The sequence below is a fragment of the Rhinopithecus roxellana genome, chromosome 5 (assembly GCF_007565055.1).
Source record: "Rhinopithecus roxellana isolate Shanxi Qingling chromosome 5, ASM756505v1, whole genome shotgun sequence".
Lineage (NCBI taxonomy): Eukaryota > Metazoa > Chordata > Mammalia > Primates > Cercopithecidae > Rhinopithecus > Rhinopithecus roxellana.
In genome coordinates, this window is record NC_044553.1 from 118351435 (window position 1) to 118423523 (window position 72089).

Below are 72089 nucleotides of genomic sequence, written 5' to 3' on the forward strand. Positions count from 1 at the left end.
CACAGGGTTGCTGGGAGGATTTAAGCACCATGCTTGCCATACAGTTACTACTCAAAACACTCCCCTGGGTGACTCAGCGGCTCCAGTTGCATGCTCTGCCTCTGGCTCCTCAAGCTTGACCTCCAGTCTCGAGGTCTGGCTCTCCAGGTTTATTACCTGCCTCTCCTATGCGTGTTCCCACTGGGTATCTTCTCATGAGCACCACAAACTGTGTCTGGCATCTTTCCGTCCCAACTGGCCTCTTCGTGGCTCCCCAGTCTTGGTTGGGCACCATCTTCCCCACTTGCTAACTCACCCCTGACTCTGTCCTTCCCTTGGTCACCCATGTACAACTGCTCACTCTCTATATCATGCCCATCCATCCCATCCTCCCCATCCCTTGGCCACTGCCAACCCACAAGCACTCCTGACCATCCACCCTGGGGCACAGGGCACTGAGGCCTGGTCAGTGTAGAGGGGATGGTGCCCTGGGCTGGGACAGGACACATGCGATAGTGCCCAGCAGACTGAGAGCTCCATCTGAGAGGCAGCAGCTTGGACAGAAGCTGAGATCTCTGCCAGCCAGGTTGTCCAACAATAGCTGTCCCTGATTGAGCACTGAGTGTGCCAGCACTGTGCCAAGCCTCCGCTGATATTATCAAGTCCAGCTGCCAGTTATAAGAAGCTAGTGAGGGTGGGAGAAGCAGGAACAAAGTGGGCAGAGGAAGCAATAAGAATGCGGGCTGAATGCAAACAGCAGGAGCCGAACCTAGGGCAGTTTCTGCACCTCTGAAAGTCTGTTCCTCCCTTTCATCAGGTCTCCATTGCCTACAGGGTGGGAGGGAGGAGTTCAGGAGTCTCCTACGCATGGATGATTTATTTCCTATGTGACTGTAAAGGCCTCTTTTCTAGACCTCCCTGCTTCCTGCATCAAATCCATTCTGTAGCCAGGGTAATCTGAAAACACAAATCTGACAAATGGCTTCACCAATTAAACTCTTCAAGGGCTCTCTAAACGCAAAAGCTCAGAAGGCTGACAAGGCTCTTCATGGTCTGCTCCCCACTGCCTCCCTGGCCACCCCAACGGAGGCACTTAGCTTTAGGTAAGGTTTTGTTTGCTGGTCCCCAAGCATGCCAAACCCTGTTGAGCATCCATGCATCTACACCTCACTGCCTCTGGCTGGAACACCCTTCTCTTCCCATTCCTCCACCTCTCCCCTATTGTCATCGAGCTAACTCCTCTCATCCTTCAGAATTTTCAACTCAGGTGACATCTTTGCCAGAAGCCTTCCCCAACCCCCAAGTCTAGGTCAGATACCCAAGGTCTCTGTGCTCCCCCAACCCTTGTGTACCTCTCTGTCACCTGATTTCAGTGAATCCCCCCAGCCCATTTATTTGTCTGTCTCTGAACCTGGTCTATAAGCTCAGGGAGTCCAAAGACTACACCGTATTGACCTTTTTAGCCTAGTGCCTAGCTCAGGGCCAGATACTCAAAAGAAACTCAATAAACGTTTGTGGAATGAATAAATACGAGGTGGCCCCTGCAGACACATCCATGCTCACCACTGTGGCTAGAGGACACAGGAGTCTCACACTCAAAACAGAGCTGAAGGAATGATGAGGGGACTGTGCAAGCTGCAGAGCACACATGCTCAGTCTAAAGGGGGCCCCAGTTATTGGCATGTGGGACTGTTGGGCTTCCTGACAGCAACATGAAAAAGCAGGATATTCTTAAAAACTTCAAAACTGCAAATATACTAAATAAAGCATGTCAGTGTGCAGCACCTCATCTCAAGGCCTCCAGTTTGCAACCTCTGCAGAAGCACTTGGGAGGAACCAGCCTGGTCTGAAGTCTAGTCTCTGAGCAGCCATCTCTCAAACCTGGTGAGGAAGACAAGTTCAGACTCATAGTGGTGGCTGCTTTGGATATCTGCCATCCCACTCTCTCTTTCCAAGGGCCCTAATTAGCCAGTTAGCCAGCCACCTAGGATGAGGCTGAAGCTCCCCTTGCTCCCCTTGCACAAGGTGGTGTGGTGCCAAGGCCTCCAGTACCTCCCTCTTGCCAGTCCATCCTGAAAGGCAGGCCTCCCAACGGGGAGTGAGATCATTCCCTCTTCCTCAAAGTTGTACTTTTAAATCCCAGTGGACTTTTCTAGGCCATGTTGCTCTGTCTGTGTAATAGCTGGTCACATTCTGTCTGCTCTAATCATGAACTTGAAGGAGAGGAGTGGTGGAGCACCTGAACCACCAGTAGGCAGTTCAAGGATCAAGAGGTTCAGTACCACAGCTGGCAGGAATAACAAGTTCAGACCACTCTCTTCTGAAGAATTAGCCCCAGACCCAAGGACACCCCTGCCTCCACCCCAGGCTATGACGGCAGGTGAACTGGCCAACCCCTCCTCTGGAGAGAAAGGGCCTTAGAGCAATCAGATGTGAGTACTTCATGTTGCTAGGGAGCAACAGGCAGCAGCTGGCTGAGAAATAAGTCGTGTCCTTGGGAAAGCATGTTCCTGGCCACTAATTAAATGCTGCTGCAGCGTCTCCTCCTTCAGGGAGCTATAGAAATGTGCTGAATTAATGCAGATGGGAGCAGCTGGTTCCCAAGCCTGCTAAGCCTCCTCCTGTCTCTGCGCAAAGGAAAGTCTCAGGGGGCAGGAATGAAATTGCTAAACCCCTGGAAGGCTGGTAAAGAAAATCTGGCCTCAGACTACTCAGTTCAACTAGCCTACAGAGTGTCTACCTAATACCACCTCTACTGCTGCAGGTGAATTCATCTGTTAAATACTTCTAAGAAAATCTCATTAAATTCCACTTCTGGGTACATGCCCAAGATAACTGAAAGCAGGCTCTCCAAGAGATATTTACCCATCTATTGTTCATCACAGCACTATTCACAACAGCCGAGAGGTAGAAGCAACCCAAGTGTCTATTGATGGATGAATGGATAAACAAAATGTGGTACCTACCCACAATGGAGTATTACTCAGCCTTAAAAAGGAAGGAAATTCTGACAGGGCACCCTGTAATCCCAGCACTTTGGGAGGCTGAGGCGGGTGAATTATGAGGTCAGGAGATTGAGACCATCCTGGCTAACACGGTGAAACCCCATCTCTACCAAAAATACAAAAAAAAAATTAGCCGAGCGTGGTGGCGGGCACCTGTAGTCCCAGCTACTTGGGAGGCTGAGGCAGGAGAATGGCGTGAACCCAGGAGGCGGAGCTTGCAGTGAGCCGAGATTGTGCCACTGCACTCCAGCCTGGACGACAGAGCGAGAGACTCCATCTCAAAAAAAAAAAAAAGGAAGGAAACTGACACACGCTACAACATGCATGAACTTTGAGGACATGATGCTAAGTGAAATAAGCCAGTCACAAAAGGACAAATACTAGTATTCCACTTATATGAGGCACTAGAGTAATCAAATTCATAGAGACAGAAAGTAGAATGGTGGCTGCCAGAGTCTGTGGGGAGGGATAACAGGAAGTTGTTGTTTGATGGGTATGGAGTTTTCAGCTTTGCGAGGTGAAAGTTCTGGAGACTGGTTGCATAACTACATGAATGTACTTCAGTAGCACTACTGAACTCACAGTGGTGTTATACTTAAGAAATAGTTATGATGATAAATTTTATGTTTTTCACTACAATGAAAAAATCTTCTTAATTCATGTTCACAGTGAAAAAAAAATTACAAAGATAAAGGGAAATGTCTATCTTCCCTAACTTCCACGCCCACTTTCCAGAGAAAACCATTAATAGTCTTCTATGTCCTTTCAAAAGCATTCTGACTCTACAAGCATGTATGTATTTATATGTATACTGACTTTAAGTTCAGCAGTTTAGTTTTTTCTTCATACGAAAAATAGCATCATACTAAACACAGTTCAACTCATGTCTCAGAGAGCTTTCCAAATCAATATGTACAGATTTGCCTCATTACTTCTAACAGCTCTATCAGATCCCATTGTATGGCTGTTTCACGATGTAGGTAGTCTGTTTTCTACTGATGCACATTTAACAGTTCCTACTTTTTCATAAAAAGTTGCAATGAACATGTCTTGTTCACATATACAAATGTTTTGCCCTGACATATTTATTATTTTTTTCTTCTGATACCTTTGATAATAACACATAGAGTTAGAATTTAACTGGGTTAAAAGTTATACGTATTTTTTAACATATTGCTTTTTTGTCTTTCAAGAAATCTGAACCAACTTACTCTCCCACCAACAGTGGGTGACAGCACCCTACACCTTTGTCGATACTAGGTCATCAAACATCTTTAACCCTTGCTAATCTGATGGGTGAAAAATAAATATTATAAACAATTGTCATGTGGTTTTGACCATGTTTATTTATTTTTTTCTGGGAACACTCTGCTAATAACATCATCCATTTTTTTCTTTTGTAGTGTTCATATTTTTATTATATGTTTATAGGATGTTTTGTAGTAAGGAAATCAATCCTTTGCTAAAGGTGTTGTCATTTGACTTTGTTTTGTTTTTGTTTTTTGCCATGCATAAATTTTCACTTCTGGGATTTTTATGGGACTTTTACCCCCTGGAAGGGGCTTTCTCACTGCAGAATTATAAACAGAAACCCAGAAGACAATAGCACCATGGCTATCATCACAGGTCCATTTTGCATACTTGTTTTTCTCTGACCTTGGCCCCTGTTGCTTGCCTCTCTCTGAATCCTCCCATCATGAGAGGCACAGAAATGTTCCTGCATCTGGCTCCAGCTTTCTCCATTCTGCCTTTTTAGGAAACGCAATATTTTTCTAACATGTTTCTTAACCTTCTAAAATGTATCCCCTCATTTGATAACCAGGTAAACCTCATGTTCCTCTAAGATTTTGAGGGGATGTACCCCAGTTATGAATCACTGCCTTCTGCATAACCTCCTCAGACAAGATTGCTTTTCAAACTCTGAGGTTTGTAATATGAAAATGTATGCATTTTGCATTTTCCCAATGAAAAATGTACTGAGGTTTTTTTGTTTTTGTTTTTGTTTTTTTTTGAGACAGAGTTTCACTTTTGTTGCCCAAGCTGGAGTGCAATGGTGCGATCTCAGCTCACTGCAACCTCCGCCTCCTAGGTTCAAGCAATTATCCTGCCTCAGCCTCCCGAGTAGCTGGGATTATAGGCGCGTGCCACCACGCCTGGCTAATTTTTTGTATTTTTAGTAGAAACAGATTTCACCATGTTAGCCAGGCTAGTCTCGAACTAGCCTGGTGATCTGCCCACTGTGGCCTCCTAAAGTGCTGGGATTACAGGCATGAGCCATCACGCCCGGCCTTTTTTTTTTTTTTTTTCCTTCCGAAGGATATCCCTCTCAGGATTCTGACATGGCTACTACATCAATCTCATCCCAAACCTACCCTGAGGGTTGACAATCACTTTTCAGATAAACATTTTTAAAAAATTGTTTTAGCCAGAATGGCATTTAAAAAAGAAGATCTGAAAGGAAAACAAGCTAGAGTCAATTTGTTTTTGTTGTTGTTGCTTTTTATTTCAGTAGCTTTTGGGGTACCAGTGGTTTTGGTTACATGCATGAACTAGCAGTGAAGTCTGAGATTTTAGTGCATCTATCACTTGAGTATACACCGTAGATTGTTATCCCTCACCTCCTCCCATCCTCCCCCTTCCAAGTCTCCACAGTCCATCATATCACTGAATGAGAGAGGCAATTTATTTTGAGTAATACATCCCTCCTTAAGACAGATTTCAAACTTTGTAACCCCCAACAGAAACTTTTAAAGACTACGGCAAAGAGACTGAATCTAAAGATTACCTTTCATTCACTTTTTATTTCTGTTCAAAATATGCCCATTCCCGAACTTCTCCTTTCTTTCAGTAGAAATATAGGCCCCTCTCTATTCTTTCAACAATTAATTAAAACTAAGAGACTCTCTGTTTTTTCAGTCTCCTCTTCTCACTCTGAGAAGTTAATGACTACACTTAGAAGAGAAACAGTAGTTGGAGACCAGATCTTGGGTCCCAGGAAGCAGAACGAGCTGGGCCAGAAAGAGCAGCTCAAGGTGCAGCAGTGTGGGGAGTCTTCGAGCCCCACTTCTGCTCACTAGAGTTAATGTGTGCTACTGCCAGGCAGCGACTGCTGACAACTCGCCTGGGGCGCTGCAAATGCTCCCTGCAGGAGGTAAAACTTCAGCATCAAAGAATTAATGAAACATTACATGGATAAGCAGTGAGCTTCCACAAAAAAAAGCCGCCCAACACTCAGCTTTCTTGCTAACTCCATACTCAAAGACTGGTTCCCTGGTTCCCTCACTGATGGTGGGACAGTTGAGAGGACAAGGCACCTCTTTCTTTCTAAGAGAGGGAGACTGGCATTCAGAGACATTACCAGACTAGAAAGGCAAAGGTTAGAGCTGTGATTTACACATTCTTCTATTCCTAGTCCCTGGCACTTAGCAGGTCCTCAATAAATGTATGACATATGAATATACACACAAGTCAACTAACAGACTAGTGTTAAGAGGGAGAAAGAGGCCAGGGTCACACCTGTAATCCCAGCACTTTAGGAGGCCAAGGCAGGTGGATCACTTGAGGCCAGGAGTTGGAGACCAGCCTGGCCAGCATGGCAAAACCCAGCATCTACTAAAAATATAAAAATTAGTTGGGTGTGGTGGCACATGCCTGTAATCCCAGCTACTTGGGAGACCGGGGCATGAGAATCGCTTAAGCCTGGCAGGCGGTGGATGCACGAGCTGAGATCTCACCACTGCACTCCAGCCTGGGCAACAGACTGAGACTCTGTCTCAAAAAAAAAAAAAAAAAATTTAAAGAAAAACACAGGAGAAAGAGAAATCATGTGGGATATATTGTCAACCTTTAATAAAAAATACTTTGCTAAGTCATCCCCCTACAAGGAAGAAGACAAATAAAAAGACACAAAAATAACAAATTTCCCTATTAATGTTTTTGGAAATCAGTAAAATACCAGTTTAGACCTAAATAAATTCAGAGATTTAAATGAATTCTGACATAGGCCAGGTTAAAGTTTACTTGACATTAACCAGTAATGTTACTTTTAGCAAATTGCTTGATCTCTCTGAGGTGATTCAGTTTCCTTATCTACAAAATAGGAATACTGCATTTTTCAGAGGATGCCATATTGCAAAAAGATACCTTTATTTATGTGTGTGTTGGCTATACATTGCTACACAACAAATTACCTCCAAAATTCAGCAGCTGAAAACATTTATTGGCCAGGCGCAGTGGCTCACGCTTATAATCTCAGCACTTTGGGAGTCCAAGGTAGGAGAATCGCTTGAACCTAGGAGTTTGAGACCAGCCTGGACAACATAGGAAAGCCCTGCTTCTACAAAAAATTAAAAACAATTAGCCAGGCATGGTGACACATGCCTGCGGTCCCAACAACTCAGAAGGCTGAGATGGGAGGATCATTTGAGCCCAGGAGGTCTACAGTGAGCCATGATCATGCCACTGCACTCCAGCCTGGGCAACAGAAGGAGACCTCTGTCTCAAAACAAAAAACAAAAAAAATTTATTATCTTACACAATTTCTGAGAGTCAAGAATCTGGGAGTGGCTTAGCTGGACAGCTCTGGCTTAGAGTTTCTGATGAAGCTGCTGTCATCTATAGGCTTGAATGAAGCGGAAGGACTGGATTCTGAGATATTTCATTCACATGGCTATTGGCAGGAAGCCTCAGTTCCTCAGCAAGGAGGTCTCTCCAGGAGGTTGCCTGTGTGTTCTTGTGATATGGCGGCTAAATGATGGGAGGTGCGGGCTGGGTGCAGAAGCCTAGCCTTGAAATGTCTTTTATAAATAAGCCTTGAAAGTGGTGCATCATCACTTCTGCTGTGTTTTATTGGTCATGCCAACCAACCATGATACGATGTGGGAGGGCATGAATATGGAAGGTAGGGTCACTGTAGGCCATCTTAGAGTCTGACTACCACAATCTGTCACTCTAAGAACAAATTAAACCATGACAATGCTTATTGCTTGGAATCATTTTTATATTATATTAACCATGCCTTTTGTTTTCTGACTGCTTTGACATCTTCGGGCCATCCTGACCCTGGACTGCCCCTCCCAGAGTTTGCTAATGCCTGGAGATAGCAAACAACTTGCCTGGGAACATGTCTTTTATATGCAAACCAACCAATTCAGAGCCCACACCCCCAAGCACCTTTTTATAGGGCTCTCACACTCAGCCCCAATCACCCCGGCGCCAGGTGCCAGACAACTAGGGCTAGCACCTAGACCCTAGGGCCCATCAAAATTCAAATTCATCAATCCCAAACCTGCTTACCTGCTTGTCTGGCACACTCTTTTCTGCTGAAACCACAACATAGGCTCTTATCCATGTTTTCACCTGCTCCCTCTGCCTCCAGACCAATCCAGGTGCTTACCCAGGCCCTGCATGGCATACCAAGCCTTCAATTTCTAGGGACCTACCCGTATAACAAATTTCTTTCTTCATGACAGTCATTTCCCCGTGTGCCTTCCTACAGCTGATTAAGACAAATGCCAGTACCTTTGAGATATACGTATTCAAAAAGTGCTTTTGGCCTTTTTCAGATTTTGTTTCTTATCTGACTTAACCTCTAGTTTCACTTTTTTCTATACTGAATCACATGTCCCTGGAAGTTAATCAGCTCCTGTTCAAAGTCAGCAGGAAGCATCTAACAAATCGATTCACATCTCAATGATTAGTCCTGTGCTCTGCATGAATTGGTTACACTAGGCCTCTCCCTACATTAAAACTTGTTCCATTTATTCCAAAGGATGGGTCAATTTCTCCTTTAGTTGCGCCTTGTTTGCTGTTTGAAAGGCAATCTTTTTGCATGAATCTCAGCATTTCAGTAAAACTTCATGTACTAGTGGGTCTCTTTCTTAGTTCCAAAAAACAACTCCTGCTTTGTAAAAAACCATGTTCATTCCTCCAATGGCAAATCTGTGCTTTACTAATATCAAATTAACCCCACTGCTCTGCCTTTCTGAGTACAAAACCACCTTTTATTATAATACCAAATCACAGTATAATCTTTTTGACGGCATCTTAAAAAGCGCTTACATTGAACACATGTGGTTATCAACAATGCACATTACTCAACAAAAATGATGACAATGGGAAGAGCACGCCCAGTTTGCACATCCACAGGTGACGAGAACAGCAATGTTGCAACTGCTGCCTGGCTGACACTGAGAAGACACCAACTTTAAGATACACTCCAGTTTCAAAAACTGCATCTCAAAATTCATGAAATGCAAATACTTTCCTATATAAGGTACTTGGCATAGCATCTGGCCCATAGTAAGCTAGCTTTTAATAAATGTTAGCCATCAACAACGTATCAATAACAAACCTTCGGCAAACAAAGCTCCCTTTAACCAATGTGTTTGGTGGCAAGGCAAAGCAGGTTAGAGGTGTTCTGGTCTCCTCAGACTTGGGTATGCAGGGGCAGAGGTGATACATGGCAAGAGAAGGGCACCACCTCAATTGCCATGGGTGGGCAGGGGTTGGGCCTAGAGAAGCGGCAAGCTTATGTCAGTTGGTCACTAGGAAATGAAGAGGTACAACCTGGGCTGGGAGTAGACTGTGACACTAAAGAGGCAGGAGACCGTCCCAAACAGGCCACGAGATTTACAGAGAAGGGAGAAGGCAGGGTGCATTTTACTGAGCACTTATTATATCAAGAGCTTTAATTAGTACTCATTTAGTGCTCACATCAATCCTGAAAAGTAGAAATTATCCCCATTTTACAGAGGAGAAAGAGACTCACTAAAATTCTTTGCATCAACCCCAGGGGTACATCATAGGTGACAGAGCCAGGGTTTGCACCAGGCTTCACATGAAACTTATTCCCATAATTCTATCAGGCACTATGGATAAAGAATCCAAGTCCTACTAAGTATCTCCCTGCCTCCTACACTGGTAATCAAACATTGCCTGATGGAGAGAGACTTCAGAATTTTTTTTTTCAAACAGAGGGTTATAGCTATAAAGGATATATACTGAGCAGATAAATGCTGTAAACAAAATTGCCCTGTGGAACATCAAAATCACTTAATATGCTCAATTGCTTTCAAAGCATGCATTGCAGAGAACTGTTATGCTGATTACCAATAATTATAATCTACTCATTAAGGAAAGTCCCTAAGGGCTTCCACAAAGGAACACTTCATGACTGAGTTTAAGTTACTCTGTGTACTTGAAAATAATGAAGCTACCATTCTTTTAAAAATTATCTAATTTAGGTTTTTCACTCATTTATACTGTGCTTCTCTGCAAGGGCTCCAAATGAAAGAGGTTTTGCTATCCTTAAATGGAGGCCTTCTCTCAAGGTCCAGAGCAGCTTGGCACTGATAGTTGACATGTCAGCTCCCTGCCAAGCAGGGATGGGAGGAGAGAGGTTCAGGGAAGAATCTGGATCTGAAAGTCTGTCCCTGCTTTGCTTAACATTTTGGTTCCAACGAACTTGTTTCTCCAGATTCTTGAGATCCATCAGACATTTGTGGAGAGAAGACACTGGAATTGACTAAGAACTGCCTTAAATCCTTTAGGAATAAAACTAATATACAAAAAAACAAAGGCATTGATAACTTAATATGGGCCAAGTACTCAGTGAAGTGAGTGCTTCCCCTCTACTCTCCTTCAGCTGTGTGAGTGTCCCAGTGCCTTGGATCCTCACCCCTTTTACTCTATATATTCCATTCCCATGGTTTTAAATTCTAACTATATGCTGATGTCTTTTAACATTATAACTCCAGCCCTGACTCCTTTCTTGAGTTCCAAATTGATGCATCCCATGACTTAAAACATCCTCATCTGGATATTCAAAACTAGTATGTCTAAAAAAAAACACATTTCCACCCACCACAACCCCACCCTACCAACCTGTCTTTCCTCCAAGACTTCTCATATAGCTTCAACATCTATCCATTTATTTGACCCCAAAACTTAGGAATTATTCTCAGTTTCTCTTTTTTCCATCCCCCTCTGTTCTGTCCATCTCCCACATATCCGACTTCACTCTAGGGATGTCCCCTGAGCACTCTAAACCAATCACGATAGTCCCATACTCTTTGCTGGAGACCAGAATCCTAGGCCAAAACTAGTCTGCATGGAATGTCATGTGTCTTAATTCAGGTCAGTGGTACAATGAGGTAAAAGATTTCTGGGAACATTTCTTTTTTGAGATGTCAGTGAAGAAACACGTATCCCACATTTCCACTATCCAGTGCCCTATGAACATACTCAAAAAGAATCCACCTTAGGATGAGGCTGACTTTCTGGATGGCAGAAGGGAAGAGGAGGAAAGAACCTGGCTCACAGATGACATGGCTGATTACCTAGAGCAGGGGTCCCTGACCTCTGGGCCATGGACCAATACCTGTCCATGGACTGTTAGGAAGGAGGCCGCACAGCAGGAGGTGAGTGGTGGGCAAGTGAGCGAAGCTTCATCTGTATTCACGGCGGCTCGCATTATTACCTGAGCTCCACCTCCCATCAGATTAGCGGTGGCGTTAGATTCTCATAAGAGCACGAACCCTATTGTGAACTGTGCATGCAAGGGATCTAGGTTGCGTGCTCCTTATGAGAATCTAATGCCTGATGATCTGCCACTGTTTCCCAACACCCCCGGATGGGAATGTCTAGTTACAGGAAAACAAGTTCAGGGTTCCCACTGATTCTACATTATGGTGAACTGCATAATTATTTCATTATATATTACAGTGTAATAATAATAGAAACATGGTGCACAATAAATGTAATGTACTTGAATCACCCCAAACCATTTCCCTGTGCCCAACCTGTGGAAAAATTGTCTTCCATAAAACCAGTTCCTTGTGCCAAAAATGTTGGGGACTGCTGACCTAGAGCATACAACCCTGAAATTCACTCTACATGTGGATTTCCAATTCTGTGAGACAATAAATTTCCTTATTGTTGAAGCCAGAAATTTTGGGTTTTCTGGTTTTGCAGTTGAAAGCAACTTAATAGATGCAAACAAGGGGAAGCCAACAAAGGGGACCAAGAAGCAACAATCAATAAGGCAGGAAAAAAAACATATACTGTCCTAGAAACAAGAGAACCAAGTATTTCTTGCTATAGAGACAAATCAACTATGTCCAATATTGGGAGGTTGAGGAAAAGAAGGACTAGAGGTGACCACTGTATTGGCAACATGAAATCACTGGTGACCTGGACAACTGTAGTTTCAGAGAAGTGGTGGGGACAGAAACTTCTCTGGAGTGGGTTGAGAAACTGGGCCACAGGGAAGTGAAATCATTTAATTTAGACAACTCTTTTGAGAAGTTTTGCTATGAAGGGTAGCAGAGAAATGAGCAGTAATAAAGGAGAATAAGGGGTCAAAGCAGGACTTTTTAAAGACAAAAAATCTTCTAGCAACAAAAATGATTTATCAAGAGAAATATGATGCAAGATAGAGAAAATAATTGCAGGAACAAAGACCAGAGTCTTTTGAAAAGCCACAAGGAGACAGGATCTGGTGGACAGGTAGAGGGGCTTGCCTTTTAGAGAAGCAGTGATTATTCCATTTGCTGCAACAGGAGGTAAGGCAGGGAACAAGTACAGATGCAAGTCATAGCTAACATGGTAAAGAAAGGGGAGTTCCCACCTGATTCTTTCAATTTCTGCCAAGTGGCAAGATGACCAGCTGAGATACTGGAGAAGTGTTTTAATGTGTTTTTAATAAAAAGGGTGCCACTCTGTTGCCCAGGCTGGAGTACAGTGAGGCTCACTGGAACCTTGAATTCCTGGGTTCAAGCAATCCTTGTACCTCGGCCTCCCAAAGCACTGGGATTATAGGCCTGAGCCACCAAGCCTGGCCTACTGAAGGAGGGGTTTTGAAGTGAGAGGCAAAGGTGCAAAACAGCAATTTCAGAGAGTTGGAAAGTAAACAAATAAGGAAAGTCTTACAATGTTGAAAGGATTGCTCAGCAATCTTGAGTGCCCATTTTAAGTCTGCGGTCATGAATTTAAGAATAGACATGGTTTTTCTGCAGTTTTTTCAGCTGTTCAGAGACAGAAATGTAGGGAGTTGAGAGTTTTCAAAATCTGCATGAAGGAGGCAGAATAGCAAGGAAGTCAAGTGAGTGATTATGGTGTTAGATCGTGCAACCTAGCCTGAATAAGGAAAGAAGAGAGGATCTGAGGGGAGATGACAGCTATGAAGATGCTGGTATCCCAGCAAAGGCTAGTGGTCCACCAAAACTCATTCTCTTTTCTTCTGAATGCAAGAGTACACAAGACACAGCTGGCCAGGCACACTACATTTCCTAAGTTCCCTTGCTTGTTAAGTGGCCATATGGTGAGGACCTCTTCAATGGAACATGAAGGGGAGCGATGTGGGGTCCTAACGGAGAGTCTCCTCCACACTCATCCTCTCCCTATTTCAATTCAGGATAATGCCACAGTGAATGGCAAAGAAACAAGATGGAAGACACTTGGGTCTTTCAGGCTGTGTGTGGCAGAACCACTCACTGACTCTGAACATCTGCCTTGCACTGTGACCTGAGAGAGAGGAAAAAAAAAAAAACTCCTCTCTTGTTTAATCACTGCATTGTGGGGTCTTTTAGCTTAAGCAGTTTAACCTTATCCTGACCTGGGTCAGGGATTGAAGGTTTCTAAGATCCTCTGTAGTGGAAGTAGTAAAGAGAATGAGGTGAAAAGCTAAAAGGGAGTGGTCAGAGTGGGGTGTATGGATTATGAAATTGAAACTTTAGAGGTGGGCAGTTAGAGGTGATAAAAAGATCTAAGATAGGACCAATGGAATGTATGACTAAGGTGGAGGAAAGTGCAAATTAAGTTTCAGAAAAGATAGGAGACTGGCCTAGGATCACACATGAATGAGCAGAAGGGCCCAAATTCCCACTGAGACCTAAATGACTTCACACTCCATGCTCTTTCCACTCTGCCAGGTCCTCAGGTTCAATCAAACCACCTGGTTCAAAGAAAAAGCTGCAGGTAAAGTGTTTCTATGAAGAAAGGTTAGTTTGGTCCCACGAACATGTAACACAACTTCTCCTGGGTAATGGGTAGTACACTACAAGAACACAATTACAGCCAGTGCCTGACTTAATAATGGCTCAACTCAGGACTGACTGACTTACAAGACTGCAAAAGCAATACACATTGAATAAAGTCCTTAAGATGGGGTTATGCCCAGGTAAACCCATCATCAGATATCTTCAACTTACAATGGGTTTACCTGGACGTAACTCCCTCGTAAGTTGAGGAGCAACTGTTGGGTTGTTTTTTGTTTTTGTTTTTGTTTTTTCGAGACGGAGTCTCACTCTGTCCCCCAGGCTGACTGGAGTGCAGTGGCGCAATCTCGGCTCACTCAAGCCCCACCTCCCGGGTTCACGCCATTCTCCTGCCTCAGCCTCCCGAGTAGCTGGAACTACAGGCACCCGCCACCACGCCAGGCTACTTTTTTGTATTTATAGTAGAGGCAGGGTTTCACCATGTTAGCCAAGATGCTCTTGATCTCCTGACCTCATGATCCGCCCGCCTCGGCCTTCCAAAGTGCTGGGATTACAGGTGTGAGCCACCACACCTGGCCAAGCATCTGTATTGTTAATACGTAATTAGAATCATCATGCTTTGCAACCCTGTATTTTTCATGATCTATGAAGTATTTCATCCATCCAGGGGCCTAGTGGCAGCATTCACACCCTCCTGTTCTCCTTTGGATGACCACCACTGACTCACCTGGCCTCTCCCTCTAGTCTCTATTCCCTCCAAGCCATCTTCTAGACTGGAAGTTACCTTGTGAAATTCGTATTATGCCTTCCACTACATAAAACCCTAGCAACCTGCACAAGACCTCTCTTTCCAATATCCCCTCAGTCTACCTGTTCAGTCACATTTCCCCCATCTCCCTCACCCCAGTGTATGCTGCAGCTGTATTCACTTATTTACCATTTTCATACTTCCATGCCTTTGTATATGCTGGGGTTCTCCTTGAAACGTCTTCAACCCTTGGTCATACAACACACTCCCACTGATCCAACTCCAGTGCTCTTCCCCAGTATATTTTTCTTTTTCTGCCCTTCCTTCATCTCTCTCCACTGTCCCTAGGGAAGCACAATTAGAGCTATTATTGTACTGCATTATAATAATCTGTCTATTTCTCTCCTCATCCTTGACATCCTGACACAGTTTCCACTTGACTCATAGTAGGTGCTCAAATCCTGTACTGAATGCTGAATGAGACTGAATTTAGCTGTTCCATTTTGATCACACTGAAATTAGATGAACTGTTTTTGGTGGAACTCAGGATTTCATATCACATTTCTTATTTTCCCAAAGAAAGTCAGTCTGGATGGCAGAGGAAATACAGGGTTCAGCTGTTTGCATCCATGGCCCCTTTCACAGTCTACTCTGGAACCCAACATTTCAAAGCTACCTTCAAAGTCAGATGTTACTAAACAAGCCTACTACACTACTGACAGATACATTATGCAGATGAAACATAAACAGGCTGGCAAGAGTTGAGAATGTGACAGAGGATGTGGCTGGGGTCACCAGGTGTTTGTGGGATGGCTGTGATGGCTCAGCCATCCAGGAACAGCCAGTCTGGTCTCTGTAGGGACACCTGCGGCTTGCCAGCTCCCACTACCCAAATTACAGTACGTGCTACACAGTATTTGTTTCTGCTATGGCCAAGGAGAGCTGCTCACTCTTCCACCTGCATGACACAGATGGTACAGATGGGAGCATGCTTCCACATGAGGATGTGCAATTACACCCAGTTCCTCCAGCTGTGACAATTACTAAGCGAAAACCCGAGGGAAGGAAACAATCCTGGCAGATAACTGTCTTCCCTACTGGCGCTTACCACTTAGTTCTCCCAGGAACAGCTGCTGCATCCACAGCCTCCCATCTCTTTTACAGTCCTTCCTGGAACCCAAGTACTTGAAAAGCATTGGGTATGATAGGAACATAAAGCAGTCATCGAAGCATATATATTTAAGTATGAAAATACCATGGCTTTATTTTTCCCTTAAAAAGATAGCCATGCTTATGGGTTAAATGGAAAGGATGTACATCATTCTCATGAGTAAACAAGATTTAACTGCTTTCAGATGCAAACCATAATGCCAAAGAAGTGACATGAAGGGGGTAAAAGTCTAATGCTTTCATCTTCACAGCAATCAAATGCAAAGTAAAGCAAAAATGAAATGGACTTAATTAATGCTGGGCATTCCCACAGGGAAAATGCAAGAGGATATTACATCAATCAGTAGCAGTATTGTATACAATTTAAAAATTCCTTTAGGTTGAGCCACCCTCACTCTTCTCTCTGGCTCTCTCCCATCTGAGGTATAGCAGGCTGGAACTAACAGAGCTAGTAGTCAGGAGTTTTTGCTTTGGAGTCCACTGAGATAAGTGGGTGGCAAAGTCTTGGAAGACCAGATAACCTGGCTCTGGTGAGGCACCTACGTGCAGCAGTGTCGCATATGGAAGTTGACAACATACTCAGCATTAGTCCTCTGCACAGAAATAGCGAAAGGCTCAAAAGGGTGAAAGGTGAAGGCAACAAGGCGTCGCACTGTGTGGTTGATGGGGCGGCCCAATAACCCCGCCTGGATCTCAAACTTGAGCAGGCCTGAGTCCCGGGCATAGAACCTAAAAAGAACAAGGACAGAGACAGAGAAAGAGGGGAAGTATTGATATTCACCATCAAACAGAAATCTAGACAGCAGGGGAATGTGACAACTCATTATTTTACCTTATTCATGAAATCTCCTCTTATATCAGCCCCAGGTTATCAGAACTATAAAATCACCTTGGTATGATCAGCTCATTTAGTGAAGAGTGATTATAAATTTTACTATGTTGCACTGAGTCACTGGTCATTTCTCTTTCCTGAGATGACTCAGTTTTACAGTCTTAATTATAGCCTCTCCACTTCCAGACGCTCCTGCCTCAAGATTGTCTAGGCCAGGGCTAAAAATTAAATGAAAGCCACGTGTGTCATTTTAAATTTTCAGGTAGCCATACTGAAAAAAATAAAAATAAAAAGGGGAAATTTTAATAACACATTTTATTTACTCTAATATATCCAAAATATTGTAATTTCAACCTATAATCAGTATCAAACTATTAGTGAGATATTTCCTTTTTTTTTTGGAAATCTGGTGGGTATTTGATGCTTGAGCACATCTCAACTTGAACTAGCCACATTTTAAGTGCTCAACAGCCACATGTGGCTAGTGGCTACCATATTGGACAGTGTGGATCTAGGCTCACCTTTGAGTTCTTCATATTTAAGAATAAATTCTTTTAAAAGGTTCTTATTTTTCATGCTCAGAAACAAAATACTAAGTAGTGTTTAATTTTTCATCTAATATGTGAGACTAAAGATGCTTCCATCCATCCTAGTATTTAAATGCCTTTACCATATGCAAAATAAATGCCCTATGGTTTGGAGAACTACTGATGATTAGTGAGTGGAGGCTGAATGGCTGAGGCAGGTGGGGGTGGGGTGGCAGGGAGGATTCTAGAAAACAAAAAGCCCTGAATTAAAGAGTCCTATAATCTCCTTTTGGAAATGCAATATATAAGCAGACCTAAAGATATTTATACCTTTTGACTCAATAATTCCATATCCAAGAATATATATCCTCAGAATTTGATTTAAATGAAGTAACTAGTATATGAATAAAGATGACTACTATGGCATTTGTTTTAATGTAAAAATGTAGAAAGAGAATAAATGCTCAGTGATGGGGGAATGGTTAAATAAATCATGGTACGTCTATTTGATAGAATATACCATCATTAGGACTGTAATTGTGAGGACTATGTATAATAACAATATGAAATAATGTTTATAAAATAAAAACAGACTACAAAAAATGATGCTAACTGTGATTACAAGTGTGTAAATGTAAATATGCACACTGACAAAGACTAGACTGGATTATACAGTAAAGACATTGGAGGAATGGTATTCTGTCTTCAAATGCCCTTAATATCCTTATATTTCTCATTTTAAATTAAAAATATAAAGAAGAATTATAAGAGAAACCCCTTTATTCAGGAGCAATAGCATTTCCAAATTTTAGATTCATCTTCTCCAATTAGAAAAGTAGGAAAGACAGAAAGGACAGAGAAATGTATCTCATGGTACTTGACTCGTAACAGATGGGGCCCATCTTTTTTATGTGTAAAAAACACACAGCCCTACTCCCAAAATCCCCAAACACAAAGGGATTGTAATTTAAAGTGGGTTGTTTGAGTTTCTAAATCTCACTCCTGCTTTACAGGACATACGGGTAAATAAGAAATATAGTAAATACTATCCCAGGGATGCAATGAGCAAAATCTAGAATTTGGATAACACTAGAGGAAAAACAACCTAACTTCCTCAATAATTTCATTGCAAAGAAAATAAAAGGGGGAAGAAGAACCTACAGAATAAAAATGACTGGGCCAGCCACAGTGGCTCACGCCTGTAATCCCAGCACTTTGGGAGGCTGAGGTGGGTGGATCACTTGAGGTCAAGATTTTGAGGCCAGCCTGGCCAACATGGTGAAACCCCATCTCTACAGAAATACAAAAATTAGCCAGGTGTGGTGGCAGACGCCTGTAATCCCAGCTACTTGGGAGGCTGAGGCAGCAGAACTGCTTGATCCCAGGAGGCAGAGGTTGCAGTGAGTTGAGATCGCGCACTCCAGCCTGGGCAACAGACAGAGACTCCATCTCAAAAAAAAAAGACTGAAGGGACCAAATGCAATGCATGAACCTTGTATGGATCTGATGCAAACAAATTAACTATAAAAAGAATATTTGTATGACAACAGGGATATATAAAAACTGACTAGATATTTGAAGATATTAAAGATTTTTTGTTAATTTTTTATTTTTTTATTTTTTATTATTTTTTTATTTTTTATTTTTTGAGACGGAGTCTTGCTCTGTCGCCCGGGCTGGAGTGCAGTGGCCGGACCTCAGCTCACTGCAAGCTCCGCCTCCTGGGTTTACGCCATTCTCCTGCCTCAGCCTCCGAAGTAGCTGGGACTACAGGCGCCCACCACTTCGCCCTGCTAGTTTTTTGTATTTTTAGTAGAGACGGGGTTTCACCATGTTAGCCAGGATGGTCTCGATCTCCTGACCTCGTGATCCACCCGTCTCGGCCTCCCAAAGTGCTGGGATTACAGGCTTGAGCGTTAATTTTTTAAAGATGGGGTAATAGTGTTACTTGTTTTGCTAGGATAAGTTGGATTTCCTTTAAAAATAACCTCAGACAGTGGTGGGAAGGGGAGGGAGCAGTGGTGGTGATGGAAATAGGTGAGACAGGAGCAGCCACGAGCTGGTAACTGTTCAAGTGGGTGATGAGTACATGAAGGTTTATTACGCTCTTCTACTTTTTGTATATGTTTTTCCATATACAACTTTCCATAATAAATAAAAATATTAACTAGTTTTTGGAACTTGACTCTAATTTCCCAAAGGAAATATTATAAATGGTGATTAATTATACAGAATATGTCACACAGGCCCATTTAATACACAAGGAGGCTGGATGATGAAATATATCTATCATAAAGATCTAACTACCACTGTTTCTATGTGAAAAAGACCTTCCAAGCTCCAGCCTAGAGCTCCAGGAACACACCCACCTTGAGGTAACTCCACTAGTGACAGTAATTCCAGCTCCTCCCGCTAATACTATTACAGCACACAGAACAGGCTCCGTGTATGGAGAGACAGATGGGTCTGTGAACTAGACTTCTGTGAGGAAACAATTTCTTGTAAGATGTCAGTTTCAAAGTTCTAATAATAACACAGCAGTCTATATTCCAAAATTCCTCCAAGTGAGGAAGCATGAGTTTCTTCTAAATCTGTCAGCAGTTCCCCAAATTGTCTCTGCTATTTTTTCTATTAGGTAATATGGCAGAATAAAATCTGTGTTAGATACATAATTATAAAGTCTCAATGACAAAAACTATTATGGAATCGTATTAGATTATTAAATGGGAAAGTACAGCTTCCTACCCTGGATACCTTTAAAAGAGGACAATACTTACCTGAATTAGATGTTCTGATGAGAAGCAAAGAGTAGGAATAATTTATGAGACTAGTACCTAAATGATTGTAGCACTCACCGCATTATAGAAATAGCCTGCCTTGCAACCTTACCCATGAATACGAGTAGAGACAGTCACAATCAAATGATGTCCAGAAGAAGAGAAAAGAAAGCAGGCCATCTTCAGCCCTTGAGCAGTTTGTAGCTATAGCAGTGACACTGTACCTGATTGGGTGATCTCCACAAGTCTTGGGCCGCTCCATGACAGATACCCACTTGTCATCATAACTGAAGAGAGACAAATCCAGATAGGGGCTACCGCTGTAAGACTGAGCACTGATGGGGAGCTGACCCAGCAGCCGGCGTACCGCCTCTGTGTGTCCTCCATACTTGGCATTTATAATAGTGTCTTTGAACCTAAACAAAAGGGCCGGTGAGGAAGGCTTTGTTAGTAGGTACACAAAGCTGTCTTGGATTTTAAATTGACAAATATATATCTAAGAACAACTCCTTCTTTAAATACAAATTAAAACCTAGGTAATGAATTAAGACAGAACTCTCTCTCACACATTACAAGTCTGGCCAGCTACAAATACTTTTAAAAAGCAAAACATATAACTAAAAATGGAAAACAACAAATTACTTTAGAAATGTGTTTGGGTTTTGGGTTTTTTAAATTTTGATACAGGGTCTCGCTTTGTTGCCCAGGCCGGAGTACAGTGGTGTGATCTCAGCTTACTGCAGCCTTGACCTTCCCGGCTGAAGCGTTCCTCCCACCTCAGCCCCCAGAGTAGGTGGGGACTACAGGCACATGCCACCACGCCCAGCTAATTTTTGTATTTCTTATAGAGATGGGATTTCGCCATGTTGCTCAGGCTGGCCTTGAACTCCTGGGTTCAACCGATCTGCCCGCCTTGGCCTCCTAAAATGCTAGGATTACAGACATGAGCCACCACACCCGGCCCTACTTTAGAAGTTAACAAAGACTCTACAAACAAGTTTAAAATGAGTATAACTAGTTTATGACAACTATTTCTACTCTTTTCTAATAACAGTGCAACTGGGGAAAAAGGTCAAGAACTTACTTTCCCCAAATAACTGCCTTAGACTGAATTAGGAAGGAGTTATAGAGAACAGAAGCAGCCTTTGACTCTTCTTGGGATCACCCACTTCCAGCAAGCCTTTCACAAATAAATTACCCATTCTTTGTTTGTTTAAATAAAATTTGGAAACTAGCTATCTATACTCCTGCAGAAACACCAGTATCTAGAAGAACAGTAACAGACATAGAGTCATATATCTAACTTATCTTTGAAAATAATGACAAAGCAGTTATTTCTCATGACTGTAACAAAATGCTAAGTTTTATTTTATTTTTTTTAGAGACAGGTTCTGGCTGTGTTGCCCAGGCTGGAGGGCAGTAGCACAACCTCAGCTCACTGCTACCTCCACCTCTCCTGGGCTCAAGCAATCCTCCCACCTCAGCTTCCCAAGTAGCCAGGAACACAGGTGCGTGCCACCACACCCAGCTAACTTTTTTTTTTGTAGAGACAGGGTCTCGCCATGTTGCCCAGACTGGTCTTCAACTCCTGGCCTCAAGCGATCCACCCACCTCAGCCTTCCAAAATGCTGGGATTACAGGCATGTGCCACCGTGCCTGGCCACAAAACTAAATTTAATACTCTTTGACAAGTACTTCTATTCTTCTGGAAATTTGCCCTAAGGAATCACTCTACATGCAGAAAAATCTCTGTGCACATTCATACAGCATTGTTTATCGAGGAAGAAAAAATAAAAAGCTAACAGGAAACTACCATTTTCAAAGATGATATGGTAACAGAGGAAATGTTTATCACATCTGTAAATAAAAGAAGTAGGATACAATACTGTCTATATAATATGGCTAAAAACACAAAGAAAACAAAAACTCACACTTAAAGCGAAAACTGGCAGAAACACATTAAAATGTTAACAGTCGTATAATGACATTTTGAATTTTTTCCTTATTTTTCACTTTCCTACAGCGTCGTAGAAACAATGTCAACTGTCTATCAATATATATATATTTTAAACCTCTACATTCAAGCATATCATATGGTTCAACAATCAAGGGGATATAAATTTTTTTTAGTCTGGGAGAAAAGTATAATATCTCATCCCTGAAACAAATGGAATAAAAAAACTTCAGTGTTGCTAACTTTCATGAGACTAGAAAGATTAATTAGTTGAGGGCAATTTTTATTTTCACTATTAACCTATGGTATTAGGTGGATATCAACACTTTTCCGCTCCCCCTAAAGAAACCCTAGCAAGCAACACTGCTTTTCCATTACTCCTCCTGACAGTAATTTTCACAGCCTCAGTATAAATCATAAAAATAAATCTTGGGCCAAATAGAGCTTATTTTTTCCCTTTCATTTGAGCTGAAATAAAAGATCCTGGGCACTTTCATTTTCAGCAAAGATCTGGCACCATCTCATCTACACCTTAGCCCTGCCTGACTCACCGACTCGCTGGCTTTCAAAGGTAAAATGATGGGGGCTGGTTCACAGCTTTGTGATGACCACAGATCAAAGCATCTGTGATAATCTACAGGTTGAAGCAGTTCCTCTTCCTCTGCAGCACCTACCACCTCCACTCTCCATGCTCCCCACTAATTAAAAGCAGTCACTCTGATGTCTTCACACTTTAGCTCCTGCCTCAGTGTCACTCTGTCCAGCCATACCTCCCTTAATTCTCGGTAATTTCAAAATCCTCAGAGATGTTCTTTACAGCACCATAGCCTCCTACTAGTTCCTTGACCTCCTCTCAACCTCAACTGCTTATTCCACAGTCACACCCTCAACCTCACCATTACCAACGACTGCAAACCCTCTCTAGTCACAGGGTAGACCGTCACGCTCTCCAACCATCTTCTCTCCCATCTTTCCGGCTCACTCCCTCTATTCGTCCCAACTTCAGCAATCCTTCAACCGCTACAGGACCTATAATCCACTGATTCTATAAACTTCTTGCCATCCTACACTCTCATCATAACCTCTCTTCCTTCCTTCCACATAAGATGAAATCACTAAATCATCCATTGCACACATCCTCAACAATCTTAAATTATCTTATGGTACTTGCTTAGAAAAACTACAACCTCCAGTTAAGCTCAACTTTGCCTATTCCTTGCCTGTACTACTTGGTTTTCTCCACGGCTGGAGAAAAACATACAATGCTCACTTTAAACTTATGGCCATGAACTTTATGTAGGCTCTTAATGCTGCAGGGCACTCGTATTACATTTCCATAGTCCTTCCAGACTCCCACGCTCTTCCATGACTATTTCGTCTCCCCTCTTCCATGCTGACTCTTAGCTAATGGCATCACTTACTTTGTTACTGACAAATGGAAGTTAGCAGAAGATAACTTTTTTAAAGCTCCCATCAGCACATCTACCCAACATTTGTACATATATAACTTTCTGTGCTCCCATGCAAGGCAAATCCATCTGCCAGTGCACTAGAACCCAGCCCCTCTCATGCACTTAAGAAGTTCTTCCACTTTCCTAAACTGTTTCCCCTTCTCTACAGGATCAGTCCCATCTGTATGCAAACATGCCATTTTTCCCTCTCATCTAAAAAATAACAAAAACAAAATCTAACACCACCTACCTCTCCAGCTAATGCACCACTTTTCAGCTCCCATTATAATAAAACTCCTCAAAACACTTTTCCATACTGTCCAACTTTTCTCCTCCCATTCTTTCTTAAACCCACCCTAAAGAGGCTTTCACCCCTACCATCTTACTCAAACCTACTCTTGTCAAAGTTACCAATGACCTCGATGCTGCTAACTCCAATAAGTTAATTTTCAGTCCCTATTGTACTGAAAATTGTCAGGTGGCTGTGACACAGCTAACACTCCTTTGAGAAACTATGAGACACCTCCACTTACAGAATTTTTGATCCTCTCCCCTAAACCTGCTCTACCCACAGGTTTACAGTTTAATGGCAACTCTCTCTTGCAAGCTGTTCAATCCAAAAATGTTAGAATTATCTTTGACTTTGTTCTTTCATAGCCCATAGACCATCCTCCATTAATCCACTGGGCTCTAACCTTCAAAATACACTGAGAATATAATTACTTACTATTCCCAATGCTACCACCCTGATCCAAGCCACCACCGTTGAACAACAAATAATCACAGAGGATTTGGTATGTGCCAGACACTTTTCTAGGTGCTTAGGATACACTAGTGGACAGTAAAGAACTTAAATCCTAGTGGCAGGAAACAGAATGCCATAGTTATACTTACTGGATCACTGAAACAGTCTCTTAACTGGTATCCCTGCTGCCACCCTACCTGCCTACATTCTAATCTTAACAGAACAGCCAGAGTGACTCTGTTAAAACATAAGTGAGACTATGCCATTCCTCTGCTCAAACATGACACAATCTACCTCATCTATAGTTAAAGCCAAGACTATAGAATGACCCTATGTATCTGCCTACCTCCCCACCCCAAATCAGGTCTCTGACCCTATTTGCAAGTACTCTGCCCCTTGCTCACTCCAGTCCAGCCACCCTGGCCTTCTTGTTGTCCCTCAAATGCATCAGATCCACCCCAGGGCCTTTAGATATGCTATTCCTTTTGCTGGGTATATTCTTCTTCCTGCTATCCACATGGCTTGCCCCCTGACTTCCTTCAAAAGCTTTCTCAACCACCACCTTCTCAGTGAAGCCTATGCTGACAACTCTACTAGGAAAACTGACAATCTCTTCTTAATATACTCAAACCTACCAGTATTCTAACAATTTTTTTTTCCTTGGACACATTCTTCTTGGACTCCTCCACTCTCGTGCTTCCAAATGGTCTGACAGGTGGACAGTCATTCTGCAAATTCCCTTTATCATTATCCTCAGGACTCTCTTTGCCTCTCTCTAGTGTCAGACTATTTCCTACATACCATTCTTTTGTGGTCTATTGAAGTACATCTCCACAGGCTTCCTTAGAAAAGGTACATGAGAGGTAATCTTTTCAGACTTCACAGGTTTGAAAATGTCTGCATTCCACCCTATTATTTGGATATAGAATTCTAAATTGCAAATCACCCTTTTCATAGACTTCTGAGGGCATGATTTTAATGACTTCAAGCTTTCGGTATTATTGATAAGTCTGATGTCATTATGATGACATTGTTTTTACGTGTGAAACGTATGTTCTTTCTCAAAGTTTTCACAATGTTCTCTTCATCCCCAATGTTCCAAAATTTCACGATGATATGCCTCTCGGTGTGGGTCTTTTTCATTGACTATACTGGATACTAGATGAATCCAGTGGTGCACTGATAAAGGTTTAATTTTTCTCAGGGGAAAAAAGCCATGATTTGTAGTGCTTGTTGATTTCTGTGGTGTAAATCTTCCTGCCAAGGTACCAATGTGACATTACTCAATGTGCAGTTGCCAAGAGAAGAGTAGTAGCACCTTTTTATATAGTATTTACACCATATAGATAAAATAGATGCAAAAACCGCAAGAGCCTAAGTAACAGTAAAATAGGAAATAATTTGGAAATAATTTTTAATAATGACTTTGTTTAACAATCAGCTTGCAAAAATTCCTGAAAGTTAAAGTCAGATCTCATGAGCCAGTACAAGCCAGCTCCAGCACTGGATGGTCCTGCCAATCCAAAAATTTATGTTCTTCAGTCCTGGGAAACTATCTCATTATTTCTCCACTTTGTGTTCTCCACTGCTCCTTCAGGAATTACCCAGATATTTGACCTCCTAGGCAGATACTCTATTTTTTTTTTAATGTTTCTCTTCTATGTCCCTTCTCTTATCAATTTATTCTACTTTCTTGGAGAGTTCCTCCACTACATCCAACAAATTTTAAATTTCCAAAAGTTTCTCATTGTTCTAGGAATGCTCCTGTTTTGTTTGGTTTGTTCGTTTGTTTTGGAGACGGAGTCTCGCTCTGTTGCCCAGGCTGGAGTGCAGTGGCGCAAACTCGGCTTACTGCAAGCTCCGCCTCCTGGGTTCACGCCATTTTCCTGCCTCAGCCTCCCGAGTAGCCGGGACTATAGGCACCTGCCATCATGCCTGGCTAATTTTTTTTGTATTTTTTCTTTTAGTAGAGACAGGGTTTCACCATGTTAGCCAGGATGGTCTCGATCTCCTGACCTCATGACCCGTCTGCCTCGGTCTCCCAAAGTGCTGGGATTACAGGTGTGAGCCACCCCGTCCGGCTGGAATGTTCCTGTTTTTATACTTTAAATTGTTTCAGTGAATGTAACATTCTTTTTTTTTTTTTTTTTTTTTTTGAGATAGGGTCTTACTTTGTCACCCACTCTGGAATGCAGTAGCTTGATCTCGGTTCACTGCAACCTCCACCTCCCAGGTTCAAGCAATCTTCCTGCCTCAGCCCCTCCAAGTAGCTGGGATGACAGATGCATGCCACCAAACTCAGCTAATTTTTTTGCTTTTTGGGAGACCAGTCATGTTCCCCAGGCTGGTCTTGAACTCCTGAGCTCAAGCAATCAGTCCACGCCAACCTCCCAAAGTGCTAGGATTAAAGGCATAAGCCACCATGCCAGGCCTGTTTCCTTAGTCTTTATTCTTTATTCTGTTTGTTTTGTGTTGGTCTCTTTTAGGATAAAGGCTTTCCTTAAATGACTCATGATCCTTGGTGTCCATTTTTATTCTTGAACATTTATTTTGACCTATAAGGGTCCCAATTTCATTGATTTTTACCAAAAGATTACTGGGAAAAGATTACTATAAAATTTAGCATTTAGAACCATGTGTTCACAAGAAGTAAAAAAAAAATTTCAATTTATATATACATTATATTTTCAATGTAGCAAAGTATGATTAGTGGTCAACAAAATATGTTAGCATACAACTGTGTTGGAGACATAGAATAGACATATAAATTTGAGAATCAGAAGAAACAATGTAAAATTCTCAATTATGGGTATAATTTGCCATGAATTTTTCATATAAAATACTTGAATACCAAATTACTATGGTAATTAGCATCCTTTTGTTATATTTTAAAGTGTTATTTTAAATGTCAATGTTTAATATACACTGAAAATATCATCCTCTACAACTATTTAAATTTAGTAGTAACAGGAAAAAAAATTTAAAAATCAACTTAAAAATATGTGAGGGTACCCCAATTTTTCAAAATCTTTTGGTGGTAAAGTAAAATTCTTAAGATCACTGAGCTGGAATATACAACCTGTCCCCTCAGTTTTTTCTGGAGCTTTCTGTAATTTTGTTTAATTCCAGATGTATTCTGAAATAATTTTTGGAAAACAGTTTCTTCTAATTCCTGGATAACTTCATTCATTCAGCAAATACCTACTGAGCTCCTCCCACAGGGCAGACACTGGCCTTGGTGTTGTGGATACGGCAGTGGACATAATAGACAAAATCCCTGCCCTCATGGAGCTTATCATCTAGTGACTTCTTTGATGTTTTGACTGAGTGCACCCATCTTTTGTTGTTTTTGTTTTTTTGTTTTTGAGACAGGGTCTTGCTCTGTCACCCAGGCTGGAGTCCAGTGGCACACTCATGGCTCATTGCAACCTTTGCCTCCCAGGCTCAAGTAATCCTCCCACCTCAGCCTCCCTAGTAGCTGGGACTATAGGCATGCGCCACCACACTCGGCTATTTTTTTTTTTTATTTTTTGTGAAGACAGGGTTTTGCCATGTTGCCTAGGCTGGTCTTAAAACTTGGGCTCAAGCGATCCACCTGCCTTGGCCTCCCAAAGTGTTGGGATTACAGGCATGAACCACCACACTCAGACTGTTACTTGTCAATTATCTGCTTAATTTTGAAGCAAATTTTAAAAGAAAATTCATCCCAAAATGAAAAAAAGCAAAATCTGATCCATGTTCTGCATATAAAAATTCTTCTATACTGAAGAGATACCAAGGCAGAAGATTTGTGTGAACCAAAGAAAAAGGAAAACGCAAAACAGTTGTCTGAACTCAGTAGCCATCTATCTATAATCGAGTACTATCTCTTTATATAAATACGATGCCACTGCATTAACATATTTGTTTTTCCCAGTGGCAGTAATGCTTATTCTGATTCATCCACTCACTGTGGTCTGATCTATCTTTGGACCCAGAACAGTTATTTTTCCATTACTGCCTAAAGTAAGGGAAACAATTTAAGTATGTGAAATATGATGAGGCACTAACTAAAGTAGGATTTAGTTTAGGCCCTTGGCCCAAAGGAACCATTTGTTTCATAATAATGCACTACGGCAATTATTAGAAGCTCTGGTTCACAGGAGGGCCTTGCTGACTGGGGGGTATATATTTAGGGTGACCTAAGTGATTTGTAAAGGCACTCCAGGTGTCAGTATCTGTAAGTCTCCTCTTTGTGCTGGTCAGTTTTCCTAGGGAAGAATCTCTAATCTCCTGCCTGGAAGGTACAAGCGTGGATGCCATATCTGGGAAGGGGGGTAGGACTCTTACCCTTCCGTATGTCAACTTTCACCTAATTCCTGTTTTTAGCATAACATGTCTCATCCCTACTTTTAAATATACCTCATAAACCTGACACCAGAGCCCATGTGGTTCAATCTGTTCAGAGAATAAACTTCCAGCCTTCTGCAGATGTTGAAGAGATAGTCACTTGGCTATGTAGACTTAGAAAAGGGATCTAGAGGGTCTGACTACTCCTTTTAAGAACTTTACCAATCCTCTTCATTTCAGCCTACCTCACAGATACCTTTGGAAGTACTTAGAGGCACCTGGGACCTCCAACGTCCTGACCCTTTCCTGAGTTCTCCGGTGTAAGGCAGCTTGTTTCTTGATGACTAAGCTCTGCAGCGTTGAGTTTCTGCTCTCTGAGGTATGCTAAGTCAGTTCTCATTCATTCCCTGGCTTTTCAGCTTTTAAAACTTTGTTAATATGTCCTATCTCCCATTGTCTCCTCTCCTATTCTCTTTGTTCTTACAGGTTTATACCTTACTTTATTGTCATTTTAGTGGGACTTAGGGATGGAGCAAAGATAAATACATGTGTTCAACATATCATGTTTAACCAAAAGCTCTAAAATTATTTCCTTATTCATTCAATAAACATAAGTGCTTGACAGTGTACCATTGAGGATATAGCAATAAATGAAGACACAGCCTCTATCTTTCTGCAGTTCACATGCAGTCTAGAAAGAATCACAGACAATGCACAAATAATTCCACAGGTGCTGAGATAGGAAGAAGTTCAGAAAGAAACAAGGGGTTATAATGCACAGACTAACCAAAGCTATGTGGACAGACAGAATAAGAGACGGTTTCCTAGAGACAATAGCTATTGGCCTAACACCAATTTTTCTAAAAAAAATTAAGACTATTGAGTCGGTACAGCAGCTTACCGGCGCTGGATCTGCCTTGCAAAATTGTTGCTAGAAGCTGAGCAGGGAAACTGGACTTCACTGTGCAGGGTAGCATTACGAAAAAGGTCACAGAAGTTCTCAAAGAGCTCCAAAAGCTCATCTGACGTATTCTCAAACACAGCAATCACCTCTGTCGTCACCATATTGTACACCACAAAGAAAGATGCCTGCAGAAGAAAAGAGAGAGAGGTATAGGACAGCTGAGTATAATGCCATGCCTAGGAAACTTATCACTTATCACTTGGCTGAAAATTCAAGGCATGAATTTTCCAAAAACAACAACAACAACAACAAGCAAACACCTCAGCTTTACCACTAAGGTGGAAACATGGCTCCAAGTGGTTCTGGGAAAATAGGAAGCACCAGTGGGATTTATCAATTGAGAGCCTCAATGTTGCCAGATTTCCCACTGTATCTGTGCTGCTAGACTTACTGAGATGGCCAGCATATAAGTATAAAAAGGTTTTGAATTTTCATTTCAAACTGTGCAAATTCAGTATTTTTCCTTCCAAATGTTTATTCCCTACTTGCTCCCCAACCCACCCTGGGATAAAAAGCACTTCTTAAAATGCCAGATTTAATTTTCTTTCCTGCTGAGAAAGTGATTTGCAGCCTGGGGCTGCCTGTTGGCAAATTATTTTCTCTTGTATGTGTACAGTTGAAAGTTCAATTTAGGGGTATTTATTTTTCCCTCTTAATATTTCTAACATGCAGAGAGACACCTTAAGTACATCTTGTTCTAAACTGCCCAGGCAAGTTGTATACAAGCAAGGTACTGCTGAACAAATGAAAAATCAGATAGGCATTTTCCACTTTTTTCTTCATAAATGTTCTTTCAGCCAAGAGCATTTGTAAAATACATTTGAGATTTGTAGCAATTAAGATCAGAGGCGAAACCTGAAAAGCATTCAAATGCCATATGACATACGTGACAGAGTTACTGCTTTTTCTAAATGGGCCCTCAGTGGCTAGCCCGCTTCCTTTAAACTTCCAGTGCTCTGCCCTGCCTAACAAGTAAGTTCCAAGAACCCCTAATTTTTGTTACAGTGAATGTAGCAGTGTGAATCATCTACTTCTGACAGGACTCTAGAAGTTCTCAAACCACTAGGATTAGTACTTCACCCTCCTATGATTGAGTTTAAATCTCCATTACCAATTTCTGGAGCCATTCGACTCACCTGTTTTACTAGTAATTAGCGCTTCTCAGAGCTTATATTACATGGCTTTTGCAGTCACCTGCAAATTAAATTTGGCTGTAAATTAAAGAGGCTAGAGGGTAACCTGAGAATAATACTCATAATATTACCAAGGCCTTGTGTTGGGATATACTTTTTACTTATTAATCTTACTGGAACCTATCAAATTAAACTGGGGGAGGAGTGCAGAGGACAACTAGGGCAGAAAGATTGGGTTTAGAGTTACAAACTGTATAAGCAAAGTATAGAGCCCTAGTTATGTCGCTAGCTACGACTTATTGTAGCTACCAGAAAAAACTAGGCCACCTTTCAGCAAAGAAGAATAATCTCAAAGGCAGCAGTCACAGACAACTTACTACCTCCAAAATAAAAAGGCAATTATAGCTCAAACCTAAATAAAGATTGATTCAAGTCCTTTCTATAGCCCTGGACAACACTTTGATCCTATCAGGGCTTCACCAGAATCTCTCATAATTACATGGATATAAAATTACTCAAACATTTACTAGCCTTCCCTCCAAGACAGACTGGGAAGTAAAGAACAGGAGGATAGAGAAGTCAAGGACTTCACTGCAATATCCCATGATACATAAGACGAACCAGATGCTCACCTGTGATTGCTCAATGGGTGACTTCATCATTGATAGGGAAGAAACAAAATCCACAAAAAATGATCCCTAACCATATTACTCCCGTACTTTTTTTTAGAACACACAAACTACAATTCAGAAGGAAAATGTTAGAAGATATTTTACCACAGGTAGCTGGTGAGGTTATAGGACATGATACCCTGTACAGAATCTGTTAATGGTAGAATCAGCTACAGGTCAATAAGAGATACCAAACTCAGTTGACTTCATGATTTACTGATTTGCTGGTTGTTCTGAATTTCCAAATTAGTGTCTAAGAAGACAATCTGCAAACAGGAGAACTGGGGGGACAAAGGTGTAGCAAGGTAGTTCTCTAACTTGGCCAACACTGAAATGGAGAGGTTTTCAAAGACAAATGCCCAAATTACCCTGAATTTCAATGTAGTGTTTCAACCCCCAAATCTTAGCAGTTCTGTGCTCTTTATATCACCTTATTCCCTTTTGGGAAATTCTTTCCCCTACTGAAAGAAAGGCATTCTTCCCCTAAACTGAAAAACCTTTAAGACTTGTTGTCCTGATGACTCTCCTCAGGGATCATAAATTTTGGCTTCTTTTTGATCTCTTCACTGCTCTACAAGCTATGTCCCGGCATGTGGGCAAGGTCAGGGTAAAGTCACAAAACTTAATTCTGCCAAATGAATGCACCTGCTAGTTACCTTATAAATAGGACTTTACGGAGAAGTAAATTATTAACCATTTAAGGATGAAAGTGGGGTTACTTAGAGAATTTTCTTTTTTGTATCGTATACTCATTCTCATTGCCATTACTAAAACAGCCAGACCAATAAGCACAATCTTACAAAATCAAAAGAGGTTATCCATAAGTAGTCCAAACCTTGACCTTGCAGCATTTGGGCTTCCATCTCATGAGTACCGAAAATGCTCTGCAGAAGAGCTAGGGTAGTAATCAGAGTTGACTATCTTCCTGTCAATGACTTGAACTTTAGCTTCCATTTGTCCAGATAAATACATATGACCAGAGAAAAATGGAGCTGATTTTAAGTTTGGACCCTAGGATATCAACTCAGACTACGTGAAATGTCTATTTCTGAGGGGTGGGCTACAAACAGAGAAACCTTCCCATTTTGTCAAGGAGACTGGACAAGTAAAAGGCAGAAGTGCACCTCATACCTGTGATGGATCTGTGACTCGCAGTGTTACTACATCCTCACTAGTGTACTTGATAAACAGATGGTTTTCATCCAGAAGCTGCATTTTCCACATTCGCAGCTGCCGCAGTTGGTCAAAATACTGGAAGAAGCGCCTCTTGGCCATTGCGCTACCATCCTGTTCTGCCCGGCGCCACAAATACACCAGCAACCGGTGTTTGAGGGAATTGATGAAAGGATCCCTAAAGGGATTGGCCATGCCTGTCTGACTGTCCCGCTGTACCTCAGGGAAAACAGCTGACACAGTGAGCAGGTCATCCTCATAGCAAAAGCGGCCAATGGTCCGCACATCAATGAAAGTGCCTTCAGGAGTCACCTGGAAGACATGGATGGTCTGTTGTTGCACAGACAAGATGGCCAGGATGTTTTTGTACAAGTACAGCCCTTGGTTGTGTGACAAGACCACCTTGTCACACTTGAATGTGCGTGTATCACATAAGCGGCCAGTGTGAAGGTCAATGATGTGGAGGGAATAGTCTTCTAGAGGGGACCGTGGGTTGGGGGTCACTGATTCACTGTTCCGATATACCTCAAAAAATGGAGGGTGAGGCTCATCCGGGAGGTAGGCAGCTGAGCCCACGATGACACAGCGGCAGTCATCAGTGAAGAGACTACACTCCCGGTTCAGGTGCTCACCATTGGCTGCAACATTGGTAATGTGCAGCAGGACAAAAAAGCGTTCAAAGAGCCGGCCCCGGATATTCACTGACCGCTGGTCATTGCCATTGGACAGGATTTCTCCTTCATATCCCTGCAGTAGGTCCTCTGCTGCCTGGCAGCCCTGGTACTCATAGATTTCAAGAGATGTCTGGTCTGAAGAAAAAGCAATAAAGTAGCGTCCATCAGGTGAGAATTTACGCAAAAAACAAGGAGGCTTTTCAACGTTGACAACTGTGAAGTTGGGGAAGACATTCTGATGGAACACTCGGACTTGGTGCCAGTGGGTACCTGCCTTGCCTGAACTGATCCGCCGGCGCTCCAAGCGGTGAATGACATTTTGGTTTTGGATTCTTCGAGGCCTGATAGTAGAAACATGATGATCCATTATCACATCTCTAAACAGAAAAGTAAAGTAGAAGTCAAGAAAATGAAACAAAATTTACCAAAATATAAATATATACAAGTCAAACAGATTTCTCTTCTTATATCCTGAACCTAGGAGCTCCCAGGATGACAGTGACTGGCATTACTGCTTCCCCTTAAGTGGTCCTAACATTTCCAACTCTAGAAAGAGGTCTAAGGGAAGGATCCAGTTCACTAGGAATACCTTCCAAGTATGCTCAGCTGTTGCGAATGTTCAACAGAAAAAAATCTACAACTGCAAATTTGAACAGTATAAGACACATTCGGCCGGGCACGGTGGCTCATGCCTGTAATCCCAACACTTTGGGAGACTGAAGCAAATGGATCACTCGAGCTCACTAGTTCAAGGCCAGCCTGGAAAACATGGCAAAACCCCGTCTCTACAAAAAAATATAAAAATTAGCCAGGCATGGTGGCACATGCCTGTAGTTCTAGCTACTTGAGAGGCTGAAGTGGAAGGACTGCTTAAGCTCGGATCACTGAAGCTGCAATGAGTCATGATCATAACACCGCACTCCAGCCTGGGCAACAGAGTGAGACTCTATCTCAAACAAACAAAAAAATCATATTCAATGTGTATTCATTCCAGCAAAAAATATTTACTGGGCTGTTAAGATGTCCATATTACCCAAAATAACCTACAGATTCAATACAAACCCCATCAAAATCCTAATAGCACTTTTTACAAAGATAAAAAATTCATCCTAAAATTCATATGGTATGTCAAGGGCCTCCAAATACACAAAATAATTTTGAAAAAGAACAAAGAGGACTCAAGCCCCCTGATTTCAAAATATAATACAAAACCACAGTAATCAAAAAAGTGTAATACTGGATAAAGACAGACACAGACCAATGAAATGGCCCACAAATAAACTCTGGCATATATGGTTAAACAATCTTTGATAAGGTACTACTGCTACTCAATAGAAAAAGGATAGTCACTTCAGCAAATGGTGTTGGGAAAACTGAATAGCCACATGCAAAAGAATGAAGTCGGATCCTATCTTACACCCTATACAAAAATTAACCCAAAATAGGTCAAGGACCTAAATAAAAGACCCATAATTATAAAACTACTAGAAGAAAATACAGGAGGAAAGCTTCATGACATCAGACCTGGCAGTGATTTCTTAGATAAGACATAAAAGGCACAGGCAACCAAGACAAAAACAGACAAATAGGAATACATCAAATTTAAAACTTCTGTAATCAAAGGACACAATCAACAGAGTGAAAGGGCTTTCTACAGGATGGAAGAAAATATTTGCAAATCATATACTGGATAAAGGGTTAATATCTAGAACATATAAAGAACTCCTATAACTCAATAACAAAAAATCATATACCCAATTTTAAAATGGTCAAAGTACTTGAATAGACATTTCCCCTATACAAATGGCCAAAAAGCATATGAAAAGATAGATGCTCAACATCACTAATCATCAGAGAAATGTAAATCAAAACTACAGTGGGATATCACCTCACGCCCATCAGAATGACTGCTTTTTTAAAAAAAAGAAAATAACAAGTGTCGCTGAGGACATAGAGGAAGCTGAACCCTTGTGCACTGTTGGTGGAACTGAAAAATAGTACAGCTACTAAGGAAAACAGTATGAAGATTCCTCAAAAAAAATTAGAACTACCATATGATCCAGCAATTCCACTTCTGGGTATAAATCCAAAATAACTGAAAGCAGGATTTCTTTTTTTTTTTTTTTTTTGAGGCGGAGTCTCGCTCTGTCACCCGGACTGGAGTGCAGTGGCCGGATCTCAGCTCACTGCAAGCTCCGCCTCTCGGGTTTACGCCATTCTCCTGCCTCAGCCTCCCGAGTAGCTGGGACTACAGGAGCCCGCCACCTCGCCCGGCTAGTTTTTGTATTTTTAGTAGAGACGGGGTTTCACTGTGTTAGCCAGGATGGTCTCGATCTCCTGACCTTGTGATCCGCCCGTCTCGGCCTCCCAAAGTGCTGGGATTACAGGCTTGAGCCACCGTGCCCGGCCTGAAAGCAGGATTTCTAAGAGATATCTGCACACCCATGTTCATATCAGCACTATTCACAGTAGTCAAGAGATGGAAGCAATCCAAAAGTTCATTGATGGATGACTGGATAAACAAAATGTGGTATATATATACAATGGAGTATTATTCAGCCTTCAAAAGGAACAAAATTCTGACATATGCTACATCATTGAACCTTGAGGACATGATGTGAAGTCAAATAAGCCTATCACAAAAAGACAAATACTGTATGATTCCATTTAAATGAAGTATCAAAAGTAATCAAATTCAACAGCCAGGTGCAGTAGCACACACCTGTAATCCCAGCTACTTGGTAGGCTAAGGTAGACCACTTGAGCCCAGGAGTTTGAGTCTAGCTTGGGCAATAGAGCAAGACCCAATTTCTAAAAAAAAAAAAAAAAAACTTTTAATTTAAAATGCTTATCATTAAAAAAAGAAAAAGGAATCAAATTCACAGAAACAAAGAAGAATGGTAGTTACCAGGGACTAGCAGGAGGGGAAAAGGAAAGGTGCTGTTTAATAGGTTAGACTGTCCAGATTTTCAAGATGAAAAAGTTCTCAAGATCTATTTCACAACAATGTGAAGATACTTAGTACTACTGAACTGTACACTTACAATCGGTTAAAATGGTAAATGTTATGCTATTTTAAAATCACAATAAAAATATGCTTTAATATTTATGGGGTATCTATTATATGGCATAGTCTTCTAAATGTTTTATTATACCTTGATTCAAATCAAAGTTAAATCACAGGCCATAAAAGTCAATGGCATTTAGTGAAAAACTCAAGTTATAAAGCTGTTGCCAGACAAGAAAGAATAAGCAAACACCACCTTCTCTCCCACTAAAAATGCAGCTATAAAACCTAGACAGAATGCATACGACAGGCATACGAGAAAAACCAATTGGCTAACAATAAAGTACCACTGAATGGGCAGTGAGGTTAACGCGGTCTCCCCCCTGGTCCTCCTGCTGCTTGCAGAGCAAGTGTGTTGCAAGGAAGGGTAATTAAAGTCCCAATTTTGTCATCAGAAGATCAAAAGGGAGACCCCAATGGAACCAGAAGGTACTGAGGAGATATCAGAGGGGGAGGAGTGCAGAAAAGTAACATCATGAAGTTGTTCATGAACTCCCAAGCTGCGCCTGTGTGGATCTGGTCCAAATCAGACTAAAGGCTTTGAGATTTGAAATAATTACCACCCAGATCTCAGACTGGCCACTGAATGTCACATGCATGGGACAGATCCAAATAGCACTGCAAAGACTTTCTGAAAATTCATCTGCCATTACAACCATAGCCTAAGGAAAGGGAGTTGCAAATTGCAAATTCCCTGAAGCTAGTTAGGTAGACTGCCTACCAAGCCAAAAATTACCAACATTCCTCTTGGGATTTAAACAAGCCCTATCATCTTATAATATTCAAAATGTCTAGGATACAATCCAAAATAATTCAGCATATGAAGTACTAGGAAAAAACTCAATCCAGAAAAGACAATTGACAGACACCAATGTTGAGATGCTACAAAAGTTAGAATTCTCTGAGAAAGATTTTGAAGTACCTGTTATAAAAGTGTTCTAATAAGCAATCACAAACACTCTTGAAATGATGGAAAACCAAAGTCTCAGCTAAGAAACAGAAGATATTTCTTAAAGATCCAGATAAGAAGTTTAGAGCCGAAAAGCAATAACCAGCATACAAAACTCTTCTAGCTTCCATAGAATCTAGTAAAAAAAATTTTTTTAATTTAAAAACAATTCTGAAAAAGAATAAAAAACTCGCTGATGGGCTCAAGGGCAAATTGAAGCCATCACAGAAATGAGTCAGTCACCCTGAAGATAGATTAGTATATGTTACCCAATGTGAACAAAAGAGGAAAAAAAAAAAAAAGACTGAAAAAAAGTCAGTAAAGCCTCAGGGCCCTAGGGAAAATATCAAAAGGTCTAACACCCTGATCTTTCGAGAGAGTACACAATCCCAGAACTTTGGGAGGCTGAGGTGGGCAAATTGCTTGAGCCCAGGAGTTCAAGACCAGCCTGGGCAACATGGCAAAACCCCATCTCTACTAAAAATACAAAAAGTAGCCAGGCACAGTGGTGTGCACCTGTAGTCACAGCTACTCAGGAGGCTGAGGTGGGAGGATCACTTGGGCCTGGGAGGCAGAGGCTGAAGTGAGCTGAGATCACGCCACTGCAATCCAGGCTGGGTAACGGAGTGAGACTCTGTCAAAAGAAAGAAAAGAAAAGAAAGAAAGGAAGGAAGGGAAAAAAAACAAGGAAGGAAGGGAGGGAGGGAGGGAGGGAGGAAAGAAGGAAGGAACTTCCCAAATTTGGCTAAAGATATAAATCCTAAATTCAAAAGATTCAGAGACCCCCCCAAATTCAGGAAGTTCAGCGACCCCCAAATATGATAAATCCAAAGAAATCCATGTCCAGACACATCATAGCTAAAATGGAAAAAACTAAAAGATACACAGTAATTTAAAGTAACCAGATAGAAACCATGTATCACCTATAGAGGAACAACAATTCAAATGTCTAGATTTCTCATCAGAAACCAAGGAAGTCAGAAAGAAGTGGAATCACATTTTTTAAGTGCTGAAAGATCTGACTCTGTTTCATCATTCAAGTCTCAGCTAAAATAGTACCTCCTCAGAAATATTCCCCAGCCACCTTACTTACTCAGTAGATTCCCCACCCACCCGAATCTACTGATACACCCTATTTTATTAATGGTCTTTATCTCTTTCTGAAATTAAGTTATTTGTTTACCTTTTTAGTATCTGTCCCCCCATACCAGAGAGCAGGGAACTGGTCTAATTCCTTGCTGTATTCCCAGCACCTAGGAGAAGGGACAGTTAAGTGCTCATAAATATGTTAAAATGAATTAATGGAGCAACAATTGGCATGAGCCTTGAAGAATAATGCACTAAATTAAGTAAAAGAGGAACAATGGGCCGGATGCATTGGCTCACACCTGTAATCCCAGCACTTTGGGAGGCTGAGGCAGGGAGGTCACAAGGTCAGGAGTTCGAGACCAGCCGGGCCAACATAGTGAAACTCCATCTCTACTAAAAATACGAAAATTAGCTGGGCATGGTGGTGGGAGCCTGTAGCCCCAGCTACTCAGGAGGCTGAGGCACAAGAATTGCTTGAACCCAGGAGGCGGAGGTTGCTGTGAGCCAAAACTGTACCACTGCACTCCAGCCTAGGTGACAGAGCAAGACTCTGTCTCCAAATTAAAAAAAAAAAAAAAAAAAGGAACAAACTGATAAAAAGGTACCTAAAAGACACATTTTTAAAAAGCATGACAAGGCACATTTGGGAAACAGAGCAATTTCAAGTGGTTAGAGCACAGGAAGCACAGAGTGACTGATAAGAGAGGCCTAGAAAAAGACTGGAAAGCAGGGGAGGGATTGCATCCAATCTGTATTTTAAAACATACAATGAGGTATTTATTCACATTCTGTCTCCTTCTGAAAAGGTTCCAAATGCCTTATGTAAGTATATATAATACCCACTCAAGTTAAAAATGTACATACCTCCATGACTGAGCAAGTTTCTCAAACTGCTAGTCACACCTCATTAATAGGGCCTTGAATCAATTTAGTGAATAGTCTTACTGACATTTTAAAAAATGAAATACAAGAAAATAGAAAATATCAAGCTATCATATATTGCAATGGCAAGCACTGTTTTGTAAAACGTTCGTTTCAATTATATTGGAGTTACATGCACTGAATAAGGACCTAAAATGTATACTGATCTAGAATAGAGCAAGGGTCTGCAAACTACTGCCCTCGGCCCAAATCTAGCCCACCTCTCACCTCCTGGTTTTTTGGGTGTCTCACTCTGTCGCCCAGGCTGGAGTGCAGTGGCACCACCGTGGACCTCCCTAGCTCACGTGATCCTTCTGCCTTGGTCTCCCAAAGTGCTAGGATTACAGGCATGAACCACCACGCCTGACCTCCACCTCCCAGTTTTTGTAAATAAAATTTCACTTGAACCCTGCCATACCCAATCATTTACATAATGCTTTTGCCCTATAAAGGCAGAGCTGGGCAGCTGAGATGAAGATCTTACCTATGTTTACGGCCCTCATTAGATGGTGATGTCCGACCGACCAATACGCAAACACTATATTCTATATGCACATCACAGTGTTTGACACATGGTAAGTCTCCCTTCTTGAACACTGGATCTATCTAACGGGAAGTTCTGTGCCAACTCAGGCATCCACAGAGACTACTCCCTCTGCCTGGAATGCATTTCCCCTGGCCCTTGCTGTAACTTCTCAAGTTGCAGCTTAAGTGCGGTCTCCTTTAGGAAGTGTTCCCTGACCATCTTATCTAAAACAGGCCTCCTATTATTATTATATTTTGTCTTCTCCATAGTAATCATCGCAAGTTGTATTTATACTTCCACTTGCATGGTTGTGTTTAATGTTTGATTCCCTTGTACCTGTACCCTCCAGACAGGAAGTAACCAGGTCTACCCTGGTCATCCGGTATTCTCAGAACCTAGCACTGGGGCTGGCACACGGTAGGCATTTGGTACCTTATGGAATGAAAGAAGAAAGCCTGACTGAATTGGGACACTAAACTCACTGTGTGGTACTAAGTCCTTTACCCTTGCTGGGTCTCAGTTTCCCTATGGGGGAAGGTGCACATGTCCCTCAATTCCTTGCGACGGCCTCTAAACCAGAAGGGGATGCCAAGGGGCGGGCACACATACCCAAAGGGGCGCCCCCGGAAAGAAAAGCCTGGGGCGGGGCCTCAATGGGAAGAGAATTCTGAGGGAGGGAGGGGGCCGTGGGGCCTCTGGGCATCAGCGTCATGCGGGGAGGAGCCTGCCGGGGAGGGTCTGACGGGCTTGGAGGCTGGGCCAAAAATGATAAGTCCTCACCTGTCTGGTCCGGGCTCAAAGAGCCAGGGCGAGGGATGCCCCAGCCTGTTCCATGCGCGCCTCCCCCTGCCCCGCCCCCACCATGCCCCGGGACTCCGGCCCCCGCGGCTGCAGGTTCCCGTTTCCGCCAGCCACCGGAAGTGCGGCCCAGCAAGAAGGGAAGTAAGGGAGAGCGCGACACTGTTCAGCCGACACCAAGAGACGGTACAGCGCACCCTGGTGCCCGGAGGAAGGATCGAAGCCGTAGAGGCTCCGTGGCTCTGAAGGAAAAAATTAAAATGGCGCCTGACCTGGCCATGTCTGTGAGTTCCAATGGCAGTGTCTCTGCACCTACTGGACACATTTGAAAAAATATGAATAGAATTGATTTTTCACCTATTGATTAGATGCTGAGAAACTTCCTACTCTGTTATCTTCTAGATGGCGAGCGCCTTGAAGACTGAGACTGTATTGATCATCTCCGACTAGCAAGGAATTTGCCATGCTAGTTTTAAGATGGAGTTGATTTTAAAATGGTGTCACTCTGGCTCTCCTAGGTTCCTAGTTCCCTAGCAAAAAGATTTTCAACACCATTAGTTATCAGAGAAATGCAAATCAAAACAATGAGATACCACTTCATACCCCTTAGGATGGCTATAATATCTTTAAAAGGAAGATATCACATACTGGTGAGGATGTGGAGAAATCAAAAGCCTCATATGCTGCTGCTGGAATGGGTGCAGTCACTGTGGAAAACAGTTTAGCTGTTCCTCAAAAAGTTAAACATGAAGTTACCATTTGACCCAGAAGTACCTCTAGGTATATAACCAAGAGAAATTAAAATGTGTCCACACAAAAACTTGGACACAAATGTTCATAGCAGTATTATTTATAGTAGATAACATATGGAAAAAGCCTAAGTGTCCATCAGTAGATGAATGGATAAACAAAAGGTGGTATATCCATACAATAAAATATTATTCAACATTAAAAGAGGATGAAGTACTGATACTTGCCACAACATGATGGACCTTGAAAACATTCTGCTAAGTGAAAGAAGCCAGTCACAAGAGGTCATGTATTGTATTGCTCCATTTATATGAAACATCCAGAATAGGCAAATCTGTAGAGACAGAAAGTAGATGAGTGGTTTCTGGGGGTAAGGGAAAAGGAGAATAAGGAGTTATTGCTAGTGGGTGTGGAGTTTCTTTTTGGGGTGATGAAAATGTACTGAATTAGATAATGGCAATGGTTACACACTTCTGTTAATATACTAAAACCTTCTGAATTGTACATTTTTAAATGGTGAATTGTGTACAGTATGTCTCAATTTAAAAAAAAAAAAAAAAAGAACAGTTCTAATTGTCAGATTGTCCCCAGCTTTGTGACTGCAATGGTCTGTGGAGTCAGCCCTGAGCGTGCTGCAATCCTCCCACTTCTCCATTCAGCCTGTCAGATGCTGCTGCTCTTCAACGTTCAGCCCAACGCCCTCTCACCCCTCTACAGCCCACCCTTGCCCACCCCTGCCCACCATGGGGAAGGTGGGACTTCCCTCTGATTTCTTGTGGGAGAGCCTTTCCTTGAGGAGTGTAGGGTTTAAGCCAAAAGTATTCTGGGACATTGAGTTCATCGTACTTTTCTCTCTACTTTTGTATACATTTGAAACTTTCCATAAAAACAGCAAAAAGGACTCTCCCGTCCAGCCTGCCCAGCACTCAAGCAGCTTGTGTATATCTTCGTAGATAAATTTACACTCATGGTTGACCTACATGAAGATAAAACAATAAGAAGAATTCCCTCTGCTGGAGTGTAGACCCACACTGCCCTTTTCCCGGCATGGTGATAACAGGAGAATAGAATAGGGCCTATGCCTTCTCTTCTCTAATGATCCTTGGCTTGTAAGTATTTTCCCCAAGAGACTATTCCTTTTTTATTTTTATTTTTGTAAAGGCAGGTGAGTTGCCTTTGCAAATCTTTTGTCCATTTTTCCACTGAGATTATTTTTCTTATTGATTTACAGGAGCTATTTATATATTCTGGATATTGATCCTTTGTTGGGACTGCAAACATTTTTTTCCCTGTGTGAGGTTTATCTTTAATTTTTAACTGTATTTCTAGTGATGTCGTTAAAATACTCTGACCTTCCGTTACTGTTCTTGCTATTTGTCAGTTTAAGACAGGGTCCCATGTAAGAGTCCATCACACTGTGCTTCCTGGAAAATCTGCTAGTGATAAAGGAGATTGAAGCTTGTCTTCCCTCCTTGTCTTTTCCAGGAAGTGGATTTCATTTCATTTTTCCAGCTCTTATTGCTACCACAGTAGAATGGGGTTAAAGGGGCAATCAGAGGCAAGATGATGACTGCATTGTGAGTCACTGCAAGGACTTTGCCTTCAATTCAGGGTAAGATAAGGAGCCAGGGAGGGCATTGAGCAGAGGAGTAGCTACAGCAATGGTCTAGGCAAGAGATGGCAGTGGCTTGTTTTGGGGTGATAGAGGTGGAGGTGGTGAGAAACGGTCAGATTTGGGGTGCATATTGAGGATAGAGCCAATAGGACTTGCCAGTGGATTAGATCAGCAGTGTGAGAGAAAGAAAAGAGACAAGGATATCCCAAGGTTTTTGGCCTAAGTAACTGTGGCTGCTTTTGTTCAAAAAGTAATCAAGTATTTAAATTGGGCTAAAAGTTAAGTCAGTTCCATAAATACAGAGACCATCTCTGTTTTGTGACTACTGATCCCCAAGCTACCACAGTGACATGTACATAAGCACTCAGTAAATGTTCATGGAACGCTAAATAACAATCTTCTGTACAAATGGATAGCATCAGTGGTATAGGCTTCAAGCACACCTAAGGACACATTTTGTTTCCACAACCCTTTGGCATCCATCTCAACTGTCCCAACTTCTCATTCCTCGCCCTCCCTTCCATTGTCATCTCACCCTAGGAAGAGCGCTAAGTCCCCCACTGTACCCCCATGCTCCTGCCTCCTCCGTCCTTCTCATGCAGGGTGCCCCAAGGAGTGGGAAGATGGAGTGACAGGCAGGGAGGGCCGAAGGACTGGAGAGCTTTCTCTCCGCTCATTTCAGTCCTCCTGTGGTTCTTCTGCCAAGGCTTTTAGCAACTCTGCTCGCTATCTGCATTAGCCACAAGAGGAACGGATGGGAACAAAAGCAGGATGAGAGGCTCTTGTTCTTTCTCCCTTTCTAGAAGAGGTTAGCAGAGCTCTTCTTACCTTGACATTTAGTGGCAGACATTCATTACCCTAAATATTACACCACCAACAACTGCACTCCCATCATCATTGTCATCACCAATCTGCTAATCAAAATAATTGCAATCACCATTTAGTAAATGTTTACCATATGCCAGATGCTACTCATTTAACCTATATTATGAATTTCATCTGTGAGGACTCTGTGAGGTAGGTAGTGTCATCCCCATTTTACAGATACACAAACTGAGACAGTTTCACTTGACCCTTTTGTGGATCCCCTACCCTATTCTTGCTTTGCAAGGCTCATTTCCTCATGCTAAATCCTTTATTGCTGTTTGCAAAACATGCTCAGTTTCTACTTGCAGTTCTGCAGCCTTCAGATTTCAAATCCAAATTTTTTAGAGTCAGGCATGGTCTCACTATATTTCCTGGGCTGGAGTGCCATGGCTATTCACAGGCGTGATCATAGTGCACCGCAGCCTTGAACTCCACCATCTGAAGACATACCTTCCCCTCATGCCCTCGACTAAATGCTTGCTGCCCCAGGAGGGACTTTTCTTTATCTTTGGTGACCATGCAGCCTTCAGTCTTTCTCAGATACTCTCTTCCCACTGCCTCTGGCACCTAGTTGTGCTCAGGCAAAGGGATGAGTATTGTTCTGCTTGATTTGGGGGAAAAGAATAACTCGTGGATTTGAGCCCAGAGTAACATGGCACCAGCTGTTTGGGGCTTTTGCTATTTTACCAAAAATAGCAAAAATCTCTTGCCAAAAATCAATCTTTCTCTCTCACACACACACGCACGCACGCACGCACGCACACACACACACACACACACACAGCTTTCTCTTGGCTTGAAAATGTTTTGAGGGCACATTGCTCTTGTTCACATGGCAAAGAAAAGTGTGGGTTTCAGTATCAAGCTGACTTGGGTTCAAACAGGCTGTACCTGAGCTGGGTCATCATGCCCAAGAAGCGTGAGTCAGGGCTGAAATCTACTCACTGGCTCAGCCAAGCCCGGAGACCTGGCTGCATCAGCCAAGGAAGGAGTGCCTTTTTCCAGCTGGTCTGCCCAGAAGACTTGCCTTTTTGCAGTGCACTCACTCAGAGGGGGAGTCTTTTCCTAACGCACACAAAGGTGCCTTATGTGAGGGGCAACCATGGTTCAAAACCCATTTTGCCTCATGCTAGCTGTGCTGCTTAAGACAGGCGTCTGTACATATATTTATTCTCTTCAGCCAATAATTTGAGAACCCTGACTCTGCAGCAGGCACTGTGCCAAGTGTGGCAGGACCAGTGTGACAAAGTCACGATTCTGCCTCCGAGAAGCCTGCAGTCTAGTTGAGAGATACTCACCAACAGTTGGACGGGCACTTAACCTAGCACTCCCAGAATAGATGCTGTAGAAGATGCTGAAGGAACAGTGTTCCAGGCAGTAGGAACTGCACAGGAAAAGGCAGTGAGATGTAAAACAGCATAGTATCCACAGAGAACAAAGCACAATTTGGCATTCCTGAAGCACAGAGGGTCAGGTGGGCCACAATAGGAGAAAGGGAGAGAGCCTCTGAGGCTCATTTCTCTTATCTCTAAAGCAAGGATGACTATTACCTCCATCAGTCCTGGACCTGATTAGGTATTCAATGCATGATTGCTTCTATGCCCAGGCAGTTTTGGAACTCTGTTGCCCAGATTGGAGTGCAATGGCGTGATCTCGGCTCACCGCAACCTCTGCCTCCAAGGCTCAAGCAATTCCCCTGCCTCAGCCTCCCAAATAGCTGGGACCACAGGCACACACCACCATGCCTGGCTAATTTTTTAATTTTTTTAGTAGAGATGGGGTTTTGCCATGTTGCCCAGGCTGGTCTCAAACTCCTGAGCTCAGGCGATCTGCCCGCCTCAGCCTCCCAAAGTGCCAGGATTACAGGAGTAAGCCACTGTGCCCAGCCCTAGTTTTGAAACTTCTCAAAGGCAGGTACCATGTCTACAGTTATACCCTATCATAGCACACTGCAGCTTTGAGCACCACTGTTTGAAGACATACCTTCCCTTCATGCCCTCAACTAAATGCTCACTGCCCAGGAGGGTCTTTTCTTTATCTTTGGTGACCCTGCAGCCTTCAGTCTTTCTCAGATACCCTCTTCGCACTGCCTCTGGCACCTATTCATGTTCAGGGAAGGGGATGAGTATGAGACACTGTGCTGAGAATAAAATCTGTGTTAAATAAGTAGTTTTTGATTGTCCAGTGCTAGCACATATTAGAGATCTAACAATTATTTGTTGGATGAATGAAATAAGCCAGTCCTGAAGTCTGGTCCTCACGTCCTAGATCTGCCTGAGATATGGGGTTGAAGGAGGGTCTTTGGAGAGGAACGAGAAGGAGGAAGCACATCAAAACCTTCTTTCCAGAGGGAGTAGCTGCTTGGACCATAGAGCAAAGCCCTGTGCAGCATTTTCCTTAAACTGGGGGCTCCTGCCGTAGGGCCTCCACTCTCTGCTTTCTGCTCTCAGGGGCAGGACAGGGGACCATGGCTGAGGTGTGAGTGGCCAGTGTGGGGGTGCGCAGAGCTCCAGTCCCAGAAAGTGACTGCTCATGTCACTTGCTGGGAGTGGAAGGAAGAGGCTGGGGGCTGAAGAGGCAAAGCCCGGGTAATATAAGAAAATCTTAGCTGCAGGGAAAAGCACTCTTCTTTGCAACGAAGGCAATGAAATTAGAGGTAATTGTGAGACACAGAGATTCAATAAAACCTAGGGAGGTGATCAGGTAAGGGGGGCTGGAACTAGCTCGGGAGATGGAACAGCTGTTCCTCCCCTCCAGCGCCGCTGGTAATAGCCCCTGTGTTGTAAGAATTGAACAAACAGTCCTTCCTGGCCCCAACCAGCGCTGCCCTGTAATGGGGGCAGCTGGAGCAGCCAGAGGAGTGGGGGTAGCTTGCCCACCTACAAGACACAAGCTTTCCCCCGAGACACCACCCTACTCCTGGGGTCTGGAAGCCCAAGAATGGTGGAGCTTGGACCTGCTATAAGAGCAGGAGGCTAATGGGGATGACTACCATAGGACTGACCTCCCTTTCACCTGCAGGCCACAGACCACCAGAGGCCCTGGGAGGAGCTAGGGCATTCCCTCCTTCCCTGTCCCCTGTGTCCTCCCTTTCACATGCTGAGGATACAGTGGTAAGTAACTCACACCATGAAACAGAATGAAATGTGGAAAGTGCTGGTTAGGAAGCACAGGGCCACGTGGATGCATACAGCAGGTGACAGCCCAGCCCAGGTGCTCCTCAGTTTGGGAAAGTCTTTAAGAAGAAGAGGTCTTTAGTGGGGCCTGATGCGTGGCTATGGGGAGAGGAGTCAGTAGGAGGGGATGGTAGCTGAGAAAGCACAAGCACCTTCTGGAAGATGCATTGCACTTCAGAGCAAGTTTTTCTTTCTTTTCTATTTTTTAAAAATTTCTTACTCTAATCTCATGACAGATAAGGGAGGCAGGTTTTGAAGAAGGTTGCTGATGAGATAGAAAAGCAACTTGGGGAGATGCAGGGCAAACAGTGACCATGATGAAATTAGCACAGTGGCTTTGGGAACTAGTGATCCTGAGCTCTACCTGGTTGACCCTGACCATGGGAGCCCTGGGCCTAGAGCTGCCCTTGTCCTGATGGGAGGTCCTGTGGCGACTGCCCACCTACTTCCTGGAATCCTCTAGCTGCTATGCCCTGGGCACTGTGGGCTATGGCGTGGCCACTTTGCCTGATTGCGAGGACACCATACATGAGCTGCAGAATCAAAACCAGGAGCGCGAAGCTGACTCAGCCCACGGACACCCTACCCTCATTCCTACCCAGACAGCCATCTCTCCCATTCGCCATTAAAGAGCAAGTTTATCTTCTAATAAAAGAGAGAAAAGAAAAGGAAAAAAAGAAAAGAAAAGCAACTTAGGGGGAAGGACTATTACCCTGAAATAAATTACAGTGACAATACTTAGGGGAATAGAACCATCCATACCAAATGCCATCACAACCAACATGTCCCACAGCCAGGAATAGCTCAGAAACTCCACGAAGGCCCTCAGGGGACATTAAAGCCAATGGTGGCGAAAACTAAGGCGTAACATTTTATAAGTTTATGATGAAATAAGTGCCAGAGTAGAACCCAAACTGAACAGATACCAAAAGAACAAGATTGTGTCCTTTGCAGGAATGTGGATGGAGCTGGAGGCCACTATCCTCAGCAAACTAATGCAGGAACAGAAAACCAACCACATGTTCTCACTTATAAGTGGGAGCTAAATAAGGAGAATAGATGGGCACAAAGAGGGGAACAGCAGACACTTGGGCCTACTTGAGGGTTCAGGGTGAGAGGAGGGAGAGAATCAGGAAAAATAACTATCAGGTACTATGCTTAGTGCCTGGGAGACGGAATAATCTGTACGATACACCCCTGTGACACAAGTTTACCTATATAATGGACCTGCACATGTATCCCTGAACCTAAAATAAAAGTTTAAAACAATAAATAAATAAATAAATAAATAAATAAATAAATAAATACACATATACAATATGTCAACAAGAACATATTGGAAGAACCATGCCCAGAATGAAATAGTACAAAATGATCATGCTTGGGTGAGGGATTGTGGCTGATGTTTCTTTTGTTGCTTGTTTAAATGAATTGTTTTTGTTTGTTTGTTTGTTTGTTTTTCTTTGAGACAGTCTCACTCTGTTGCCTAGGCTGGAGTGCAGTGGTGCAATCTTGGCTCACTGCAACCTTTGCCTCCTGGGTTCAAGCAATTCTCCTGCTTCAGCCTCCTGAGTAGCTGGGACTATGGGTACCCACGACCATGCCTGGCTGATTTTTGTATTTTTTAGTAGAGACGGGGTTTCACCATGTTAGCCAGGTGCGGTGGCTCACGCCTATAACCCCAGCACTTTGGGAGGCCAAGGTGGGTGGATCATGAGGTCAGGAGTTCAAATTGTTTTTATGATTTACATTTTCCACATTATTTTTACAAACTAAAAATGTTATAGCTAACAATAGGAACTACTTAACCATCTACCAAAGGGGAACTGGTACAGTTGTTGAAGATGGAACATCAATCAGTGTTTAAAATGTGTGAGATGAGTCTGAGTTGTTTGGGAAAAAATTATTCATGATATGTTGTTAAGTGAGGAAAGTGAAGGGGAAAAATGTACAGGCCATTTTAGCTCAGGCTGCTATCATAAGATACCACAGGCTGGGCAGCTTACACAGTAGAAATCTATGTCTCATAGTTCTGGAGGCTGGGAAGTCCAAGATCAAGGTTTCCACGTATTCAGTGCTGGTGAGGTTTTCTCTTTCTGGTTATGTCCTCACATGAGGGGCAAGGTGGCGTGCAGTGGTGGTGGTGGTGGTGAGAGGGCCCATGGGCAAGTTCCCTTTTTATAAGGGCACTAATCCCATGATGAGGACTTCACTCTCATGACATAATTACTTCTTGAAGGCCCCATCTTCGTTTGGAAGGCACAAACCTTCAGTCCATGGCATGTGAGTGATAAGAAACCAGCAAGCTTATACATTCATCTGTTGACAGTGATTATTGCTGGGAGGAGTAAAAGGGAGAGATTCACTCTACTTTATACACAATTTTTTAAAAATTGTAATGAGCTTATTTTAATAATTGGAAAAAGGCTGGGTGCAGTCACTCATGCCTGTAATCCCAGCACTTTGGGAGGCCGGGCAGGTAGATCACCTGAGGTCAGGAGTTCAAGACCAGCCTAGCCAACATGGTGAAACCTCTTCTCTACTAAAATACAAAAATTAGCCGGGTGTAGTGGTGTGGTGTGCGCCTGTAATCCCAGCTACTCAGGAGGCTGAAGCAGAAGAACCACTTGAACCCAGGACAGGGAGGTCGCGGTGTGCCAAGATCGTGCCACTGTACTCCAGCCAGGGTGACAGAGTGAGACTCTGTCTGAAAAAAAAAAAAGTAAAAATAAATACAGATATTTATATTTAAAATATTTAAAATAAAACATGAAGGGTGGGCATGGTCGTGCACAGCTGTCGTCCTAGCTACTCAGGAGGCAGAGGTGGGAGGATAGCTTGAGCCCAGGAGTTGGAGGCTGCAGTGAGTTATGATCTCACCACTGTACTCCAACCTGGGTAACAGAGCAAGACCCTGTCTTTAAAAGATAAATTTAAAATTTTTTTAAAAACATGTAAAATTTAAAACATGAATAATAGCAAAAAAATGGTAGATTTAGAAAAATGTTGTTTTCAAGCTGCTTGTTATTTCCCTTCTGCCTCAAAACAAGGTCATTCATGGCCATTGTCTCAGTGAGGACAAATTATGTTTCCTTCATTCTGCTGCCCAGAGACATTGTGTTCTGCTAAACTCAATCCAGCTCAGTAAGCCCTTTATGTGAACATCTTCCCTGCGAAGGTCACCTGGCTAAATGCTGGAGCTATGGGGTGAGGGAAGGAGACATAAGCAAAAACAAGGGGAGCCCTTGTCTTCAGATTGACTGATATATAGGGATGAGGAAGGGAATTAGGTTAGAAAGAAAAATGTAGGAATCTTTAGGAGAGTCTCTATGCTAGGACTTGCTCTGCAGGGAGTGAAAGGTGAGGGTGTGATAGGATTAGAGTTGGTTCTTAGGAAGATCATTCCAGGAGCAGTGGGAGGACAGGCAAGAAGAATGGAGTCAGGAAGGTGAGAGAGCCCAGAGACTGGCCCATGCTTCCAGGGGAGGAGAGCCAGGCTGGGGAGGGACAGCAGGAAGTGCAGCCAAGGAGCCCCCTCTTATTGGCCAGCAGGTTTCTCTTAAGTGTGGCAGGCAGGGAACAGGCTAACTCACCATCTCTTCATGCCTGAAAGAAGAATGCACCCTGGGCAGTGGTTCCCAACCTTGGCGGCCCAATGGACTCAACTGAGGAGTTTTAAAAATACTACATCTTGGGTCTATCCCCAGATAGGCTAATTTAATAGATTTGGGGTATTCTGGAGCTTTCAGAGGATTCTAACGTGTGGTCAAGTTTGAGAGCCACTACTTTAGAGTACCATCAAACACACTAGGAGTCCACGCTCCTGGTCCCCAGACAAGCTCTTACGCTTCTGCCTAGAAGAGATGCTAAGCAGCTGGTCACTCTTTTTATTTGGCTCTGAATTTGGAGCTTTTCTGGGGATGTGACAACTATGTCCTCTGCAGCACCGAGAGCACTCAGCTACTTTGGCTCAGTACTACTGATGGCTTTCTGCCTTCTGATCTCTTCTCCTGTGTTCTTCATCACTGTGTGTCCACTTCCTTCTGTATGTCCATGCCTTTACCATGCAATTTTGAGAGGCAGCAAGAAACCACATGTGTTTAGGGTAACATCCTGACCTGGAAGCTCCTTTCTGTCTTTTATGGGAGCAGGGGTGCCGGGGAGATTCTGGGCCTTGGGGACATCCAGTTTTCCTAGTCGTCAATGGCTGGATACAGAAAAAAGATGTAATTTTAGGTATATTTATAAAGCAGCTGACCTCTGTCTCAAGATGGCTAGGATGATCATTTGGAATAGAAAGTTGACATTTGTGATATGTTACCAATACCCACAGTAATTAGGCATGAAGTTTGGCCACCTCTTCTATCAGTGAGGCCATCCAGAGTTATTCTCGTCTTTCCTCCACCCCATTGAGCATCTCTGATGTGACAAAACTGAAATGCTAGAGGCCTGGGTCCAGCACATGAGGCCAGAGCAGAGTATAGGTACCTGGGAATGTCAGTGCCATTCAGTGTGACCACAGTAAGGTCAATCACCCTGGCAACTCTCCCAGGAATCTGTCCGTGTGGCCAGCCAGTGGGGTGACTTGCCAGAGTCCATTCCCCTGCCAGTCTGTAAGTGGCAAGCTTGGGAGACAGACAGCCAAGGTCCTTCTAGGGATGTGGCCCGCAACCTCTGCCAGAAACCTAGCATGATAGTGGCAGAGGGATAGTCAGCTGCTGTGAACCACTGGATACCCTCTCACCAACATGGGGCAAGCTAAAGAGGTGGGAGGAGGGAAGGGAGCAGTGGGGATGCCTTCCCCTGCCACCTTCACAAATTATTACTATCTGCTGGGGGCTGGGCCCCACAGTGCATCTGATAAGGTTGTTAAGTCAGCCAGAACACCTGCCCGGCCATCTGGCACTTTTATCCTCGAGACTAGGCCATGCAGGCCTCTTTTCCCACCTCCTCAAAGGCAGTGGGCTGCAGGAGTCCCAGAACACCTGCTGGGGAGAATGAGTGTCCCCCCGTCAAGCCCCATGGGCTGCAAGGCAGCATTCTGGGTCCCCAGTTAACACTTCAGAAATCCTTCTTTACTGTGTTGAGAGATGGCTCCCTAGCAGCAATGTAGTAGGGGTAGAGGCCACCACTAAGGCACCCTGGAGTTTAAACACAGGCTGATTCTGACCTCGCTGAGATAACAGAGCAACGTAGTAGTGGGGCTGGAACAGGGAAATTTAACCACGGCTTTTTCTTCTCTTCATATCAGACTAAATTGGAGCAGCAGCCCGGGGATCATTAATCATCTCAAATGCTGGGCTTCAGAATCTTATCTCCAGTACAATCACCTCATCCCCTCTTCTGGGCTCTGGAAACCATAGCATTTGAGGAGAAAGCACAGTACCTATGTTAGCAGATCTTGTTAGGCGCTATCTGACAGCACGTGACCCATTAATGTATATGTTTAGCTGTTCCAATTGAGTTCTGATTTGTGTTAAGAAAAATACAATTGGGGCTGCTGGAAATGTTCTGTATCCTGGCCCAGATGATGGTTATACATTTATAAAACACCATCAAGCTCTACACTTAAGTGTCCTTTATCCGTGTTCTCTCTCTCACACTCTCTCGCTATCTCTTCCTTATCCTATTAATAAGTTTAAAAGAAAAATAGGCTGGGCGCAGTGACTCACGCCTGTAATCCCAGTACTTTGGGAGGCCGAGGCGGGTGGATCTCCTGATGTCAGGAGTTTGAGATTAGGCTGGCCAGCATGGTGAAACCCTGTCTCTACTAAAAATACAAAAATTAGCTGAGTGTGATGGTGTATGCCTATAATCTCAGCTACTTGGGAGGCTGAGGCAGGAGAATTGCTTGAACCCGGCAGGTAGAGGTTGCAGTTAGCGGAGATCGTGCCATTGCACTCCAGCCTGGGCAACAGAGCGAGACTCTGTCTCAAATAAATAAATAAATAAAATCTGTTTTTTAAAAACAAAAGGCACAATTGAGTGACACTAAACTCTCTAAAGTAGCAACACCACCCTTGCAACCAAGGGGCCCAGGCTATGTGTCCACACTGTAACCTTAGTGGCTGGATATCTGGCTGCTCAGGGCAAGGCAGCAGCAAGGTGGAAAAGAGGTAGAATTTGGAGAAAAGCACATCTGTATTTGCATCTTGACCCTGCCGCTTTCTACATCACTCTGGGCAAGTCATTTGGTCTCTCTGCTCCCCAGTTTCCTCACCTGCAAAGTGGGGATGATATTGCCTGTCTTACTGGTTGTTGCAATTAAGATGATTAAATGCAACACCTGGCACATCGAAGACACACACCAAATGGCAATGCTCATTACCATGTAATAGCTGGCTTTTCCTGCTTCCCCTGTCCTCACCTTACCCTGTCACACCTAGCACCTGAAATAAACTTTGATGTTGCTTGGCACCCAGTCCTCTCGCTCCACCTCTTCTCACCCACCCCAGGATTCCCGCTCCTCATTTCTCTTTTTTTTTTTTTTTTTTTTTTTTTTTGAGACAGAGTCTTGCTTGTTGCCCAGGCTGGGGTGCTGTGGTACAATCTCAGCTCACTGCAACCTCTGCCTCCTGGGTTGAAGCGATTATCCTGCCTCAGACTCCCAAGTAGCTGGGATTACAGTTGCCCACCACCATGCCCGGCTAATTTTTTGTATTTTTAGTAGAGATGGGGTTTCACCGTGTTGGCCAGGCTGGTCTCAAACTCCTGACCTCAGGTGATCCACCAGCCTTGGCCTCCCAAAGTGCTGGGATTACAGGTGTAAGCCACAGCACCTGGCCTTGGCTCCTCATTTCAACTGCAGAAGTCCTGCTTATATGTCTTGACCTGACCCATGCAGGTGCTGCCAGCCACTGCAGCAAGAGTAAGTCACTCCTTTCTACTGTCCATCCTTTGAGATCATCCCAACCCTGACTCTGTAGTCAATACCCTCAGCAGCAGCATGGCCCCAACCATACCTGTGGGCTCAGGAGACACTAGGTTGGAATTCCCATGGTGCATGAAAAGGACATCAACAGCTACTCAATGCTTGCCAATGGGGACCAGGGAGTGGTGGTTCCTTAGAGCACAGGGTATGGGTGGGTGCTATGGTCTGAATGTTTGTGTACCTTCCAAAATGTATTTGTTGAAATCTAATCCCCAGTGTGATGGTATTAGGAGGTGAAGCCTTTGGGAGGTGATTAGGTCATGGAGGTGGAGCCCTCATGAATGAGATTAGTGCCCTTGTAACGGAGGCCTCAGAGAGCTGCTATGCCTCTTCCACCATGCAAGGACACAGCTAGAAGGCTCCATTTATGAACCAGAAATTAAGCCCTCACCAGACACTGGATCTGCCAACACCTTGACTTTGGACTTCCAGCCTCCAGAACTGTGAGGAATCAGTTTCAGTTATGTATAAGCTACCCAGCTTATGGTGTTTTGTTATAGCAGCCTGAAATATGACAGTGGGGCAGACCCAGTGCTATTTGTGTCCACTCAGGAATGCAAACCAGTCCAAGGTGAGGTTTTCCAGAGCCTGTCTGTGCTGGGTAGACACATCAAAGGCATTAGACTCACCCATGCACACCCTTTTCCAGCATGCTTGCCTGTACTGCAGTGAATTTACGTTCCTTTATGAACCACCTACATTCACAAAATCATTCCTTTCTAGTGAGCCCACGTTTGCTTCCCTCTCATGCCAAACAGAAGCAGTCTAATCCGTTTTCTGCACTCTCAGCATCCAAATATTTGAAGATATTCCTGTCCCTTATCCTCGAAGGGAGGCTCGTGCAGGTTAAAGATCCCCTGTTCCTTCAATGGTAGCTCAGACATCAGCCTAAAAAGCAACCCTTTGCTGTGGGCCCTGCACCATTTTCATCACGGAGGTGGCAAGAGATGAAATGACGGTTTTGTCGGTGGGCGATTTTCAGACACAGACCCTTAGGAAAGCATGGCTATTATCACACTGGCTCCCAAGTGCCCATAACAGGCCCTCCTCTGTCCGCTTCACACCCTTTTACCATCCTGCACCAGCCCCTGCTCTCCTCTCCGATTGATTCCCGGTTCACACTAATTGGGCATTGCTTGGACTGTAACAGGAATGAGAGCTTTGCCATTTTCTTTAAGGAAACCATGTGAAAGACCGACCTGCTAGTGGTTGCCAGGCAACCTTGATGATCCTACAGGAGAGACAAACTCGAGAGCGACAGGGCAAGAGAGCCTAGTTAGCAGCTATTGAATATGATCTCTGCTGCACCAAAAGGTGCGAGAAAGTTCTAGTCAGATGTCTTTTTTAAAGGGAGTTCGCATGTGTGTGCATTCGTGTGTGTGTGTGTGTGTGTGTGTGTGTTGGAGAGGCATACTCAAAGGGAGCTGGGAAAGAATAAAGTGGTGTTATTCTTTCAGGTAGAATAATAATAACCCATGCTGTGGCAGGAAAATATATTGAAATATTATACTTTATCTGTTTGCCTTTAGTTTTCCCTCCTGCCCCCTCAATTCTAGTTGCTGGGCAGAACTTGCCCGTCCTCACTTTGGAACAAGACAGAAAGCAGAAGCAGTCAGTAAGCAAAGCCCTTCCCCTCTTTTATAAAATGTTAAGCCATAGAACAAGGAATTGTGTGAAGAGTCTTGGAAGGTGGAGTTAAGAGAAGTGTGAAGTTGCAGAAGCAGGATTTTCTGGGGTCTGGGAAGGAGACAGAGGTCTCTGAGTCTCCACTGCTCAAAGACCTGGCCAGGCACAGTGGTTCACGCCTGTAATCCCAGCACTTTGGGAGGCCGAGGCGGGTGGATCATCTGAGGTTGGGAGTTCGAGACCAGCCTGACCAATATGGAGAAACCCCGTCTCTACTAAAAATACAAAATTAGCCAGGCATGGTGGCTCATGTGTGTAATCCCAGCTACTCGGGAGGCTGAGGCAGGAGAATTGCTTGAACCCAGGAGGCAGGGGTTGCAGTGAGTCAAGATCATGCCATTGCACTCCAGCCTGGGCAACAAGAACAAAATTCCGTCTCAGAAAAAAAAAAAAAAGACCTGGACACAATGCCCGGCAGTGCTCCAAAGGGGATGGTGAGATGTCAGATGGTCTAAGCACCTAGGCTCCCGACCTCACCAAGTGTTCCTTAACCCACACATGACACAGAGTCCCCTGGTAAGAAGGAACTATGCAGATGGCACAGTGCATAGTCCAGGGAAGCCTGTGGAGTTGTGGAGCTAAGGAGGGACCAGCCTGGTAGTTTGGCATCTGAAACAACCCAGAACCTCTGCACAGCCCTGATCGCTGGGAGAGGAAACAATGACTTAGATTGCACTTTCTTCACATGGAGGCAAAACAGGGACACAGCAGAATGGATTTGATGTAGGGCAACTCAAGCTTTTTAGGTGAACACTTTGCTAGTCTCTACCAAACTTTCAATGTCACCTCCCAATAGTTGCATTTGTGTTGAGGTAACATTTATTGCACTTTTACCATGTGCCAGCAGTGTTCTAAGAACTCCACTCTAACAACACAGGAGAGTATCTACTTCTCCTGCACACTTACCATCACCGACTATTTTCAATCTTTAAAAATGTTGCCAATCCAACTGTTCTGAAAAATGGCATCTCATTGTTCTTTTAATGTACATAGCGCTGAGTAATAATTTTTCACTTGCATTTCTGTATAATTTGCATTTTAACAATGAGAATGAGTTCATGTATTAACTTGTATATAAAATTAAAGTATGTCAAAATAATGGATCCATATGCACTTAAGAATATGGCCTTAAAATATATGAAGCAAAAATCCATAGAAAAACAAAGTGAAATTAATAAATCTACATAGTAGATTTTTGCTATATGTATATCAATCAAGTAAGCAAAAATAAGTAAAGATTTGATAACACAATCAAACTTAATCATATACAAATATATATTACAATCGCATTATATGTGTACATATACATATGTATATGTATACACACAATATATACATATAGAAACACACATATACATATATATTGCTATAGTCTGAATGTTTGCATCATCCCCAAATTTGCATGTTGAAACTCCAACCCCCAATGTGACAATATTAGGAGGTGAAGTCTTTTTTTTTTTTTTGAGACGGAGTCTCGCTCTGTCGCCCAGGCTGGAGTGCAGTGGCGCGATCTGGGCTCACTGCAAGCTCCGCCCCCCGGGTTCACCCCATTCTCCTGCCTCAGGAAGGTGAAGTCTTTTGGAAGGCAGAGCACTCATTACTGGGACTGGTGTTCTTAAAAAGAGGCCCCAGAAAGCCCCTTTGCCCCTTCCACCATATAAGGACACAGTGAGAAGGCACCATCTATTCACTAGGAAGAGGCCCTTCACCAGACTCTGAATTTGTCAGCACCTTGATCTTGGACTTCCAGGCTCCAGAACTATGAGAAATAGATTTCTGTTGTTTTTAAGCTACCTAGTTTATGGTATTTTTAAATAATAGCAGCCTGAATGGGCAATGACATAAACACACAAAAACACACTAAATCCAATAAAACTACGCGCATACACACAAACTATACAGAGAACACTCTCAAAAAGTTGATTCTGCCATCGGCTACAAAGAAAAACTGGATAAATTATAAAAATCAAAAGTCATAAAGAGCTGCAATCTCTGAACACAGTGAAATAATTGTTTTTTTGTGTGTGTGAGACAGAGTCTTACTCTGTCACCCAGGCTGGAGTGCAGTGGCACCAGCTCAGCTCTCCACAACCTCCGCCTCCCAGGTCCAAGAGATTCTCCTGCCTCAGCCTCCCAAGTAGCTAGGACTACAGGCACCTGCCACCATGCTCAGCTAATTTTTTGTAGTTTTAGTAGAGGTGGGATTTCACCATGTTTGCCGGGATGGTCTTGATCTCCTGACCTCGTGATCTACCTGCCTTGGCCTCCCAAAGTGCTGGGATTAATGGCGTGAGCCACCGCGCCCAGCTGAAATAATATTTAAGATTAGTAATTGTTTTTAAAAGGATAACCAAATTATCATCTGCTTAGAAAAATAAAATATGCTCCTAAATAACTATTAGGTTAAGAGAAAATTTAAAAATAAAATTACAATTTACTTAGAAATGAAAAACAGTCATCTTTTCTGGTTTTCCTGGAGGATAAAAGAAAGAAATGAAAGACAACCAATTGGTTTGAAGATGTAAATGTAAACCAAAAACTAGGTAAATTATAGGTAGTTAAAAAATAATCTTGGCATAGGAAAAGCCTTACTAAATATGACACAAACCTCAAAAATTCCGAACAACTAATACATTCAACCACCTAGGAATTTTTTTTAATGTGGCAAAAACCACCATGGGTAAAGGCAAATGATAAACTAGGAAAAAATATTCACAACTTATATCACAGACAAAAGATGAATTTCCTAATATATAAAGATCTCCTATAAATCAATAAGAATATAGACTACCAGCCCAAGAGAAATATGGCCAAAGGATATGAATAGAGAGTTGACAGAAAAGAGAATTTAGGAAAATGGCTCTTGGCTGAGTGTGGTGGCTCATGCCTATAATCCCAGCACAGTGGGAGGCCAAGATGAGAGGATCCCTTGAGCCCAGAAGTTTGAGAACAACCTAGGCAATATGGTGAGACCCCATCTCTGTAAAATAATAACAACAACAAAAACCATAGTGACACATGCCTGGAGTCCCCGCTACCCAGGAGGCTGAGGCAGGAGAATGTCTTGAACTCAGGAGTTTGAGGCTGTGAGTCACAGTGAGCTGTGATCTCACCACTGTACTCCAGCTTGGGGGACAAAGCGAGACCCTGTCTCTCAAAAAAGAAATGGCTTTTAAAACATATGACATGATATTCAATTGCACTCATAATAAACTTAATTGTAAAATAAAACTCACTGAGATATTGAGTGAAAGAAGAGGACACATGGATGATTATATTCACATAAAGTTTGGAATTTTAGCCAAAATAATTGAAGGTGTTAAAGGTTAGGTGAGTGGTTATTTTGAGGGCCAGGGAGTGGGAGGATAAGGGAAGACTTCTGGGTGCTGGTAAATTCTATTTCTTCTTCTGTATTATTATTATTATTATTATTATTATTATTATTTTGAGACAGAGTTTTGCTCTTGTTGCCCAGGCTGGAGTGCAATGGCACGATCTCGGCTCACTGCAACCTCTGCCCACTGGGTTCAAGCGATTCTCCTGCCTCAGCCTCCTGAGTAGCTGGGATTACAGGCTCCCACCACCATGCCAGGCTAGGTAAATTCTATTTCTTGATCTGGGTGCTGTTATAGATTAATTCACTTTGTGAAAATGAATGGAGCCATACACTTGTTGGTCCATATTTCTCTTTTTTTGTTGTTTTTTGGGGTTTTTTTTGGTCCATATTTCTTTTTTTTTTTTTTTTTGAAATGGAGTCTCACTCTTTCGCCCAGCTGGAGTGCAATGGCATGATTTCAGTTCACTGCAAGCTCCGCCTCCCCAGGTTCATGCCATTCTCCTGCCTCAGCCTCCCAAGTAGCTGGGACTCCAGGCACCTGACACCATGCCCAGCTAATTTTTTGTGTTTTTGGAAAGACGGGGTTTCACTGTGTTAGCCAGGATGATCTCGATCTCCTGACCTTGTGATCTGCCCGCCTCAGCCTCCCAAAGTCCTGGGATTATAGGCGTGAGCCACCATGCCCGGCTGGTCCATATTTCTTTATGTTATATGTCAATAAAAATTACTTAAATGTGCTACATTGAGATATTATTTTTCACCGATTAGGTTGGTAAGGAGCAAATCATCTGATGGTGCATTATGTTAATAAGGGGAAAAGGCTTTCCTCTCATCATCCTGCACTGATGAGAGTGCAGATTAGTAAAGCTTCAATAAGGAGATGACATTAGCATCTGTGGAAATTACTACTGCACATGCCCTCTGGCTGCATTTTCACCTCCAGGAACTTACCCTACAATAATACTTGCACCTTTATGATGACATAATGCATTCCCATGTCACTGAGAGACAAAACAATGGAAAGCTAACTAAACATCCTCAACAGGGGACTAATTAAATAGTGAGTGCAGTGGTTCATGCCTGTAATTAATCCCAGCACTTTAAGAGGCCAAGGTGGAAGGATCACTTGAGCCCAGGAGTTCAAGACCAGCCTCAGCAATATAGTGAGACCCCGTGTCTATTTCTAAAAATAATTGACCTATGGTTATGTAAAGAGTTGGCATTAGGGGAAACTGAAAAACACACATCAATTCTCTCTACTATTCTTGCAACTTTCCATAACTCTAAAATTATTTAGGAATAAAAAGTGAGAGAGATTGGACACGGTGGTTCACGCCTGTAATCTCAGCAATTTGGCATGCCGAGGTGGACAGATCACCTAAGGTCAGGAGTTTGAGACCAACCTGGCCAACATGGTTAAACCCTGTTTCTAGTAAAATTACAAAACATAGCCAAGCGCGATGCCATGCTCCTGTAATCCCAGCGACTCGGGAGACTGAGACAGGAGAATCACTTGAACCCAGGAGGCAGAGGTTGCAGTGAGCCAAGATCATGCCACTGCATCCCAGCCTGGGCAACAGAGTAAGACTTCATCTAAAAAAAAAAAAAAAAAAAAAAAAAAGCGAAAGAAGAGTTAACAGAAGGGAGGTTGGTGACACATTAAAAAATAGAGACAGAGAGAGAGAGGAAAAGAGTTAGAAAAGCAAAATTAAACAATGCCTTAGGTACCTCTGTTTGGTGAACAATGTCCTACCTCCAGGAAATGACAGCCTACTGGGAGTTTTATCCAGTTGTGGAGATAAATGTTCAGACTTCTTCATGTTGACTTCTTTATGGAAAGCTCCATGTCTTACACCAAATTTTCCAACCAAGTATATAAACTATATACAGAGAGAAAATGTATTGAACCGGAAGATCTCTGTGCCTGTCTCCTTGGAAGTTATATTTCTGATAAATCCATACATTTTCATCAGCTTCTAGGAGTTCAGCTAACATGTGACCAAATCTGAGGTATGATCTGCTTGCCACCTGCCGAGAAATCAGGGTTCTGAACCAACAATCACTACAGTAATGACTATGAGGCTGGGGAAGCCTTTGGAGAATCCCTTGCCCCATTCATTCAGTATCCAACAAACATTTATTAGTGCATCCTGTGTGCCAGGCATGACTATGTGCTGAGAATATGACATCGAACAAAACGTAAAATCCCTGATGTCATGCTGGCTTCAGGCCAGCTAGGAACACAGACAAGTAAACAGGGAAATTAAGCACCTTATGACCCATGTTGAGGAAAATCCCACAGTGATGTAGAAATATATGACAGGAAGACTGAACTCAGACCTAGAGGTGAGGGAGGGCAAAACCATCCCCACCAAAGGCCTTTCTATTTCAGTCACAACAGTTCTCCATTCCAAGGGTGGGAAAAAGGAATGGAGCTTGGGACAGGGTAAATAAACCCAACCTTTGTGAGATGTAAGGCCGAAAGCACTTTCCTCTAGAGAGCTAGATCCAAGAACATTTCTGCTTTGGGGAGACATTATGTCAGGGCAGATTGGTTGTCTGGAGGCAGGTCCGATAGAGACTGTAATGGTGGGAGGCTTTATGAGTAGAGAATATACAATTCATCTCTTCCAAGAAGAAATTGAAGGCGACGGCGGATAACAGAGCATGTCCTGTGGCTTCCAGATTGATTACTATTTTCCTCCACTACACCTGTAAGCACCTTCCTCCACCACTTAACTGACCTGCTTTGGTCTTTCTATCCCCCTACAGCACCTACCTCCATATTAGTCCCAAAGCTTTCAGATGTATCACTGCTCTCCGTGAATCTTCCACAGGCAGAAGTTCCCCTGAGCTTTTGCAGGCACAATCTTCAGCATGTTGCCTTGGCCTGGGTATGGCCTTAAAACTCAGAAAATTCTGATTTGAATTGTCACTCTGCCAGTACCTAGCGTTGTGCTTTAGGCACATTTCCTTATCTCTCCAAGCCTCAGATGCTAGATCAGTAAAATTGGGGAAATAGTATGCACTTCATAGAGTGGTTGTGAGAATTCACTGGAATTTATTTAATAAATACTCATTAAACACCTATTATGACAATGTGCCAGGCACAGTAAATGCTCAATAAATGCTAGTTCCTTCCTAAGTTCAAAAGGACTTCCCATCCCTGTTAGGCTTCACTTTCTGGACCCTACAGTCAGGGTTGGCTTCAAGGCATTTGACTTTTATAGACATGCTAAGAAGTGAGATATCAAGCTATGAAAAGACACAGAAAAACTTTGAATGTGTTTTACTAAGTGAAAGAAGCCAATCTGGAAAGGCTGTAGCCTTTGTATGTAGCCTGTTGTAAGACTCCAACTGTATGACATTCTAGAAAAAGCAGAAATAGGAAGACAGGAAAAAGATCAGTGGTTGCCAGAAGTTAGGAAGAGTGTGGGGGATGAATAGGTGGACTACAGATTGTTAAGGCCAAGAAACTACTCTGTAGGGTACATAAGGAACAGATCAAACTGTGTGTCCCTGTGTGCATATTTGACATAAATTGCAAACCTCCAGTTCACCCCTCGGCCTCCTGCAGTCAAAAACTCATGAGGGTCACTGAGCCCCAGAGCCTGGAGCAACAAGACATTTTTTATAGAGAGGAAATGTTATTTTAGAAGGAAATCCTAGCCAAGGCTGCTGGGGGCTGTAAAAACAAACCCATAAAACCAAGGGTCCTTGGAGCACTTAACAAGATTTCCACCTGATGATAGGAAAACAATTTTATTGAGATTTCTCCCAGGAAATTGGTTTCTCCCAACTAAGTTGAAAGGCTGAGATCATCTTAGTAACGATAGTGAGAACCAGAAGCAGTCCATCTTCTATTGACAGTGATGCATCTGCTGTGCATATTAATTAACTCATCAATTACCTTCCCCAGGGTAGGAGAAGCTGAGCCACTCACAGGCAAGTCTCGCAGGGCAGGTCTTCTTGTCCCAGGAATGTCAAGAGCTCGCCTTTATCTTCTCTCAAATGATTTGCTTCAGTGACTAACTGATGACTCCTACAAGCTGCTTTCAGTTGCTGCCTCTGGCATTTTTCTCTGAAAGACTAGTCTGGTGGATAGTACGGTAGACTGCCAAAACAGTCATTTGTGTTCATGGTGAAACCAGGACCTTCTTGCTTCCCCTTCCTGGGCAAGTGGCCTTTATCTGCATGGTTTAGAACACCCTGGGGAAATATGAAGGGGAAATTGAGTACCTTTTCTTTATCTGTAACCTAATTCAAAATTAGTGTGAGCTGTAGTTGTAAATCTCAGATTGATCTGTTCTTAGCTCATTTTATTTTTTTGCCATTTCATTATACATGATAACAAAAGTATCACGCATTAAGAAGAATTTATAGTTTGCAAAGTGCTCTCTTGTGTATGAGTGTATTTGATTCTCACCAAAACCCCAACAGACAGAAAAAGAAGGGTCACCGTTCCCCTTTGAGTAAGGAGAACCTATGCGAGAGAGGTTAAAGGACTCCCCAGTATCAAACATCAATTTCTACCGTCAAACAAAACAAAGATTGTATTTACATTTTAGAATAAATTATTAAATATTTCAAAGATATATAAAATACAGAAAATATGAAAAGAGAGCCACATATCTACTTCTCAGTTTTTGGTTTTGTTTTGTTTTGTTTTGTTTTGTTTTTTGAGACGGAGTCTTGCTCTGTCGCCCAGGCTGGAGTGCAGTGGCCGGATCTCAGCTCACTGCAAGCTCCGCCTCTCGGGTTCCCGCCATTCTCCCGCCTCAGCCTCCGGAGTAGCTGGGACTACAGGCGCCCGCCTCGTCGCCTGGCTAGATTTTTGTATTTTTTAGTAGAGACAGGGTTTCACCGTGTTAGCCAGGATGGTCTCGATCTCCTGACCTCGTGATCCGCCCGTCTCAGCCTCCCAAAGTGCTGGGATTACAGGCTTGAGCCACCACGCCCGGCTACTTCTCAGTTTTAACAACTGTTAATGTATTTGCTTCAGATGCTTTTTAGCAAAAGATAAAACAATACAAATACAGTTGTCAGGCCAGGCACAGTAGTTCACACCTGTAATCCCAGCACTTTAGGAGGCTGAGGTAGGCGGATCACTTGAGGTCAAAAATTCGAGACTAGCCTGGCCAACATGAGGAAACCCTGTCTCTACTAAAACTACAAAAATTAGCCGGGTGTTGTGGTGCATGCCTGTAATCCCAGCTACTCAAGAGGCTGAAGCAGGAGAATCTCTTGAACCTGGGAGATGGAGGTGCAGTGGGCTGAGATCATGCCACTGCACTCCAGCCTGAGTGACAGAGTGAGACTCCATCTCTAAATAAATAAATAAATATTAAAAAAATAAAACAATGCAAATACGGTTGTCACCATCTCATTTCTTCCCTTCCCTGCCAGAGGTGATTACTTTCCTGAAGTTGATACATGTCCTTCAATCCATGTTATTAAACATTTATTTCAGGCTACGTGAAGTGGCTCACATCTGTAATCCTAGGACTTTGGGAGGCTGAGGGAGGGGGATTGCTTGAGCCCAGCAGTTCCAGACCAGACGGGGCAACATAGCAAGACCTCGTCTCTACAAAAAAAATCAAAAAATTGAGGTGGGGAATCACTTGATCCCGGGAGGTCAAGGCTGCAATGAGCCATGATTGAGTCATTGCACTCCCTTCTGGATGACAGAGAGACTCTGCCTGAAAACAACAACAACAACAAAAAGCCAAACAAAAATAACAACAAATTTACTTCATCTGTATTTACCTATAATAATCTGTATCAGTATCATACTTTACTTTGCTTTACTTTTGTATAGTCACATGATAGTTTGTGAATCTTTTTATAACTTTTCTCACTGAACATGTTTCTAGATGTCCAACTGGATACATGTAGAGCTGCAAGTTAGTTGATCAATATATTTTTTCACTGAATTATAGTATTTTATTACATAAATAAACCATAATTTATTTATCCATTTTCTTATGAGTGGATATTTAAGCTGTTTCTATGTCTTACTATTTCCAAGTAATGCTGCAGTGAACATTCCTGTTCACAGCAAATTATTCCTGGTGACCATGGCTGAAAACTTCTTTAGGGCATGTATCTAGAAAAAGAGTTGTTGGGTTGTTTGAAGGGTATGCGCACCTTGAAATTTATTAGATATTGCCAAATTATTCTCCAAAGTGAGGGCAGCAATTTATACTTCCAATAGAGATGTCTAAGAATTCCTGTTTCCTCACGTTTTCACCAACAATTGGTGAAAATTCAACACTTGGCGAATTATTAGTCCTGTTAATTTTCCCAACTTGATGGGTGTGATTGCTTGTTATAATTCTTATAATTTGCATTGCTCAGAATGGCCATAGTTAAAAAATAAAAAAAAAACAGAAGATGTTGGCATGGATGTGGTGATCAGGGAACACTTCTACACTGCTGGTGGGAATGTCAATTAGTACAGCTACTATGGAAATCGTGTGGAGATTCTTTAAAGAACTAAAAGTAGAACTACCATTTGATCCAGCAATCCCACTACTGAGAATCTACCCAGAGGAAAAGAAGTCATTATACAAAAAAGATACTTGTACACACATGTTTATAGCAGCACAATTCACGATTGCAAAATCATGGAACCAACCCAAATGCCCATCAATCAACAAGTGGATAAAGAAACTGTGAGATATATGTGTATATATATACATATGTATGTATATATACACACACATATATATGTGTATATATACACACACACACATATATATATAATGAAATACTACTCAGCCATAAAAAGGAATGAATTAACAGCATTTCAGCGACCTGGATGAGATTGGAAACTGTTATTCTAAGCGAAATAACTCAGGAATGGAAAACCAAACATCGTATATTCTCACTGATATGTGGGAGCTAAGCTATGAGGATGCAAAGGCGTAAGAATGATACAATGACTATGGTGACTTGCGGGGTAAGGGTGGGAGGGGGCAAGGGATAAAAGATTACAAATAGGGGGCTGGGTGTGGTGGCTCATGCCTGTAATCCCAATGCTTTGGGAGGCCGAGGCAGACAGATCCCCTGAGGTCAAGAGTTCAAGACCAGCCTGACCAACATGGAGAAACCCATCTCTACTAAAAATACAAAATTAGCCAGGCGTGGTAGAACATGCCTGTAATCCCAGCTACTCGGGAGGCTGAGGCAGGAGAATCGCTTGAACCAGGGAGGCAGAGGTTGTGGTGAGCCAAGAATGAGCCATTCCACTCCAGCCTGTGCAATAAGAGCAAAACTCTGTCTCAAAAAAAAAAAAAAAAAAAAAAAAAAAAAGATATAGCGCAATGTATACTGATTGGGTGATGGGTGCACCAAAATCTCACAAATCACCACTAAAGAACTTACTTGTGTAACCAAACACCACCTGTGCCCCAATAACCTATGAAAGAAAGGTTAAAAAAATAGTAATTTGCATTGTCCTCACGATTAGTCAGACTGTGCTTCAATCACTAGTTTATCGGCCACTTGAGTGTTCTTTTCTGTGGATTTCTTGGTCACAACCTTTCAATTTTCAATATTTTTTGTTTTTTTCTTATTGATTTATATAAATGCTTTAGGTATTCTAGATATTAATTCCTTGTTGATCATATACTTGTAAATATCTTTTCCCATCCTAAACTTGATTTTACTTAATTTATATCTTTTGCCTCTGCTTAAATTTTTAAGTTTAATGTTAATTAAATTTGTATTTTTATTTGTGCTTTTTGTGTCTAACAAGACATAAAATGAATTATTGTTAACATTGTAATGTCATTGCCATCATCCACAAATGTGCAATGCCTCTCCATTTATTTTGATCTTCTTTTAAGGCCTTCAATAAAATTTTAGAATCTCCTCAATCAGTAGCAAATCATTGTTAGATTTATTCCTAGTTACCTAAGAGTTCTTTTCTTTTCCCTTCCTTCCTTCCCTCCCTCCCTCCCTCCCTCCCTCCCTTCCTTCCTTCCTTCCTTCCTTCCTCCCTTCCTTCCTTCCTTCCTTCCTTCCTTCCTTCCTTCTTAATTTTTGACAGGGTCTTACTCAGTCACACAGGCTGGAGTGCAATGGTGCCATCTCAGCCTCCCAACTAGCTGGAACCAAAGGCATTCACTACCATGCCTGGCTAATTTCTTTCTCATTGTTCATTTTTTTTTCTGTTTGTTTGTTTGTTTTCATAGAAAGGGGGTCCCACCATGTTGCCCAGGTTAATCATAAACTCCTGGGCTCAAACAATCTTCCTGCCTCAGCCTCCCAAAGAGCTGGGATTACAGGCGTGAGCCACTACCCTCGGCCTTTTTCTTGATATTGTAAGTTCATTTATTAAGTTATCTTTTTAATTAGGTGTTGCTCAGGAACGTTACTAATTTTTTCAAATTGAGAAATAATTAACATGGTATAAAATTCACCCTTTTAAAGTATATAATTTAGTGGTTTTTAATATATTCACAAGGTTAGCCAACCACCACTACTAATTCCAGTACATTTTTGTCATCCTGAAAAGAAATCCTGTAACCCCAAGCTGTCATTCCCCATGTCCCCTTCATCCTACTCCCTGAAAACCACTTATCTTCTTCCTATAGATTTGACTATTCTGATAAATAGTTTCACATAAATGAAACCATACAGTATGCAGCCTTTTGCATCTGGCTTCTTTCTCTTAGTATAATACTTTCAGGGTTCATCCATATTGCAGCACGTATCAGAACTTCATTCCTTCTCATGGCTGAGTAATATTTCATTATCAGGATAAATATTTGCTTGTCCATGTATTAGCAGATAGACTTTGGGCTACTATAAATAATGTTGCTATGAACATTTGTTTACAAATTTTTGTATAATATATGTTTTCAGTTATCTTGGGTGTGTACCTAAGGGTGGAATAGTTGGGTCATATGGCAACTCGAGTTAACATTTCCAAAGTGGCTACACCATTTTACATTCTCACCAGCAATATCTGAGGGTTCCAGCTGCCCCACAACTTCACCCACACTTGTTATTTTCCTTTTTTAAAAATTATAGCCATTCTAGTGGGTTTATCTCATTGTAGATTTGATTTGCATTCCCTAATAACAGTGATGTTGACCATCTTTTCATGTGCTTGTTGGCCATTTGTGTATCTTATTTGGAGAACTGTATATTCAAATCCTTTGCCCATTTTAATTGGATTGTCTTTGTATAATTGAGTTGTAAGAGTTCTTTGTTAGTCCTTGATCCTAGCCCTAGACCCTCATCAGATATATGATTTTCAAATACTTTTTCCCATTCTGTAAGTTATCTTTTCATTTTCCTTGGTAGAGTCCTCAAAACACAAAAGTTTTTAATTTTTATTAATTTCAATACTTTCTTTGGTTGCTTGAGCTTTAAAAGTTACGTTTAAAAAACCATTGCATAACCCAAGTTTACAAGGACTTATACTTGTGTTTTATTCTAAGAGTTCTGCGATTTTAGCTCTTGTATTTAGGTCTTCAATCCATTTTGAGTAAATTTGTGTATATGTGTGAACTACAGGTCCACGTTTATTCTTTTGCATATGAATATCCAGTTGTCCAGCACTATTTATTGAAGAGACTCTTCTTCTCCCACCAGATTGAATTGGTACCTTTGTTGAAAATCAATTACTATAGATGTATGAGTTTATCTCAGAACCCTCAATTTTATTCTGTTGATCTATATGTTTGCCCTCCTGCCAGTACCACACAGTCTCGATTACTCTAGTTTTGCATTAAGTTTTGAAATTATGAAGTGTGAGTCCTTCAACTTTATTTTTAATTTTAGACAGTGTTTTGGCTACTCTGGGTCCCTTGTATTTCTATATGAATTTTAGGACCTGCATGTCAATTTGTGCAAAAATAAAACAAGAAGCAGCTGGAATTTTGATATTGTGTTGGGATTTAGGATTGTATCCACTCTATATGTCAATCTAGGGAGTATTGTCATCTTAACAATAAGTTTGCCTATACATGAACATGGGATACCTTTCCCATTTATTTAGATCTTTTGCTGAGACACTAATGAAAAAAGAATTTATTTCAGCAATGCTTTGTAGTTTTCAATGTACAAGTCTTGCATGCACTGCTTTCATTAAATTTATTCCTAAGTATTTTATTCTTTTTGATGCTATTACAAATGGAATTGTTTTCTTGATTTCACTTTCAGATTATCCATTGCTAGTGTATAGAAGTAAAACTGATTTGTATATTTTATATGTCCTGCAAACTTGCTGAATTTATTAACTCTAATAGTTTCTTCTGTGGATTCGTTAGTATTTTCTATATACAAAACCATGTCATCTGCAAACAGAGAAGTTTTACTTCTTCCTTTCAAAATCCTTTTATGTATTTTCCTTGGCTAACAACCCTGGATAGAACCTCCGCTACAATATTGAATAGAGGTGATGAGAATGTACATTCTTTTCTTGTTCCTGATCTAAGGGGAAACTTTGCCTTTCACCATTTGAAATATGTTGTTAGTTACGGATTTTTTGTAGATGCCTTTTATCAGGTTGAGGAAGTACCTTTCCATTCCTAGATTGTTGAGGGTTTTTTTTTTTTTTTTTTGGTTTTGTTTGTTTGTTTGTTTTCATTTTTTTTTTTTTTTTTTTTTTTTTTGAGACAAAGTCTGGCTCTGTTACCCAGGTTGGAGTGCAGCCTGGACCTCCTGGGCTCAAAAAATCCTCCTGCCTCAGCTTCCAGAGTAGCTGGAACCACAGGCATGTACCACCACACATGGCTAATTTTTTAAATTTTTTTATAGAGGCGGGATCTTGTCATGTTGCCTAGGCTGGTCTTTAACTCCTGGGCTCAAGCAATACTCCCACCTCACCCTCCCAAATTGCTAGGATTAGAGGTGTGAGTCACCACTTACCGCCTATTGAGTGTTTTATCACGAAAAGGTGTTAGATTTTGTCAAAAGCTGTTTTCTTGTCTGGATTGAATTGATTGTCTGGATTTTGTCATTTATTCTATTAATATGGAGTGTTATTTTGATTGATTTCTAGATTTTAAAACAGCCTTTCATTCCTGGGATACATCGCTTTTGATCATGATGTATAATCCTTTTGATATATTTCTGGATTTAGTTTTCTAGTATTTCAGTAAGGACTTTTGCATTTATATTCATAAAGGCTGTTGGTCTGTAGTATTTTCCTCTTGTGATATCTTTGTCTGGTTTTGACGTCAGGGTAATACTCAACTCAGAGAAAGAGTTTGGAAATGTTTCCTACTGTTTTATTTTTTGGAAGAGTTCATGAAAGATTGGTGTTAATTCTTTTTGAAATGTTTGGTACAATGCAACAGCGAAACCATCTGGCCCTGTGCTTTTCTTTGTGGGAAGTTTTTTGATTACTTATTCAATCTCTTTACTTGTTATGATCTGTTCAGATTTTCTATTTCTTCTTGAGTCAGTTTCAGCAATTTTTGTGTTATATAGGAAGCTGCCAACTGTATGTAGGTTATCTGCCAGTGTTCGATTATTCATATTCATATTCTCCTATCATGTTATTTACTTTGTAATATTGGTAGTAGTGTTTCCTCTTTCACTCCTGATTTTAAGTCATTTGAAGCTTCTATTTTTGTCTTGATCTGTCTAACTAGAAGACTTAATTTCAGTGTCATTGATTTTCTCAATTGTGCTATTGATTTTTGATCACTGATATTGTCAAAAAAATCTCATTACCTTATAGCATTTATCTGTAGGTTTTCTTACATTTTCTAGTAAAAGCACATTATCTGAAATGAAAACTTGGTATCTTCACGGGCACATCCAGTAGCATGTTGATTACAGTCACATTGCTGACTTCAAAGAGAATGTTTCTCATATTCCAATGTTAAGTGTGATGCTAACTGTGAATAGATATCTTTTGTTAAGGTCAGGCAATTTCCTTTCATTCCAGATTGGCTAAAGTTTTTATCTTAAATCAATATTGAATCTTAGCAAATGCTTTCTAGATTTATTCAGTGCTGTTATTTTTTCTTTTAATCTATTAAAGTCAAGCTAATTTACATGAATAGATTTCTTTTTTCTTTTACTTTTTCTTTTTTTCTTTTTTTTTTTTTTAAAGACAGAGTTTCTCTCTTGTTGCCAAAGCTGGAGTGCAATGGTACGATCTCGGCTCACCACAACTTCCGCCTCCTGGGTTCAAGCAATTCTCCTGCCTCAGTCTCCTGAGTAGCTGGGATTACAGATGCCCACCACTTCACCTGGCTACTTTTTGTATTTTTAGTAAAGATGGGGTTTCTCCATGTTGGTCAGGCTGGTCTCAAACCCCCGACCTCAGGTGATCTGCTTGCCTCGATCTCCCAGAGTGCTGGGATTACAGGCATGAGCCACCAGGCCCGGCCGAATAGACTTCTAAATGTTAAAAATTCTTAGACTCCTAGGATAAGACTTATTTGCTTATTATGTGAATTTAGCTTACTAAAAATTTATTTAGGATTATTTACATTTTTGTTTATAAATAGATTGGCCTATACATTTATTTCCAATATTTATTGTGGTTTGTTGTTACTATTTCTTTCTTTTTTCTTTTTTTGTATTGTAACATAAAGATAATCTGTTCCTCAAAGTTATGGTAGAATTTGTGTATAAAACAATCTGAAATGACAATTTGTGTGTTTGAGGGCAGAGGGTGCTACACTTTTATTAAGATTTACCAATTTAATTGTTATAGGTCTATTAAGCTTTTCTATGTCTACCATGTGCAGTGGCTCACACCTGTAATTCCAACACTTTGGGAAGTCAAGGCGGGCAGATTGCTTGAGCCCAGGAGTTTAAGACGAGCCTTGACAACGTGAGTAAACCCCATCTCTACTAAAAATTAACCTGATGGAGTGGCCCGCACCTGCAGTCCCAGCTACTCGGGAGGCTAAGATGGAAGGATTGCTTGAACCCGGGAGGCAGAGGTTGCAGTGAGCAGAGATAGTGCAACTCTTTCTTTCTTTCTCTCTCCCCTTCCCTTCCCTTTCCTTCCCTTCCCTTCCCTTCCCTTCCCTTCCCTTCCCTTCCCTTCCCTTCCCTCCCCTCCCCTCCCCTCCCCTCCCCTCTCCTCCCTCCCCCTTCCCTTCCCATCTCTCCTTCCCTCCCTCCTTCCTTCCTTCTTTCTTTCAGATATGGAGGGGTCTCACTATGTTCCCCAGGCGGGTCTTGAACTCCTGGCTTCAAGCGATTCTGTCTTCTCATTGTTTTTTAGTTTGAACTATTTTTAAATTTCCATTTTAAATTTTGTTTTAT

General features: G+C 42.3%; 1 protein-coding gene and 1 long non-coding RNA gene across 4 annotated transcripts; one reads left to right on the forward strand and one right to left on the reverse strand.

Moving 5' to 3' along the window:
* Positions 1-15967: 15967 nt before the first annotated feature.
* Positions 15968-40726, reverse strand: DET1 (DET1 partner of COP1 E3 ubiquitin ligase). 3 transcript variants are annotated; one of them, XM_030930257.1, is made up of 7 exons: positions 40462-40716; positions 38329-38398; positions 33404-33506; positions 32414-33264; positions 29416-29603; positions 20260-20451; positions 15971-16628 (listed from the first exon to the last, which is right to left on the reverse strand). In XM_030930257.1, exons 4-7 carry the CDS (start codon positions 32648-32650, stop codon positions 16439-16441), a joined length of 807 nt encoding a protein of 268 aa, XP_030786117.1. In that variant the 5' UTR covers positions 32651-33264; positions 33404-33506; positions 38329-38398; positions 40462-40716; the 3' UTR covers positions 15971-16438. The 3 variants fall into 3 exon arrangements, with proteins under 3 accessions (XP_030786116.1, XP_010360601.1, XP_030786117.1); XM_030930256.1 differs by having other exon boundaries at positions 15968-16628; positions 32414-33506; positions 40462-40625; XM_010362299.2 differs by lacking the exon at positions 38329-38398 and having other exon boundaries at positions 15968-16628; positions 32414-33506; positions 40462-40726.
* LOC115897479 lies at positions 28708-40114 on the forward strand. The gene is made up of 3 exons (XR_004057258.1): positions 28708-28893; positions 39608-39730; positions 40031-40114. It is a non-coding gene; the product is annotated as an uncharacterized LOC115897479 (long non-coding RNA).
* Positions 40727-72089: the final 31363 nt, after the last annotated feature.

Excerpts from the sequence above, each read along its gene's own strand:
- DET1 (XM_030930256.1), bottom strand. The coding sequence starts at position 38,351 with ATGGGGGGACAGATACTAAAAAG. Across the intron at positions 33,507-38,328 it reads GGGGGACAGATACTAAAAAG|AGATGTGATAATGGATCATC; the intron begins GTAAACAAATAA and ends TTTTCTGTTTAG. Across the intron at positions 29,604-32,413 it reads GAGTCACAGATCCATCACAG|GCATCTTTCTTTGTGGTGTA; the intron begins GTATGAGGTGCA and ends TTTCTTCTGCAG.